The sequence below is a fragment of the Cannabis sativa genome, chromosome 8 (genome assembly GCF_029168945.1).
Source record: "Cannabis sativa cultivar Pink pepper isolate KNU-18-1 chromosome 8, ASM2916894v1, whole genome shotgun sequence".
Classification (NCBI taxonomy): Eukaryota; Viridiplantae; Streptophyta; class Magnoliopsida; order Rosales; family Cannabaceae; genus Cannabis; species Cannabis sativa.
In genome coordinates this window covers 30,563,790-30,629,727 of record NC_083608.1, presented here as the reverse complement: position 1 = coordinate 30,629,727, position 65,938 = coordinate 30,563,790, and the positions used below count along the sequence as shown (strand labels likewise).

The window sequence follows — 65,938 nt, the reverse complement described above, 5'->3', positions numbered from 1 at the left end:
AAACTTACACACAAGCTAAAATACATACTCCTGCAACAAGGTTAGCTGGATAGTTGGATGTAGGATTTATTTAATTTTAACTTAAATAATTTCGAAAAAAAAATTTAAAATTTTTAAAAAAAATTTGAAAAATTCGAAATTAAATTAAAAAATTTAAATTTAAAATTAAACCCACAATTTTGAAAAATTAGGTTTTAACCAACCTAAATATCATTTCAAAATTTGCTAACTACTTTTAAAAATTAAATGTTATTTTATAAATAAAAATTAAATAAAAAATTAAAAAAGATAAATGAATATCTTTTTCAGATTTTAAATGTAATTTAAATAAATAAAATAACAAAATTTAAAAGTTAGCAAAATATCTTACATCTATTTAAAATTACATGATTATAGTTATCTTATTTTAAATTTAAATAAGGTCAAATTATTTAAAAAAAAATTAATTTAAAAAATTTAAAATCTGACCTTAAATTTAAAAATAAGATAAGATATAATCAAATTTAAAAATAAGATAGATAATTAATCAAAAAAGATAGATATTGACTATTTTTAAATTCAAATTACACTAATATCATGAATTAAATTTAAAAAATATTAAATTAATTCATTATGATAATTAGAGTTGAATTAGGAATAGTAATAGTATAAATACAGAACTACACAAAAAATCGAAAGTTAATTCCATGAAAAAGCATGAAAAAACGAAGAAAAACAAAAAAATTACAAGCTGTACGGACGGGATGCAGTGCATACCCGTCCGCGCGCGTGTGCTGGGTGCTAGGCCGAGTTTGCTCGGCGGAATGCGTGTCACACATGATTTCCGCGCGCGCAGGTGGGTGTCAGCTCAACCCCGATTTTTTCGAAACTTCAAAAAATCATAACTAATTCAAATTAAATCAAAATTGAGTTCTGTAAAAAAGTAACTTGCTTAATTTTTTCCATACTATCCAATAAAAATAATTCCAGAAACAGATATTCAATTATTTTTTACAAAAATTCACAAACATCAATCAATCATCAAATAACACTCAATACAACATGATACCATCCAAAAGCATCAAACAATCGTTTTAAAGTCCAAATTTCTTGCAAGCAAATAAATTACCATGGCTCTGATACCAGTTGTTGGAAATTATTTTACCAGGATCTTAGATCTACTCACAAGTATGTTGATTAACACCCTAAATATGAACTTTCTAAAACGATGAAATAAACACATATAAAGTTTAGGAAACCTTACATTGGGTGCAACGGAATTAAATGACTCCTTCCGTTCAGATCTCTAACCCTTGTATCCTTTCTATAGCAGAGTATTATCAAGATCTGAACCTGCATCTCTTTCTCTGAATCTTTGATGCTGAAACTCCTTTGTTGATGATCTTTCTTCACTATCTTCCTCACTATGATTGAGGTATTGCTTGCTGTGTGTGGGCACTACTCTAATCACTAAGGTGTTTCGAAATTATCAAGGAAGAAGAGAGAGAGAGGGTGGCGGCCAAGGTAGAGAGAGAAGGCTCAGGTTTTTCTGAATCAGAAGTGTAATTTTCCTGAAGCCTTCACTACCTATTTATAGCATTCCACTAAGGTTAGGTTTGAATTATTTGGCATTAAAATAATGAAATATCAGTTTAAATTGCCTACAAAAGTGGCCGGCCATGGCTTATTGGGTTTGGGCCTTGCTTTGTGCAATTTTGAAGTTTTAACACTTTTGTATCTGATTTTCTCAAAAACGCCAATTTTCTAATTCAACCATTTAAATGCCAATTCTAACTATTTAATAACTATAAATAATTATTAAATAATATTGTCATTTATCATATTTATTAATTGAACCATACAAAGTATCATAATTAACAAATATGCCCCTAACAACTCTTTCTTTACAATTTCGCCCTTACTTAGTGAAAATTTCACAAATAGACATAGTCTAATTTGAGAATTATAATTGATTAATCAAAACCAATTACATGAGTCTTACAAACAATATTATCTCAACTAGTGCGGGGACCATGGGTCTATATAACCGAGCTTCCAATAAGTAGATCAAGAATTTAGCACTAAAATTCACTAACTTATTAATTCTTCGTTGAATCCACGCATAGAACTTAGAATTGCCCTCTCAGTATATAGAATGCTCTATATGTTCCACCATATAGACGCATCATTAGTTATCCATTGTTATAATCCTAATGTGATCAATGATCCTCTATATGAATGATCTACACTGTAAAGGGACCGTAACACCCTACTATGTATTTTATCCTTAAAACACTTGACCCCGTATAAATGATATTTCAGCTTATGTGAAATGAGTACTCCACCATTTATGTTCGTATGGTCAAGCTCGAAGGAGATCATCCTTTGCTTACTATTCGCCAGATAGAAGCTATAGATTCCATGTTTATGTTAGCGCTCCCACTCAATTGCACTACCGTGTTCCCAAAATGTACGTATCACCCTGACCTAAAAGTAGGCTTAACTAACAAATCAAAAAACACGAATAGCCTTTCAAGATTGAGCCTAATCATAACAGGATTAAGAATATTTGATCTAGGATCAACTTGGCGATATTGACTTGAATAGATTTTACGGTAAGTTTAATTAAATCTAAGTCAAAGTTCAATATCGGTCCCTTCCGATGCATACTCCATGCATCCAACCTGAGCTTTACTTTAACCAATGTTCTGGAAAGAACATAACATTTCTCCAAATGCAAGTAAACTCTTGTTGTAGATTATCATATCAGTAAAACCCTGTGTCTGATAAATCTAGGAAACTTTATTCACATAGTCATGTTTACTTTCCAATGTGATGACAACACAATAAACAAGATCAAGTATGTGAAAAGGGTTTAAGATGAATTTATAAATCAAATAGACAAGCAATTAATAAAGTAAACCAAAACATACACAAATGAATGAAAAATCCTTCTGTTTCTTTATTGATGTTGAATAAAATCGATTACATTGAAATGGAGTTTTATTTAGGGCATAAAACCCAACAGTTATATCTTTCTAAGTCAATATCAATGGTTGATCTTAGGTCTATGGATCTTAATCCTGACATGGTTAGGTTCGATCTCAAGAGTGTTATTTGTGTTCTTTGATTTGTTAGTTAAGCCTACTTTTTGGTCTGGGTGATACATACATTTTGGGAACATGATAGTACAATTGAGTGGGAGCGCTCATCATAGATATGGAATCTATAGCTTCTATAGGTATTTAGAAGTGAAACGATGATCTCCTTCGAGCTTGGCTGAATAGAGATAAATGATTGAGACCTCATTTCAGTAATTATATTAGTTTACTGAAGTATCATTTATAGGTAGCTAAGTGTTTTAAGGATAAAATACGTTGAAGGGTAGAACGGTAATTTTATCCCTATTTAGTGTAGATCATCAATAGAGGATCCTTGACTATTAGGATTATAACAATGGATAATCATAACGTATCTATATCGTGGTACATATAGAGCGTTCTATATAAATGAGAGTGTATTCAATTCCAAATCTATAGTGGAGCAAGGCAGAATTAATAAGTTGAGAATTTACTTGGTAAATTCTAGATCTGCTTATTGGAAGCTCGATTATATAGCCCCATGGTCCTCTCACTAGTTGAGATAATACTGTTTGCAGACTCAGTTAATTGATTTTAATTAATCAATTATAATTCTAAAATTAGACTATGTCTTATTATGAATTTTCACTAAGCAAGGGCTTAATTGTTAAGAAAAGAGGTTTTGGGGTCAATTTGTTAATTAAGAGACTTTGTATGGTCTAATTAATAAATTACATAAATGACAATTTCATTTAGTAATTAGTTATAATAATTAAATAAATAGTTTTGGCATTTATAGGTTTGAATTGGAAAATATGGTATTATTGAAAAGAAGAATAAGTGGTTGAAATAAAGTGGCAAAATTGTAACTAGAGATGGGTCCCTTTGAAGTGTACGACCAAGTGTGGAATTTTGCCCAATATTTTATTCTTTTTTAATCCATATAATTTAATCCTAAGCCTTAGTTGAAACACTATAAAAGGAACATGATATTCTCACTCATCCAACTTTTTGTCATCTTGACTATTCAACCAAACTTGATGAGAGAGTTCCTTCCTTAGTGATTTCTAACCTCCTTCATTGTTCTTCCATATTCAAACCTTGAGTGAATGAGTGCCATGCCCACGTACTCAATCATAGTGAGTAAGACAGTGGTAACCAAATCCGAAGGAGAGAAAGAGATCCAGGTTTAAATCTTGATAATGCTCTGCTATAGAAAGAAATTAAGGGCTTGAGATCTTGAACGGAAGAAGTCATATTATTCCGCTGCAATCAATGTAAGGTTTTCTTAAACCCTTGTGTGTTTATTTCATTATTTTAGAGAATTCATATTTAGGATGTTAATGAAACATACTTATTAGTAAATCTAGATCATGGTAAAATATTCCCAACAAGAAGTACCACGCCCATTAATGGTTTCCCCTTGAGCGCTTGTTCCCATGTGGCCAGTTGGCACACGAGGGTTGTTTCCAGTTCGAGTTGAAGAAATACTCAGAGAAGCCGTTTCGTTGTCAGATCTATAAGCTTCACGAATTCATTGAGCAAGATGTGATCTTCGTTGCTCTTGTTCAGCACGTTGATTCTCAATGTTCCTCCAGTGTTCCATGAACCAGGTTTGTAATTGTTCATGTTGCTTGTCAAGAGACTCTCATAGTTGTTGCTGTAAGTTAGCCACAAATTGGCTAAGTAACTCAACTTGAGGATCAACTTCCTCAGGGTCTTCTAACTCCACGAGTGGCTCTCCAGGTGGAATTTGGCCACTAACATCAGTACTAGTAGTTATTGGTGGTCTCGGAGGATGAGTTGTGGAACTGGTTTCCAGGCCTCCACCTGACATTTGAGATACAGGTGTCGTTCCATCACCATCATCAGCCCCAAGAATTGGCGTGCCCCTAGTGGGTTGACCAGTTGTGGTGCTTCTTTCAATACTTATTGATCTAATTGTAACCATCTTGATTAGGGACTCGAGTTTTCGCTCTCAATGAAAGCACTTGTTGATGTAAAAGTCTAGACACAGAAATATGGCCACACCTGCTCTCTAGATTGGCAAGATGTAATGAGAGTTAAGTATAATAAAGAGAGACACAAGAAATTTATAGTAGTTCACTCCCCGTGTCGCGATGGTAATGGAGCTACGTCTACTTTGAGTATTTATTTCTCATGAGAATTATAAGAAAACTGGCTAAGGCAAGACCTCCAATTTATAGAGAGAGAAAGTACAGAGATATACTCTGACCTTATGGGAACTTAGAAGAATGTGAAAAATAAACTAGGTGAGCTCTCCTTTTATAGGAAATGATGCCCTATTAAAATATTAATAAAATAATACAAAAAATATGAAAAAATTACTTTGAGAAGATCTTGACCACTGATGATGATCTAACGGTTAAAATTGATTCTTGATGAAAATTGTCAATTTTTGGAGTTTGAATCTTGTCTGTGGGATCGCTTTCTGAATGATGTGTGGAGAAAATTGCAACTATATTGGGCATGAATTTTGGAGTTTAAATATTTAGAATTGTGATATGGGTATGACACATGACTAGATAAATCTTTGAAATAACTTCGAAACGTAAGTTGAATCATGTCAATCAAATCAATATTGAGGGAGTTATGGCCATTTTACTGAAGGTTGTTCAGCACCTAACACCCAGGTTGACAACCCAGTGCCCAGTTGACATCCAACGCCTAGGTTGACATCCTGACATCAACCTAGACACTGGGTAAGTGGAAAAATGTCTCAAACTTGTATTTTTTTGATGCTTAAGTGATATGTTGACATCACCTAGTCAAATTCTTTGTTCTGGTGAAGTTATTCACTAGTTCTTAGAGATGTCGCTTTTTGGTGAATCAGGTAGGCTCGAAACTTCTTGATTTTGCCAATGCTCCACCTTGTTGGAAGGTTAAAATATCAAATTGTGAATTTAACCTTTCACAAGTCGTAGCTCTTGTTTAATACTAAAAAATAGTCAAATGCTCGAGATGGAATTAGATTATGATAAGAAAAACCCAACGCACCATGCTACATGTCAACCTGGGCATTGGGTACTTCCTAGGTGTATTCTCGGGGCTCATTTTGGTACTTCTAAGGCATTCACGATTGTGAACGAGCTATCCTATCTAATTTTTGACCAAAATAATAAGAATGCCCAAAGTAGAATTTTCATTTGAGGAGTAGATTCATGCGAACTAGGTTGATGTCAACCTGGGCGTAGGGCCAAATGCCCATGTCAACCTGGGCGCTAGGTCCCTGTTTGACCCCCAGAAGATCTCATTTGCTCCTCGAGCTCACTTGTGTCCTCATCTGAAGACAAAAAAGGTTCCCGAAACCCATTTCAAGAAAATGATTAAAAATAGCAAGGTTGACAAAATGTCAACCTAGGCGCTGTAGCAAGCACCAGCGTCAATCTGGGCGTTGGTTCTAGCTTTTTGCCACTAGTTGATTCTGCTTGATTCTCGAAAAATACTCATATCTTAATTATTTGTCAAAACAGAGAATATGCCCGAAAGACTTCTCTAAAAGCTGATTGGAAATACCTCAGGTCGACAAAATGTCAACCTGGGCACTTGGCCCAGTACGTAGGTCTACCTTGGCGCTCAGTCCCAGTGTTGGCTCCTAAATGACTCTGTTTGTTTCTCAAAAGCACCCAAATCTTAATCCTTGATGAGAACGAAGGATATGCCCAAAATAATTCTTTTGAATTACTGATGGAAATGACCCTGGTTGACAAAATGTTAATTTGGGCATTGGGTCCCTATTCTGGTCTCTAGTCGATTCGTTTCTTTCCCGAAAGCACTTAATTCTTTGTTTTTGATGGAGACGAATAAAATACTCAAGATACTTCTTCAATAATGTGATTGGAAGTGCCCTGTGTCAACCTAGGCATTAGGTGCACTAGGTAGGTGCATGGGGCGCTTGGTGCCTCAAGTGCTCAAAAGTGAAAGTATTCTGATTCTGATTCTGATGTCTCAAATATGTTCATGACAAGTCTTATTCATGTCAAAGTACAAAGTTTGGACCATTTTCACTAAGACGGACCCGAAAACTATAATCATAGTTGGAAAAGTCAACTTGGGCGATGGGTGAAAACCCTAGGCGCCCGAGTTAATTTTTAGGGTGTCGCTTTGTCTCTTTTCATCTTTCAAGCCTTGGACTTGATTCTTATTGTCTTCTTTATTCAGAATACTCAAATACTTTTCATGCTCTAAACTATTATTTTATAAATCTTTCTTTCTCATTTTAGATCAAAATATTTTAATTGAATTAAATACATTAAAAATATAATATTTAAATGTTGTAGAGAAAAAAAAAATAGAGAAATTGATGTATAGTGTAATAAAAATGTAGGAGGAAGAATAGTTTAATGAGATGTTTTAATAACTAGAATATATAAAAACATTTATGGATCATATCAATAGGTGGATTTGTGGCGCAATGGTAGCGCGTCTGACTCCAGATCAGAAGGTTGCGTGTTCGATTCACGTCGAGTTCATTATCACCTTTTTCTTTTTTCTATTTATTTACCTTCTTTCATGTCAATCGTTTTTTTTAATAAAAGAAAATGAAAAAGTTTTTTAAATAAAAAAAGAAATAAATAAATTGCAAAAAGTATACTAATGTAGTTAATTCACCGTGCCTTTTTGGTCTGTTGCAGTTGTGCATTTTAACCACCTTTTTTTTCTTTTTAACTAACTTCTCCTTCTTTCGAAATTTTTTTTCCCTCTGTTTTCAGTTTTTTTCTAGTTTGCCTTCTCCTTCATCTGCCCATGTCTTTCTTCTTCTGATCTCACTACTGTCTTCATTCCTCCTCAGCCCTTTTCCTTTTGCTTTTATCATGGAACCTATCGAGAACGCCCTTAATACAACACTCTCCTTGACTGATGAAGAAGGAACTATCTTTGCTTTATCAGATGAAGTAACTGCCCCTGCAGATGTGCATTCCGTCCATATGTTTATTGCTCGAGTTCTCACTGATTCATACGTCCACAAGCCGACCTTCATTAACCAGATGTCGGGACACTGGAAGGGCCGTTTTCCGGTTGTGATTTCTGATTTTGGGGATGATATGTTCAAGGTTTCTTTCCATTGTGCAGGTGATAAATTTCGGGTTATGAATAAGGAACCTTGGCACTTTCAAAATCATCTCATTGTGATGTACACTCCAAGTGCTCTGCAGAATGTCTCAATGAATAACTTGACTTCCACACCATTTTGGGTCCAAATTTACCGACTGCCATTTCTAAGTAAATCAAAAGCCCTTGCTAAGGCCTTAGGAAATCTAATTGGTGAATTTCTGGATGTCTACGAGGACTCCCTTGATGAGGGCTGGGGTCCTTTTCTTCGAATCCGTGTGAAAATATTGATCAACAAGCCTCTTCCTCGTGGACAAATGATTAGCCTGCCTAAAGTACGAGATGAGTTTTGGATTGATTTTCGTTATGAGCGTCTACCGGAGTTTTGCTTTGAGTGTGGTTTGATCGGACACCCTTTTGAGAAATGTGTCAAGTTCATGGACCGTATGGACAATGGAAATAATGACGATCTTCCTTATGGACCATGGATGAAAGGGGTACGGCTTCCTACAACGGGTTATGATAAGTATAGAACTGACTTTTCTAAAGGGAATGCATGGCCGCTGTTAACCCGTCTTGCCCGTACCACTCTTACTTCAGCCATCCCTCGCATAAACACTGCAGCCACTCCATAACCAAGTCTATTGACAGATGCTGAAAATGTCTCAACCTTACCCTTCTCTCGACCTGCTCCATGTGTTACTACTGCTACTTTTTCACCAACTCTTTTTCCACCAACACACCATGATGCTTCTGTAAAACACACTCCCTTTAGTGTTATTACAAACTTTCCTCAAGAACTCACACAGCCATCTATTTCGCACCAGTCAACAAATAGCCATAACATTTTCAAAACCCATAATCAGCCTCCACTACATCAACCATCAATATCTAAACCATTACCTTCTGTGATAGTCAACCGCACTTCTTTTGTCTCTACCTCACACTCCAATCTGCATGATCCTACTAGTCAGCCTCTTATTCATCTATCTAGCATCTTTACTCCAGATATTAGTTCTACTGCTTCACCTATTTACCTCGTGGCAACTTACCCCCCAAATTTGTCTCCACTTTCTATCACCCAATCAAACACTAATGCCCCACACGTGTTCCCTGCAACCTCCACTATTTCTCCCCCTATAGTTGCTACTGTCATAAACAAGGAAAACTTACCACCCATGCCTACCATTAAGAGACAAAGTGACTCTCTCACTATGAGACAGTTCTTAAAACGTTGCCGAAATCAGAACCATGCTACTTCTACTGCCATGTTTGTGGGAGAAAGCTCAAGTCAAACAGTTTCCTTTGATGATATGAATTCTGATGACTTCATTGACAATTCCGCGGAGATTGCTTTGCAATCCCGTGACTCATTATGAAAATCTTGAGTTGGAATGCGCGGGGTTTGGGGAACCCGTCTGCATTCAGGCACCTTCGGTTGCTTGTCAAACAGCAATCGCCCCACATTCTGTTTCTTATGGAAACAAAGCTCCCACAGAATTCTCTTACGCATTTTCGGCAAACTTTAAATTTTAGTAATGGTTTAGAATCACCACGTTCTGGTCTAAGTGGAGGAATGATGCTTCTTTGGCAACATGATATTGATGTCTCTATTCTGAATTACGGTAGAACTTTCTTTGATGGTTTTGTTCAAGTGGAGAATGACAAAAGTTTTCATCTCACAGCCTTTTATGGTGCTCCGGATGCTCACAATAAAGCTGATTCTTAGCTCCTTTTGCAACGTCTTACTGATGTGTCCCCTTTTGTTCCATGGTTTGCTACAGGAGATTTCAATGAAATACTATCCAACAATGACAAATCCGGTGGTGGTTTAAGACATGAACGACAAATGGAAGCTTTTCGTAAGTCTTTGGATCTTTGCAAATTACATGAAACTACTTTTGAAGGAGATCGCTTCACTTGGATAAAGAACCGTTCAGGTGTCAACACCATTAAAGAAAGGCTTGATTGGTGTTTTGTGAATCATCTTTGGGTCAACCAATTCAGTGCTCCACTTGTACATCATCTTGACTATTTTGGCTCGGATCACAGAGCAATCTCTGCCACATTTACACCAGTAAACTCACTGCTCCAGCAAGATAAAAGACGTAGTAGGTTCCGGTTTGAGAAGTTATGGCTTTCGGATGAACAAAGCAAGGAGATTATATCGGCTAGTTGGCATTCTACTTCAGCAGTTGATCCTATTGGTTCAGTCCTTCAGAATTTGGAAGAGTGTGCTTCAAAACTTCAAAGATGGCATATTGACAAGTACGGTAACATGAAGAAAAAAATTTCCGAGGCACAAAAGAGAGTGGAAACTCTTAACAACTCTCCACACCGAACCACAATTGCTATGGATTCATTGAAAAATTCAGAGGCTGTTCTTGATGATTTGTTGGAGCAAGAAGAAGTCTATTGGCAGCAGAGGTCTCGGATTGATTGGTTAACCTCGGGAGATCGTAACACGAAATTCTTTCATGCAAAAGCTTCAGCTAGGAAGACAAACAACACCATTAAATTTCTGGTTACTGAAACAGGCAATCGGGTTAGTTCTAAACCTGCTATGGCTGCTGCAATTCATGATTATTTTGCCTCAATTTTCACGACTTCAACTATTGATGAGAATGCCCTCGCTACCACTTTAAATGCCATTCCTACAACGATCACACCTGAAATGAATTGTGATCTTCTTAAACCTTTCGAAGCAGCTGAAGTTGAGTTGGCTTTAAGCATGATGGCTCCGAATAAGAGTCCCGGTATTGATGGTATGTCCCCTATGTTCTACCAACAAAACTGGGCTGTTGTTGGTGATTTAGTGACAGCTACTGTGTTAAGTGTTTTGAATAATGGGGCTGATCCTACAAGGTTAAACAAAACACTAATTACCCTCATACCTAAGATCAAAAAACCACAGAAGCTACAAGACTTTCGCCCTATTAGTCTTTGTAATGTTATCTCCAAGCTAATCACCAAAGTGCTTGTGAACCGATTCAAACATGTTCTACCCTATGTTATCTCAGAAACCCAAAGTGTATTCTTGCCGAATCGCTTAATCACCGACAATATTCTTGTTGCTTTTGAGCTTGTTAATGCCATCAAGAACAAAACTACGGGTCGTAAAGGGGTGGCAACTTTGAAATTGGACATGAGTAAAGCCTTTGATCGTGTTGAATGGAGATTTGTTGAGGAGGTCATGAGGAAAATGGGGTTTGCTAATGGATGGATTGCACTAATCATGAGCTGCTTGTGTACCAACAGTTTTTCATTTCTCTTGAATGGTGAGGTCACGGGTTCACTTACTCCATCGAGAGGGCTTCGCAAAGGCTGTCCTCTCTCACCGTGCTTGTTCTTAATTTGTTCTGAAGGCTTATCACGGCTGCTCCAACATGAAGAAGCGATGGGGAATCTGAATGGGTTCAAGTTAACACGACATGCTCAGTCCATCTCTCATTTGTTTTTTGCGGATGACAACCTTCTTTTCTGTCAAGCTAATGAGTCTTCTTGCCTCGCAATTAAGAGATCTTTGGATGTTTATCACAGAGCATCGGGCCAAGTTCTCAACCCCGATAAGTCAGTTATGTCCTTCTCCCCCAACACTACACTTGCTACCCAAGTTTTCTCCCATCGACAACTACCAATGCCAATCTGTGAATGTCATGAGAGATATCTTGGTTTGCCTTCCTACTCCGGGAGAGACAAAAAGCAGATGTTTAGTGACATCAAAGAGAAGATATGGAGACTCATGTCACACTTGGAGTGAGAAAATTTTTTCTGCGGGAGGTCGTGAGGTTCTTCTTAAAGCGGTCGTCCAATCCATTTCAACTTACGCTATGAGCTGCTTCCGCTTACCTGTTTACTTCTGCAATCAACTTGAGTCTATGATGGCCAACTTTTGGTGGGGCTTAAATGAAAATGGAAGCAAGGTTCATTGGCGCTCATGGAAGCTTATGTGCAAAAGAAAGGATAATGGTGGTATGGGGTTCCGTTCATTTGTGCATTTTAATCAAGCAATGCTTGCAAAGCAGGCTTGGCGACTTCTACAGCAACCGGACTCCCTACTTGCTAAGCTTCTCAAGAGTAGGTACTATCCTAACAACTCTTTCCTTGAAGCTCATCTTGGTCACTCCCCTTCATTAACTTGGCAAGCCATTCATTGGGGAAGAAGCCTCCTTACTGCTGGTCTAAGATGGAAAATAGGCGAAGGTTGTCGAGTTCTTTGTGCTAAAGATCCATGGATTCTGGGCCACTCTAGCTTTCAACCTTACCACTATTCTGGACCCCCGAATCTAGTTGTTTCGAATATCATCACGGATGAGCGACAATGGGATTTATCTTTGCTAAATCGCTGGTTTTCACCACCTGATGTGGACCGAATTTTAACCATTCCCCTGGGCTTTTTTCGACATGATGACACTCTCATATGGCATCCCAACTCCTCTGGTTTATACTCGGTCCAAACGGGCTATCATTTAGCGGCTTCACTTGATGATATTGACAACAGTTCTTCCTCTTCTTCCATGGCAGCAAGCTGGAATTTTTTATGGTCGCTAAAATTACCCCAAAAGATCAAAATCTTCATGTGGCGAGTCTATAATGATGCCATTCCTGTAGCTACAACCCTTGTGAAGCGAAAAATAATAACGGATTCCACTTGCTCCATTTGTCAACAAGCTTGGGAAACTATAGGGCATGCTCTTTTTGGTTGTAAATATGCTAGATCTGTTTGGCGCTTTTCAAATTTCACTCTAGACTGGAACAATACCATGACAATGAGGAAGGGTGATTATTTGATTCATTTGGCTGCTATATACTCTAAAATGGAGATGGAGCACCTTTGTTGTATCCTATGGGCGATATGGACTGAACGTAATAGAGTGATTCATGGCCATAAAGCAAAACCATCCAAAGATCTTGCAAATTTTTGCAAATTTTGTAAGGAACTACTGGCAGAATTATCAAAGCGCTCAACTTAAATATGGTTTTTCTAGTCTACTATCCTTTTTCCCTAATGTAACTGTCTCTCATGTCAAACGCTCAGCGAACATGGCTGCTGATGGTTTGGCTAAGTTTACTTTAGGGGTGGATGAGACTTGTCTTTGGTCGGATTGTATACCTCCGCCTATAAACTCTGTTATTTTAAATGACTTTCATCTTTGATTTATAATAACAAGTTTATTTCCTCAAAAAAAAAAAATAATAATAAAAAAAATAAATAAATAAATTGCACCTCTACCTTTCCTCCGGCATTTATAAATTATAATAGCATCGAAAAGTAAGAACAGGAGTCTGCATTGTAAACTAACAAACAAAGCGAAGGTTTCGCTCGGTGAATGGGCAGGTGGACTGGAGTTTCCCTCCTCTTCCACCAAATATCCAAATCCCTTCCCACAACCCCACTCAAACCCTTCTTTTTCCCCTCAACTTATTCAACCATTTCAACCCATTTCTTCAATCCAAGAACATTTTCGGCTCTCCCATCTCGAGTATCCATTGATACCCACGACTTCGATTCGGGGTCTCCTTATTTGGGCCGAACCTATGGGTTTGAAGCTAAGGAAGATGAAGACATCGGAAAGATCCCTATCAAAGCTTACTTTCTCTCTACTAGGTTTGCCATTATAATCTTTGCCCTGTAAATTCTCATGTGTTTACCTTTGGTATAATAATCCATGTGGGTCTGTTGTATGTATTTCAATCTATTGTATTCTCAAATTCATGAATTTAGTTAACACTAAGCAACGGAGTCGTGTAAAACATTCTAATCTATTGGAAAGTAATAATCTATTGCATTACAATTTTTTTTTAATTCTTTAATTTTAGAGCCCCATCTTGGTAAATGGTAGTTGGTTCATGGACTTCTTGTGTTCTTAGGCTCCTTTGTCTGAACGTTTTACTTTCCTTTATAATTTTTTGGGAATGTTCTTTATGATTTAGCTTTCTCAAATTTATGGTTTTGGCAGTATAAATTTAAAAAGCATGCAAGCTGCGAATTTGAGCAACGTAATCCCTGCAACTTCTCGCTCATCAAACTACATTGCCCTCAGATATGGTGATATACCTTCAAAAGCTACCGTGAGTTTAGTTTATTTCTAGAACTTTGAATTTTCGTATCTTTTTTTTTTATATATATATATAAATATAGGCAAGTGGTTTTGGAGACTTTGAAGTTGTTATGGTATGTTAGGTTGAATTGGACAACATTTTGCATTATTGAGAATAAAGATAGCATGCTCAGTAGCATAAATTACAAAGCTTTCAGAAAAGACTTTGACTTTTCATTTGCATAAATTACATTTCAGCAAGTTATTTAGATGCTTTATTTGTGCCTAGTATCCTTAACATAAACTGGTTTCAGTACAAAAATCCTTGAAAACTGCTTAAACTTAATTTAATTAGTAGCTGATTATAGAGTTCTGCATGATCATCTGTTAGTTCTTTTCCTAATATGACATCTTTTGAGTAGGGATTTGGAGTCGAGCGGAATCCATGCTGCAGCCGTTATATGGTTGTATTCCAATATGGATCAGCAGTTCTGTTTAATATTGAAGACCACGAAGTTGAAAATTACTTGGAATTAGTTCGAAGACATGCTTCTGGATTACTTCTAGAGATGAGGAAAGATGGTAAGCTTTGTTTAAAACATGACATATTATGATTAAACAAAATCACTTGCCATTTTAGTAGATTGAATCTGATTGCTGGTGGGTAGCAATTTTGGAAGTAAGTGGGTAGAATGATCTTTTTTTCCTTAACCGGGTAGAATGAGGAGTTGATAATTTAAATTTATTTTCTTGTAGATTACATCTAAGATAACACCTAGATGGTTCGTGTAATATGATTAGTGATGATGCTAAAAATTTCTTCTTCTCTTGAATTTTAAAATTTGTTGAAATTACAAGATTAAATTGTAAAACTGAAATACGTATGCATGTGGTGATATGACTGTTGGTTTGATTTGCATATTGCTGTGTATCAAAATACTGTTTCATTAACAACATGCTCATTCACTTCTTTTGGTTATTTCCTGAATCAGACTACACAGTAAAAGAGAAGCCACAAATGGTTGAGGACATGGAAGGAGGTGCAGACTACATTGCTCTCAAAACATTAGACACTGATGGTGTTCGCATTATCGGAAGTGTGCTTGGCCAGAGTATTGCTTTAGATTATTTTGTTTCACAGGTATATTATCAGTATTTTAATGTTATTTTGTGTGACTAAAAACGTAAAGGTTGCTGAAATGCTTTGATACAACCATTATTTGTGTGAATAACACTAATATAAGTCCAATAGGAACACTTTTGGTATTTCTTCAACTGGTTGAATTTTTTGCAATGGCTTTCATGTGATCAAAATGTCAGGTAATGACATTGTGAATCTTACTATCTCACTATCTCAGGTTGATGGTATGGTTCAAGAATTTGCCGATATAAATCGGGGGATGGAGAAAACAGGAACTTTCACCATGGACAAGAAGAAGCTTCTTCAACTTGTTGGGAAGGCTAATTCAAACTTAGCTGATGTGATTCTAAAAGTTGGTATTTTTGAGAGGTAATTGGTTCTTAATTACTTTATAATGGTTACTACCAAACAGGTGGGGTATTGGAATTTCTAATTTCTACATTTTATACAAATTCTGATCTAGACTGGCTTGCCTTATTGGTCTATGTTTCTGTTTCCAAGTCTAACTATGTGGTAATTTTAAAAAACATTCCCAAAAAAAAAACAGAAGGGGTAATGGTAAAATGGTAACTTGCAAACAGGAGGGGTATTAGATTTTCTAATGTTTACATTATACACACTCCGATCTAGACTGGCTTGCCTTACGGTTTATGAATATTTTTCCAAGTCAAATGATGTGATAATTTTGAGAAGCATGTTACTCGCAAAACCAAAGCTCTGGATTTACTATCTCTCTCCATAGTGCATTTGTTTTCTTCTTCTTTATTTTATTTTATTTATTTATTTTATCAACAAAACCATTTTGAATACATATTGTTGTTGTTTTTGATGTTTTATAATTCATCCCTCAGATCGGAAATTGCTTGGAGAGATGCAAAATACGCTCAAATACACGAGTACCTTTGGGAGGAGTACGAGGTGACACAACGCTTTGGAAACTTGGATTTCAAATTAAAATTTATTGAGGTATTTGAATTTTTAATTGTTGGAGCTTTCTTAGCTTTTATTTGTTGTGGTATGCATTTTATAATTTGTATAAGATAAATGAACAGGATGCAGTTAGTTTAAAGAGGAGGAAAATAAGTGCCCAAAACAAAATGAGTAATGATATGTTGACCAACTTATGCACCCAAATATTACAGTGACGGACGACAATGGTTTCTTTCAACCAACCAATCACATTAATTTTAGATGGAAGTTATTATTTGTAATGTTTTGGTGCATAATTTGGGTGCACGTACTCAAGGCATATTTGTATCAAATATTTTTCAATTCTATTATACAAATATTCATACAAGTCAGTAACAACAGCTCATTCGAGATAGCCACTCTTCTACTAGTCCTGAAAACTTCCCCTCTAAATCTGAAATCTGAAACTTGATTATTAACATTTTTTTTACTCAGTAATTTAACAACATAACAGCAACTAACAGAATTGGTTGCTCCTTGGTTGGTGAAACTCCCATACAAAAAGGAAACTGATGTGTTTTCTTTTTTATTTTACAGCATAATATTCATTTTCTCCAAGAAGTCATCCAAAATAGAAAGTCAGATTTCTTGGAATGGTGTATCATTGGTCTTTTGACTGTAGAAAATGCTATATCCTTATATGAGATTGTTCGTGATTCAACTCCTTTGTGATGTGACAAGCTGGAGATAAATTTTCAATCATAGGTGTAGTAGGTTCTTCAAGTACAGACCTAAATAGTTGTTAAGTGATTATTATGTAAAATTGTATATAATTGTTATTTGGGTGAGCCCAAAAACGCATAGTTTTTCCTTCAAAAATAACTTCTATATTTACCTAACTTGGTAGGTCCTTGAGCGGATTTCATGTTAGCTTGGTCTCTAACAAGTAAATGCTGAAGCTTGAGAGTTTCTGGACGAATAAATTATGATATAGCTATTGATTTAATTAAATATTGAGTCTCATATAGTTTAATATAATAATTTTTAGGGAGTATCGCTAGCCAACCTTGCCGCAAGGTGACATGTTTAGAAGGTGCTAGACACTACAGGTGCTCAATAACAACGCTCTTTAATTTAATACCATATTAACTTTTCAGGTTTGTTTGGAGGAATGAAAGAAAAATGATAAGAAATTATTAATTGGACCACATTCCAATGCTGTATTTCAAGTCTTCAAAACTTCAAAGGTTGTATATTCATACTGAAAAAAATTCCTACCGAACCAGAAAAAATAGGATCAACCACCGTGTGTGTCCTACTGTCGAACCATATATAACCATTTGAGAACAAAAAAATCAAAAAGAAACCTTTCACTATTCAAACCTCCATAACTTAGCCATTGAAACTTTGCAAAAATGTCGATCGAATCTGCAAATAAAAAAAAAAAATCACCATTAAAGCTTGACAAAAGCTTCGATTAACAAAAATTAAAACACTCTACAGTTGCTAATCGAAGGTGCCGAGATAACTCACCATTGAAGCTACTCAAAGCTTTCGTCATCAAAATTCAAAAACAAACTCACTCATTCCTTATATAAAACCTTTGATCAAAAACTTTGACTGTGAGATTCAAAACTTCGATTGTTAGATTCAGTCAATGCTACTTGAAGCTACTGAGACAACACTTCACTTGTGAATTTCAGTCGATCATTTCATAAGAATCGAACTTTTGGAAAAGAAAATAACTATGCTTCATTCGATCGTTTTAACAATCATTGTTAAACAAAAGAGATATCACGTTCAGCCTCTATACACTGGAAAAGAAAAAAGCAACATGATCACAGCTCCTAGAATCTGATTTACACAGAAAAAGTTTCAAAAATCAGTAAGTTTTTCATATTTAATAAGAAACTAAATATATAATTTATATAACATTGATTACTTCTATCTAAAACTACTACTCTGTTCTATAACAGAATCATGAAACCTTTATTGTTGGTACTATACTACAATGGAAAATTTGTAGATAAATGCTTATACACAGATTATCAAGTCACAGGTATACTAATACCAAGAGGTTTCTCATACCAAGAACTGAGAACACTAATCTGTCATTCTTTGAAATTAAATAACATCACCACTGTTCTTGAAATACAATTTCAAATACAATAAGGTATACCACCAATGAGGATCAAGGACGATAATTCTTGCAGAATTTATGAGCATATCAGGAAAAAATGACAATGAGGTTGCCTTCCCATTATTCATTAACTATACACACTCATTGGACAATGGCAACTAACTCTTAAATCAAGAAATTACTTGCTTGGTCAGAACCTCTACAACCTATGAAAATGAAGAACCATATATACAAGATACTAATCCAATTCCTACATGGACAATATGCACTCTCAGTAGCTAATTACATCACGGAAATAACTATAGAAGCTACCAACTCAAGTTGGGAAAACAAAACAAACATCATCAAAGATCCAAGGATTGACACAATAAGAGTTGGGCAAACTTTCCAAGACAAAGAAACAGTAAAGCTTGCCATGAGCCTATATGCAATCAAAATGAATGAAAAACACCGGGTAAAAAGATCATCAACAAAGGACTACAACTTAGTGTGTATTGATAAAAATTGTAAATGGTACTTCTTGGAAACAAAACATAGAAAAACAAATCTCTTCAAAGTCAGAAAACTTGTGGAGGATCATACATGCTCAATAGAACGCATCCACGACGATCACCCCCAAGCAACAAGTAACATAATAGCTGACTGCATCAAAAGAAAAATTAGCAATCCAAAAAGAAACTATAGGCCAAATGAGATTGTTGATGATGTAGCAGAAGACTATAGTGTCTCAATTTCTTACCAAAAAGCTTGGAGAGCAAAAGAAAAGGCTTCAGAAAAAGTAATAGGCTGCCCACATGATTCATACCATGAAATACCAGGGATTTTATACATGATCAAAAAATAAGTTGTAACTCCAACTTTAGTTCACCAAAAAGTTTCATCCTAGTGCAGATACACCACCCCTTCAATCCAGTCAAGCTCTTGGAATCCTCTCAAGAAACTCAGACTCAGAATCATAATCATTCAACAACTTCTTCTTGGCATGAACATACAACTCAACAGCGAGCTTGTGTCAATATTCTTCCTCCTACTGTAATAGTCAATGAATTACAGACATATAGGCAACACCACTACAAATGGCTTCACATAACCAGCTGTTTTCTTGTCCAACTCATGTCTAGACCCTAACGAATTATAAACATTGAGACACCTAGCCCTAATATAAAAAATGATCAAAATCCAATGCTTTTCATCCTTAATATGCATGTAAATCAACACATGATCAACAAATAGCCAATCTTTGTTAGCATACATGTAATACCCACTCATGTATTCAGTAACAATGTTACTCTTAGGGACATCATCAATCTTGTTTCCAGACTTGATAAACTTATCATACAATTCAACCACCTTAAAACAGAAATGATAATCTGTGGTTGTTGCAGACCCTTCAACATTAGGATCATACTTCAACTTCTTTCGCAAGTAAATAAAATATTACATCCATATGCTGTAAAAAAAAAAGCGATTAGAATCTAAATAAATAAAAGATAACAAAAAACAACATAACTGAATTGAAAAAAAAATACTAAATATTATACTCACCGAGTCATGAAGGCACCTCCCAGGGGTCAAAAGATCATAAAACCACCACTTGTCCTGTCCTGAACACTATCAATGCAAAAATCTAAAGCAGGACTAAAAAGATTCTTCCCTTGAACAAACTTCTTCTTCCTAAAAAAAGCAACCAACGAATATACTTAATATCAAATATGGAAATTTTTTAAAAACAACCCAAATAACATAATAAAAACAAGAAAACATACTTATTCTCATCCTTAAACCCATCACGGAACCACTCATCAAATGCCTTTTGTTGAAGTTCATGCAGGTGATCAAACAACCCAGAAGTAAACGGATATAGACCTTTAACATTCTTTTTCTTCTTCTTTTCATTACTACCAGAAGACCCAAAATCATTTCTGTAAGGACTCTGTAAAGCCACACTAGGCTTATGAGCCCTCTTTGATCTAGGAGATTTACAAACCTTAATCTTGTCCTAGAAAAGAAACCAAGTAGTAACATTTAAATTCAACAACAATGATAGTTTAAAGAATAATAAATCATAAAAAAACATTAAAACATCAAGTCATACCATAATCTTCTTCACTTCATATGCATGACAAACATCATCCACCTTCTGATTTATAACAACCATCATAAATTTTGAAAAACCATTACCTTCTCAGCAATTCCCTCAACTCCACCTACATTACCACCATCAGAACCCAAAATTTCATCCTCTACCATTGCAACAGTCTCAGTTTGTCCTAATAATGAATTCATTATGTCAAAATTTAGCATATCCTAACAACAAAAGCAAATCAAAGCAAAAAGCAAATTAGTTACTAACTTAAGAGAACCAAAATACAATAATTACACAAAACTGTCCTGTAGAAAAATTAATAAATTAAATTAACCTTTTCCAAAGAAAATAAACCATCAAAATCTTGACTATCAACTTCTTTCACAGACATCTCAGATATGTTTTTAATAACCTGCAAAATATAATCAGAAAAGAAACAATCAAGTAGCAAATATTATAACAGATTATATCAAATAATAATAAAAAGAAACCCGACCTTATAAACATCACCGTCACTATCAACACAATCTTCGCCATCCTTCACATTACTAGCATCTTCACCATCCCCCTTAACAGTAGGCTACAATAAAAAAAATAACAACACCACATTATCAATAACAACATCATAACCCAAAAAAGCACATAATAAGGAATACTAAAAATAGCACCATACTATCATAGCCCAACTAATAACACAAAAATACAACATACAAATACATGAAAAAACTAAAAAATCTAAAAACTACTAAATAATACATCAACATCATCACTAATGTCATCCAGGTTACGTGGACTAGCAACACCACCACCACCACCGTCATCCTCATCGTCATGACCCTACAAAAACAAAATCACATAAAATCATTGCATGATAACAAATGAAACTAAAAATAAAAAATTTCAATCATAAAAGAAACCAAAACACCTCACCTGTGATACAACATTCGCAATACTATCTTTAATCAAATCTTTCAATTCTGAAAACTTCGTATCAAGATAAAAAGTTAAATCCTCTCCAACTTTACGATCAATGTAACCCTTCAAATTTTCCTCAAGCAATGCAAATTTTTCGTCGACTTCCTTACGAAACTCTTTCAAAACACACTCAAATCCAACTTGCCTAACTACAAGCCCCAACACCGAATCTTTAAGCTCATCCTACACAGCTACACTTATAGTAGCTTTTTTCTCAACTCCAGAGCTGCCAGCCTTGTCAACATCTACTCTTGGCTGTCTCACATCCTCAAAATCATCATCAGATTCCGACCCATAAGAAAATTCAAACCCAGCAATATCTAACTTTTGATTCTCCTCAACTGAAGAAAATATTCGGGTAACAGAAAACTGTAACAAATATAATAAAAACAACAAAATTTAGTAATATAACAAAAAAAAAAAAAAAAAAAAAAATAAAAGACAACACAAAAATAATAAATTATATATCACAAAAACATACCTTAGTTGACATATATATTTTCTTCTCCACTTCACTTGAGAAAGGATTACCCACACTACTACACCTACACATCCTATAATCTGAAAAAGAATCATGTGTACAAAAATCTTGCTTCTTAAAAAGAGGAATAACCTCATAGAGCCAAACCTGGAATGCAAAAGGAAAACCACACAACTTGTACGTCTTACTATTGTAATCATTTTCTTTACCCTTATTATTCTCCCCTTTTGCCTTCGAAGCAACTGTACCATTCGTCTCATTAACAACTTTTTTCTTATTTTTTTTCCTTCAAAACAGTCCTCAAACTACAAAGTAGTATCATACGCAACTTTACCCCATGGAAAACTGTTAAACTCACCAGGTCCTATTAAATGAAGTAACACACCATCTACTTTCTTGCGACTAGGCTTACTAAGCAAGAAATTCGTAACAAAATAAAGCACAACCATTCTAAAAGCAAATACATCATCTTTGAAAATACTATTCAAGAATCGTTGTTTAACAGTAGCAAAGTTAACAGTCATGTCACTAAAATGCTTGACCACAAAAGTATCTCCCCTTCCTATATATTTTTCCATACTACTATCACCCTTACACAACAATCCACTAATAATAGCAAATTCACCTAACCCAGACCGAGTCCTAGAATTACCAAAATCAAACCAAATTTCCTTAACATTTGCTTGATGAACCTCCCTACTCAAAGCAGTATGTATAACCTGAGATTGCATGTTGCACTCTTCAAGATCTAGAAAAAGCCCAAAACAGGATTCTTGAAACATAGTAAGTTGCTTAGTAGTCAACCTATCATTGATTTCTGCAATAACACCCACATCAAACCAGTATATAATATTTCCACAAAATCTATCTTTTGGTTTCAAGTAAAAATCCCAAACCTGTAAAAAAATTTAAAAACAAACGTAAAACATTTAAAAAGAAACTAACAAGTAAATTGTATTATGAAATAATGAATTTAAAAATAAAAAGTAATACATCAGTATTACTTTCATAACATTAAAAACAATAAAACCGTTTCTTTATTAAATTAAATCCAACATAGTTTCTATGGTGGTCAAGAAAATGGGCATTACGGCACAAAAATCAAAAAGTAACATATATACTTGCTTAATCAAATTAAAAACACCTAATCATAGATATATCCACAAACAAATATTCACCATAACATCATTAAAAAGAAACTAACAAGTAAACTTTATCCTTAAATAACTAATTTAAAATAAAAAGTAATACAACAGTATTACATAGATCAAGCGCAGTCTTATTAAAAATATACTTAATAAAAAAACAAATACAATAGAAACTAAATAGTATACCAACAAAAATTATAGCAAAAAAAACTACTAAATCATAAATTATTAATCACAAACACATTAAAAACAAAAAACACACTAGAAAATCTAAAATACAAAATGTATATATATACGATCCATTAGAAAACTGTACAGTAAACTTTTATCTTTAAATAACAAATAAACATACATAAAAAATAAACTACTCAGTATAATAAAGAACTCGGTAGACAAAAAAACTACTAAAAAAATAAAGTGTTAAACAACCTACACTAACAAAAAAAAATATATATATTCTAACATATATAATATTCACTAGAAAATCTCTAAAAAAACACATAAAAAAATAAAATGTAAACTACTTAGTATACCAAACAACTCTGTATACAAAAAAAAAAAACAACTAACATATAAATGTTCATCCACATTAACAAAAATCAAACAAAAAAATACACGATTCAGTATAAACAACCAAGATACTAACCTTCAATTTTTTTGGCAACACAATAGGGGTTTCATCACATTCTGAATCAAAATCATCGTCATCTTCAACAACACTCTTTAACTTCTTAGAGCACCGATCATCAAAAGAAGCCTCAGATACACCACTCCTCTTTGAAATGGAAAATATTCTTATTTTTCTTCTCCTTATCAGAATCAACAACCTTCACACCAGATCCAACCATTATTTTCGAAGCAACTTCCTCTGTTTTTTCCAGCTTCTTCTTCGAACCAGACACTTCCGGTGATAGAGACATTAAACTTCTAATACGCAGCATAAACGAACTAAAAATGCAAAACCCTAACAGAGAGAAACCCTAAAACTTTGCTGAAATGAGAGGAAATAAAAATAGAAAAGCAAAGAAAATGGAAGTGATTGAGTGATGGCTTGACAGAGAAAATGAGAAATGGTATCGTGTTTAACACTCAAACCACTCTCAAAACAGTTACCGTGTACACATGTCAAATTAATTTAAAAAAATAGCTACTTTTACCAAATAAAAAAAATATTCGGTATATACAGTAATAAATTTCAAAAATCGTCCCACAGTGTAATTTTCTCTCAATTTTATTATGAGGCTAAGTGTCCAAGTTTATGACATATTTCAATAAGTGAAATTTACGACCCGCAATGAAAATTTGAAACAAATTACAGAATTGCTAGCCTTTATATTATTCTCAGATATAGCATTCGTTTTTTAAATTTCTTTTGCACACGTGTATACAAGGGTATTTAAGCTGAATCATTTCAATCTCTTCTCTTCTGTAATACGTATTACATTATTTTTATTCATTAATAAGTTACTCCCCTAAATTTTATTACTTATTTATTCTCATATTTTTACTATAAGATTAAATAATGTGATCTAATATTTCAACATATTATGATTAAAATTTTTAATATTTTTTTAATAGTACATTAATATATTAATTAATTAATATTTTTTTAAATATATTATATATAAATTTTATTTTTTCACAACATAAATAAAAAGTTTTTAAACAATTACCCCGCGCGTTGCCTAGTGGCTAGTTGTGTAAATAAACTTGTGTTTGGGCTAAGCTAACGCCTACAAAATAAAAATCCATAGCATTTTATTTATTTATTTATTTTAAATATATAAATGTTATTAAAAGAATAGCACAAGCAGTTTATCCATACCAAAATTGGAGTGGTAAAGTGGAAGGGAGAGGAGGAAGCAAGCAAGACCAATTAATCATGGGCTCCTCTTCAGTCTTCGCTCTCTCTCTTCCTTCCTTTCACTTTGCCCCCTCTCCACAAAACCCACTCAACACTTTCCATACTAACACTTCTAAAACTAGAAAAACGCCACTAACTCTTGTTTCTTCTACGGATGATTCTTCATCTCCCTCACTTTTTCACAAGTCTCTTCCTCTGGCTGCTTCAGCTCTCATTCTTCTCTCTTCAAATCCGGGTAAATGTCTTTTTTGTTCTTCAGTTCTTTTGTAAGTTGTTATGTTTGATCACATGACATGACCAGAAAAGAAACTACATGGTTCTAATTATCAATGCTTTATGTAGTGATATGATGTTTGGGGGGTTCTTCGTTTTTTTTGTTGTGTTTCAATTGGGCAGGTTTTTTTTTTTTTTTTTTAATGTATGCTTTTTCATAATTTTGCAGCTAAAGCTGGGTTTCTATCTGGGTCCTCTGGGATAGAGTCTGTTCCTGGTCCTAAGTTACCCCAAATTGAATTTCTTGAGCGCTTCAATGGTACCAACTTTAGAAAGAAAGAACAAAAAAAATGATATGATTTATGTATTTTTCTTTTTAACAAAATAATCAGTTTACGATTGATATGAAATACAAGTTGGTTTCTTTTGCAGAAGAAAACCAGAAAAAGTATGCTGAGAATGATGCAAGATTCAAATCATCCCCCCTTCTCAACAAGTTACTAGAGAAATCCAAGTTGAACAAAGAAAAGTAAGTACTATTCTTTCATCAACTAGACCATTGTAATGTCAACATGTTTCTAATTGTGATTAATGGTCATACCATAAGAAAGAACAATAAAGCCTTTTACACATCTGGGCTTGCATTACAGATCTTTTAAAAGCAGAAGAGCTTTGTTTGTTTTAAGCTAAAAAGAGAGGAAACTCTATTTGTTGTAGCCTTAAATTTTTTAGTTTAAGGAGTTTGATTTTGTTGAGTAAAGCATTAGGTAATGCACATCACATGGGAACCAAAGAAATAGAATTACAGATTTTAATGAAGGATTAGGTTATTGACTATGCTATATATAATTGTTTTTCTTCAGCTAATTTATATTGAGGGAGAGAATATGTTATATATACATTAGAACCTCTACTTAAGAATACTCTATTTAAGAATAACCTCTAATTTGTTATAAAAAAATCAAGTCCCAATTTGGGCCAGTTATAAATAAGAATAACCTCTAAATTGTAATTAGTTATACATTTTCTTAGTCCCGTATTAACAAAGTATACCTCTATATAAGAATAATTACATCTTAATAAAATATATACATATATTTTGTAAATTTATTTATGTAAAATTTATAATTTTATTTTAAATTATAATACATGTATGGAATTATATTTACTCTAAAATATTTCTATTATGATATAGTATTAATGATTATTTATTGTTATTATTGTTACATTGATATTTTTCTAGTTTTTGAATTTTTTTTTTCTAGTGTAACTCTATTTAGTTATAACCTCCCAATTAGAATATAATTTACTTGATCCTAAGTGTATTCTTGGATAGAGGTTCTACTGTATATTTATATAGGAGAAAAGTGGGAAACTTTAAATACTGTCTTATATATATATATTTATATAAAGAGAGGAGAGATGTATATGAGTTTTGAGGAGTTTAAATTTATTTGGATTTTACAATGATAGATGTTACCGATTTCAGGAATAAGCTAGAGATTCAAGACAAGTACTGTCTACGTGGAGCAGAATGGGGAGTTGGAGATTGCTCAGCTGAGGGAATGACAGCTGAGGAGAAGGATAGCTTTATTTCCATGCTCAAGCAGAAGACTGGTGTTAAACAATAATTTATTTATCTTTACTCTTTTCTATATAAAAATGTATAAATATAAATAGAATATTCTCAAATTTGTAGAACAAATATACCATTTCTATCCACACCAATGGAACTGAACGACACTCTCATTTATGTCGTTCAACACAAAATACGTGCATTGCAATACTAATTTTGCCAGAAAAGAAAAAGAAAAGTCTCTTCAAGGGATGTATGTATCTTGAAATGCTATCTATGATCCATCCTATCCAAACCACCAAGACCTTTTCTTATATGTTTTTGTTTTGGGTACTCAACTGTATCAAAATTTGCACTTCAATCAAAGTAAGTGCAAAGATAAAGCAAAGGAACTTTTCCTAAATATGAGACTAGTTATCAATCAATATGTCGAGTTAGAATCTGGACATTATTATGTCGTTTTTTTTTTTTTTCATTTTTACGACAAACAACATAGTAACATTTCCCCTGAAACGACAACGCTACTCTTTTTATTATAAACTCATTTTATAAGGTTTCGAGGAATTATATGTTTCTTTTTTTTTTTTAATAAAAAAAATTAATAAATTATTCTGGAGAAATTTGTCGAGGGGTATTGTTGATATTTGGTCAATTAACACAAAAGGACAAAAGTTATATAATAATTAGAAAAAGGCATAACTATTTTGGGAGATGATCCAGCAAGCTCATCGACCATAGATGTATTTCGGTATCCCAAAAGTTAAAACATAAAAAGCTTAATTCGAGAGAAATACCGAAACAACATATTCGAAAAGTTCAATTCTCACACCCAGCCCCACAGTTTCAGGTACTCTTTCTCTCTGAAGATTTCTCTTGTGTTTGGACAATTTTAGATTAGGGCTTCAAAACAATCTGTTTGGTTTTGAACCTTGAACGAAATTCTTTTTCGGCTTATTGGAAATGAAGCACTTCTTTTAAGCTTATTGATTCTGTGTTTGGGGTTGGATTCGTTTATAGTTTTCTTTTGCTTTTTTTTTTTTTTTTTCCCCTATATATTCTCTCATGCCAAACGGAAATGAACCTCAATTGTACTAGTTTTAATTTTGTTTCACTTTGCTTTGTGGGTCTTTTATTTCGATATTGGATATGCATTGGAAATATGTGAATCGTAATTGGAGTATTTGTGTGTGAGAATATTAGTTGCAGGGATACTTTTCATTTGGAAGTAATGGTAAACTGCCTTTATTTGGCTGAACTATGTAGCTATATGCTAGGTTGTTTTGATCAGTTACATGGGGTATCTCGTTGTTTTCAGGGTTTTCTGTCATTAATTTGGGTATGCAATTTTGAATTTGTGTTGAGGAAGTGCTTAAATTTGGAAGGGATCTTGGTTTTTCTTAGCATTCTTAGCTACAGCTGTGAGGCTGTAGTTTGAGATTTGCTAAAATGTATAGGGCTGTGCCTACGGCAACAGCCACGACTCGGGGGGGATCACCAACCGATAGTGTCGACTATGTTGTTAGTTTGGATCAAGTTCCAAGATGGAGTGACGCTGAGCATAGGACTTCTCTGGAATTTGAGAATGAGGATCCTTCATTTTCTAATTCATACTTCCCTGATCCATTGACGTCTTCATCTGGGGCAGAGGCTGGCAGCAATGGTATGGTTTCCAGGTTTCCTGTTGATCATGAAATTAACTCTAAGATATATCTTTGGAGAGGGAATCCATGGAATCTAGAAGTTGATGCTGTTGTGAACTCTACTAATGAGGTTAGCCTCTAAATTTGTTATGACATGTTTCAAGATGACGAAATTTCACCATTTTAAGCTATTTATGTATGTTTTTGAACAAAAGATCTTTTGCTATATTAATTTCAGGATTTGATGTGGTTATGTGGTTTGTTTTATATACAATAATGCAAAAAAAAAAAAAAAAAAACATTAGTATATTTTTTATCCAGTCCTGTGATAATCTAAAGGCTCTGAACTGTTCAAATTCCTATTGATTACCCACTAGTGCCAGTAAGGGCAGTAGCGGACAGTTTGCCGAATTCTGAACATCGTCCATTACTTTTTCTGTCCTATCTTTCTGCTACTTAACCTTGCACCTCAAGGAATTTACAAAATTTCAGAAGGTGATTTTTTAGTTTTCTACTCAATACATTCAAAGTCCAGTAAGCTATTTACTGGTTAGAGGGTTTCATTGTGCAAACACGGTTTGGTTTACTAAGAGATGAGATGATGCTAAATTCTTGATATGTTTTTAATTGGATGCCTAACAGAACTTGGATGAAGCACACAGCAGTGCTGGCTTGCATGCTGCAGCTGGACCTGGTCTTGGAGAAGAATGTGCTACATTGGTATGATTACAATTATTAGCTTTTCTTAATATCTTTGTTTCTTTGTACCTGATAGCGCTTTTAGAGAGTCCTCCATTGTTTGTTAGGTTTTAATAATATTAAATGCCATTTTATAATTGTATCTATGATGCAAGATTTAAGTTATTAGTAATAAATTTGAGAACAACTAATAGGTTTTTCTTAGAGTAGAAATATTCTATCAGCAATCAAGACACAAATAAAAATCAATAATGAAATTTCACAAAGAAATTTCATTGAATTGCTGAAACAGTACACAAATTAAGCATTCAAGAGGCCTGTCTCTCTTATTCCAATCTTTCAAAAGGATTGGTCTCTCCACAAGAGTTCACTCTTATCTAATCCAAGCTCCCCTTGGGATTATTTAATGCCATCTAGGATCCACTAAGAACAAGATTACTCAACTCCAAACTTAACAAAAACTGCCAGCCAGATAAAAGGAATGACATAACAAAAAGACTACAAAAAACATAATGTACTTTATTTACTTGGTAAGCCTCTATTGTACAAAAAACGTATAGGAGGCTTTTCACCAACATGAAATTTCATGCTAAATTTTGCATAATTTATATTGACCTTTTACTAATTTGTATATCTCTTTGTTTGTTTATGTTAGGGTGGTTGTCGAACAGGAATGGCAAAGGTTACTAATGCTTATGACCTTCCTGCAAGGTGGGTATGTTGGTGCATTCTTTTATATTTGATGATCTGAGACATAACAAACATGATTTTTTTTTTTTATGTACTTTCAAAAGCTATATTATTCATCCTCCGTGAAAAAATTTAATAAAGTTATTTAGATCTTGTAGCTTCTATCATTTTTCAATTATGTTAGTTATCAAACATGTCCCTGCATATAAATTTCAGTATTCCTTCCACAAGTAACTGTTTTATGTTTATGTTGCCGTAGTGCCATGTGATGCAAGCATTCCTGCTTTATTGGAATTTCCGTACTACTTGAAATTTTAAACATTATTTCTATATTTTCCAGGAGGGTTATCCATACTGTTGGGCCAAAGTATGCAGTCAAGTACCATACTGCCGCAGAGAATGCTCTGAGTCATTGCTATCGTTCCTGCCTTGAACTTCTTATCGAACATGGCTTACAAAGGTTTCTTGGCAGCTGATGCTACATTATTTTGTTTCTTCTAGTTTGCTTAGTTAGTTTTTTGCTTCTCTCTGTTACCTTGTCTAAACCTTGGAGCTTATTTTTGCTCTCTATGTATGAATATAGCATTGCAACAGGCTGCATATATACAGAGGCTAAGAACTATCCTCGTGAACCAGCTGCCCATGTTGCTATAAGTGAGTCACTTTCCAACTTTCTAGAGTTTTTAACTCTTCTTCTTCTTCATCCAACTTACAGTTGTCTCATCTCGAAGCCAGTTCACACTTTTCTTATTGTTATCGGTAGCCTCATCTAATTACAAGTTTGTAACTTTGGATGTGCAATAAGCTATAATTTGGACAAAAGAAAAATTACTACCTGTATTTTTTCTGAAATTGCTTTTTATAATGCATATGCAGTAGGAATGAAATTTGAAATACTTAATTTTTTTTGTAAGTCAAATGATTATGACTGATTTTGTTTTTTGTGGATGATTGTGTTCATAGGTTTTATTTGTTTTTTTTTTCCTCTACTGACTTGTTCATCACTTCTTTGCTAGGGACTGTTCGTCGGTTTCTTGAAAAGCAGAAAGATAAAATCAAGGCTGTTGTTTTTTGTACTACTACCTCAACTGATACAGAGATTTATAAAAGGTTTCTCAATACCATTTTAGTTTTTAATTTTTGTTGCAAATGTGAAGCATCCATTATTTAAAGTGTTGCAATTAGTATGGTTTCTGTCTAAACATTAGGAGGATGGAACTCTCATTATTTTTCTTCAATATTTTCTTGATGTAGATTGGTTTCTGTCTAAACATTAGGAGGATGGAATTCTCATTATTTTTCTTCAATATTTTCTTGATGTAGATTGCTTCCACTTTACTTCCCTCGAGATAAACATGAGGAGGAAGTTGCTATTTCTAAACTACCTGCAGATGTTGGAGATGAAAATGGTGAGACAATTATCGATGAACGTAAAATCAGGATAAAGCCTTTGCCAAAAAAGAGCATTCTAAAGCCTCCTGAGGCTCCGGTTGATCTTCCAGTCAGTGATGTTGGCTTGGTACGAAGGTGAGAGATTTTCCACATTTCTTACTATTCTAAAGAGCATCTTTATTTCTGCTGCATTGTCTTGTTAGGTTCGCAATTGTATCATTGATAAAAGAAACTGAAATGATTAATTATATAGTTAAATTGCTCATCAATTACTTCTTACGCCTTACTGCGTTTATTGCTGATTTCTTTCTGAAATTAGATAATTTGTCTTTAAATGGTTATTTTCATATAGATGTATTTATTCAAAATAGATATGAAATCACCATATGCTTTTTGTAAGTAGTTAATATGTGTAAACATTGTGATTTTAACAACTGTTGATATTTTGAATCTTAAATTTCAGTACTTTCACTCTTGTGCTGTGTTCTTCTTTGCTGTCTAGCCTATTTTTCTGTGAAAAGTAACTGGCATTAGCTTTCGTTCTCACTTGTATAGGAATTCATCATATTTGGATACTTTCCTGGATCCTGCCTTCATGTCCTTAATAAAAGATCCAGATCAGAGACGTAAAGAACAATGGGAAAAAACTGCTCAAGCACGAAGTGGATGGAATTGTGCTAAAATGCTTGGATTTGGCGACCTTGGTGGACCTCCATTGTCTGCTGCCGAAGAATACTCACTTCATTCACGATATCTTGCCAAGGCAAATTCTCTTAATCTTTCAGAGATTGCAGAGATGAAAATTGTGTAAGTGTGCATTCTTATCCTTAACATCACATGCCTACTTTTAGCTTCAGTATCTTTCCAAGTCAACTACAAAAAATAGCTCTTTCCCTATGCCATTTCTCCATATTGAGCATTTCAGTTTTCAGTCACATATTGATAAAACTATTTGCAACTTGTAGCGTAAGCCTTTTTTTTCTTCAGAATTTCTTATTAATTTAAGCTTTACAAATAAAACTATTAACTATTGAGTTGCACATAAGAGTGTGTCCGCTGTTTATTTTTTTATTTTCTTAAATATAGTAAAAGTAGTCAGAAATACATTGCTAAAATGTGGTTGGATTGTTCAACTAAACTGTGGTTTTACAAATTTGCAGTAATTCTTTGGCAAAATTTTTTCTGGTCTGCCAATTACTTCCTTATCTGTTGATGTTCAAGGTCCTATTAATTTATGGTTTGCACGTCTAGGATTTATATTAATGGTTTTAGATCTCTTTTAACATTATTTTATGATTATGCTCTGTATTCAGCTACCGTGGTGGGGTTGACAGTGAGGGTCGTTCTGTGATGGTTGTCGTGGGAGCACATTTTCTGCTGCGATGTCTTGACTTGGAGCGATTTGTACTTCATGTAGTTAAGGTAATGGCAACTGTTCACATTATCATAGTTTTGTTTTTGTGTTAGTTTAGATTTTTTCTCCCTTTTCATTTCATGGTATCACATTGTGTTCAACCCTGTGGAGTTTTAATCTATTTGATTGTGGTTCTTTATATAAAATTATTATTGTGCTTGGTGATTTCAGGAATTTGAGCCTTTGATACAAAAGCCTTATAGCATTGTATACATTCACTCAGCAGCATCTTTACAGATGTAAGTATTGTATATGGTTCTCTCTTTGACTATTATAGCTGAAAATTTGATTTTGTAGGGCTACTGCAAATTATAGGGGACTTTTGAAGAGTTGTTTATTGATGGATGTATTAAGGCCTTTCTTTATTATATTTTATTTTTCTTGTTTTAGGAACTCTTATCTGTTTATATAGTTTTCACTAGTATTATTTATTACATGATGAGACCAGTGTACTGAATCGGGCAATGCAGAATTATTTTTTCACACAACTATTTTGTGAGTGACGCTCCTTGCTGATTTGTAGACACATTTAACTATTTTTCTGACTTGCTTCTGAAACAGTCAGCCAGACCTTGGATTTATCAGAAGATTACAGCAAATACTTGGTCGGAAGAGTCAGCGCAATCTGCATGTACAACTTTTTTGATATTTTTGACCTCGTTATAGTACACAGCCGTTGTAAATCTATCACTATGATACTGATCTTTATTGGTTTTTTTTTTTTTTTTATGGTAGGCAATTTATGTCCTCCACCCAACCTTTGGGCTGAAGGCTGCCGTATTTGCTTTGCAATTGCTTGTTGACAATGTGGTACGCCTTATTTTCTTATGGTTGATTAATTCCTGAAACCATATATTTTTTTTTTCAAGTCTACTGTAAGATATATCTGATATTCTTTCTTAGGTTTGGAAGAAAGTAGTGTACGTTGATCGCCTTCTTCAGCTTTTCAGATATGTTCCCCGTGAGCAATTGACCATCCCTGACTTTGTTTTCCAGTTAAGTCTACATATTCTCTTTATTTGTTCTTCCAACATGTATATATTTTGAAAAATAAAATCATTGAAGCTACACAGTTTGATGACTAAACAAGCTTTGATTCCATTGCGCATGCCATTTGCTAGTCTGTGTTTGATGATTCATATTTCTATTCTCAAGTTCCAATGGCTATCATTTTGCAGGCACGATTTAGAAGTGAATGGAGGAAAAGGTCTTATTGTGGATCCCCGAACAAAGTATGTATATCATCGACCATAGCAAAGAACATGAACACCCTGCATTTCGGGGATAAAGCAGGCCCGTGGACTGCTATTGTTTTGGCGTTCTTTTTTTCTTTCGATAATTTATTGTGTAGGTGGAATTGGGAGTGAATTGTTTGTGAATGTTGTAGAATAATGTTGTCCTTCCTTACTGGTGTTTCTCTTGCATAAATCTTTCAGTGTCTAAATTAATTACAAACGACATTCTTTCTACTTGTATCATCTTTGATGGTTTCTCAATAAAAGAAATGCAAGCTTGTGAAGGCTTTCTTTGTGAAATTAAATGATTCTGCTGTTCTCTCATTTTTTATTTTTTGTGATTTGTTTTTTTACTTATGAATTATATCCCTCTAGTGACCTACTGGGGTTGGGTAAGAAAAAATGTGGTAGAGATTAGAGAATAACTATAAAAGTAAGGGAAGATCGATAAAAAAAAAAAAGAATTGAAATTAAATTTCATTAACAGCCTTTGAGAGATGAGACACAAAAAATTGTTAGAGAAGTGAGGTGAGGGTAGAAAAGTTTCACACTAACAAACAACTTTTTGTTTATTATTTTTTTTAAGGACTCTAACAAACAAATTTACTAATGAGAATTTTAAATAGCTTAAATTGTAGCAACCGGATGACAGTTTGGATGCTACAAGTAAATAAGTATGTTTAGGAGAGATATTTAGGTGTAATCCATGTAATGTATTATATAAGTATAATTTATAATATTGAGTCTCTAATATTATATAGTTACATTTTTATTGTAAGTATCATGATTATATTTTTTTTAATTATAATAACAGATTATCATATGGTAAAACTTTCCTTCTTAGAATTACTTAATTATAATTAATTATTTTCTTAATTGAATATTTAACAAAGTCTCTTTTAGCACTTAATATTTATAAATAATTTTTTTCATATAAATTCCTATTATAATTATTTTAACAGTTAAGTTATTTAATTATAATATTTACAATGTAATTTTATTTTATTTTTTTTTACAAAAATTTGACTTCTTTTTACATAGATTAGAATTCTCTTCTTGTATAATAAATTTTTAAATAATATTTAATTTTTTTTTTACAACTAGAAGAACTAAGCATGAGATTTCAAGTTGAAGCCTAAGTGGTATATGTTTAACTACCATTAGACTAGAATAATAATTCTGCCTACAATACTACACCGTTTTGTTCTTCAGTCTTACAACACTTTTAAACCTTTGTGCGAAATTCTACATTTAATCCTATTAATATAATTTTTTCTTGTTCAATTTTAATTGAAAATCAGTACGTTGTTCAAATCATTAGCACAATAGAATTATTAATATACATAAATCTCATAAATCTATGGAAAAGATAATAATCATTATCGTTGCGAGTAGATACTTACCTTCTAGCAACAATTCAAGCATTTTTGGATGTATGTTTCTTCCTCTCGTAAGTTAAAACTAAGTGGTTGTTTCGCTTCTTGTCCTTCTCTCCCGAGTTGATTGTAATGTATGCATGGTTTGAAAGGTTGATTTACTAAGCATTTTTGCTTGCGTAGTTGCTTCATGTTGAAGGTAAGTTGAAAGACAAGATAAACCAGTGCACGTTGGAGTCTATCTACTGAAATGTATATGTGGCTCCACTGTGGAAGTTGTCAGAGTACTTTTGAAAGAGTGTGTGGTTTAAAGTTCCATTATAGAAACTTTTGGGCTCACTCTGAAACAATTATTTTGAGATTTGTAATGTTTAATATTTTAAGTATGCGCATACTTTGAAGAAAAAAATAATTTATATGAATTTTTGAAGATTTTATTTAAAGAAATTTACGCTAAAATGAGTTTTTTTTTTTATATGGATTTTTAGTTCGTTACATAGATGACTCCTGAAAAAAAAAGTCATACAAACAAGGGTGGTGGTTTCATGTTAAAATATTAAAGTAGACACAAAAGTTAAACATGACAGTCTCCGCCGTTCAAGTTTAAATTGTTCCTATCATTGTTGTTGTTTTACTAATTAATAACATAAATAAAACTCGTTCACATTCCTTTACTTTACATTTTTCCTCTTTTCATTTGCTAGAATATATAAATATATATATATATATATTAATAAATATAATGATGTAATAATACTCCAAAAAGGCAACAACAAATTTTGACCACTTCTAATCTAGTAGAGAACTAAACAAACTCATCACATTACTATTTTACATGCAAAACCGTATACGTACTTACTTTTGACTCGATTAAAATGGAATCTCTCACACCTATCTTGCATTGAGAATCATGCGTAGAACACTCTTAATCTTTGGCCTAGCTTCTGGCGATACACAAACACAACCAATAGCAACCTTTAGTACAGCAAGCATTTGCTTTTTGGCTAAGACTGAAGTTCTACTGATGCTAAAATCAAGCATGTTCTCCCATTTATCTTCTTCAACCGAGTTACTTAATACCCACTTAGCTAACTCAGTCCCCTCACTCATTGCCTGTTTCCCTGTTAGCAGCTCAAGCAAAATTACTCCAAAGCTGTAAACATTTCCAGCTGTTGTCACTCTCATTGTGTATGCATACTCTGCAAATTAACCAGTATTATCAGAACTCAATATCAATCATTAACTGATATATACATATGAATATGGGCTGTGTAGTGGATTGAAAACTAGCTAGTGTGAGTTGTAGTCACATAGTTACTACTGACCTGGAGGGATGTAGCCAACTGAACCAGCCACAGTGGAAATACTTCCGGTGCTCTTTGATGGATCAATAATCTTGTAGAGCTCAATTTCTCCCACTTGAGGCTCTTTCATGGACTTTAGAAAGACACTTCTGCTTGATAAGTCAAGCAGGAGCATTGGACCAGAGGAAATTCCATGAAGAAAAGCAAGACCTTGAGCTACTCCCACTGCTATACTGTATCTACTCGCCCAGTCCATATCACATCCTGAGCTACTATGAAGAGCATCGAAAAGGGTGCCCTTTGAGGAATACTCATAGAAGAGATAAGCATTCTCAGCAGATAAAACATAGGCCAAAGGAGTCATGACATTGGAATTGCTCAGTTTCCCAAAGACCTCAATCTCTGTTCCAAATCTATCATGGTTGCCCCAGTGAATTATCTTATCACTCCAATTGAGCTTCTTGACAAAGTAGCTTGACCCCGAAGGCATAGTTGCTTTGTAGTAGGTTGAGAACCTAGTTTTCATCACAATGTTAGCTTGGTCAGCAACTGATTCCATAGCCTTGGTGAAGTCAATATTTGATCTGTGGATTCCATTTGAGGTTAATAAATTTCCCTGAATAACCTGAGGGAGGGGTACATCTTCCACTGGTTGTAACTGTTCATCAGCAACCCTTCCATATCGTCGGAAAAGTAACAGAGTGAAGACGAAAGTTGCTCCAACAGAAAATACAGAAGCCAAAACTAAAAGAATTACTACAACCACTGAGATTTTTTTCCTAGATGGATGTGAAGTTGTTGGCTCTGTAACATTAATCAAATTCCCGTTTCCTTTTGTGTCAACCATGACCCAAGAATTAAATTTTGGAATTACTCCAGAGAGGTTATTGTTTGAAAGCAACAATTGTGTCAAGGATCCCATTCTCGTAAATGATTCTGGAATGTCACCTGAGAAATTGTTGTCCGAGATATCCAACACTTCTAATCCAGAAAGTCCCGTAAGAGTTTGTGGAATAGGTCCTTCAAAACGATTGCTACTAAGATTCAAAGCGATCTGCAAATTTGGTGGCATTTTTGGAATGTATCCACTCAGTTGGTTTTCTCCAAGCTGGAGTTCCAAAAGGCTATTCATGGTACTCATGGTATTTGGTATGGAACCATTAAGCTTGTTGCCTTGTAGGTTGAGGTTAACAAGGTGTTGCAAGTTGGAGATAGAAGATGGTATTTGACCACTTAGAGAATTCCAGCTTATATTTAGGACTGATAAACTCTGTAGTTGGGAAACTGGCTCTGGGATTTCACCAGAGAGATTGTTTAATTGCAGTTTTAAGACTTGAAGCATTGTAAGATTGCCCAGCTGGCTAGGCAAAGGCCCAGTCAGGTTGTTTTGAGCCAAATTTAAGAGTGCCAGACTCCTGCAAGAACCCAATTCTAGAGGAATCGATCCATAAAAATGATTGTTGTCCAGCTCCAAGTATGTCAGTTCCTTAAGTGTTGAAAAGTTGACAGAAGGAATTTTCCCTTTGAGTTTATTGCTCCCCAGCCTCAACCTGACCAAGCTAGGAGAAATGTTTGTAGGAAATGATCCATCCAAATCATTAAATGACAAATCCACAGTTTGCAAATTTGTTGGTGACAGGAGGTCTATAGGAATTGAGCCATATAAACCGTTATAGCTTAAATCCAAATTTTTGAGAAATTTGGTAATACTACTGGGGATTGTACCAGAAAAATGGTTTAGATTTGCAGCAAATCGTGATAGAGTTGGGATAGTTGAAAGGCTTACTGGGATTTTTCCACTTAGATTATTGCTAGAGAGAATCAAAATCTTTAACTTTGAGAGGTCACCAATTCTGTTAGGAATAGACCCCGAAATCCTATTTTGGCTAAGATCAACCAGTGTCAAATTCCCATAATCAATCATTTCTTCTGGGATGGGACCTTGGAAATTATTCACTGAAAGCACAAGCTCCTTCAAAACCTTGGACTTTCCAAGTTTTGTAGGAATGGAACCATTGAGCTTGTTATAACTAAGATTCAAGCTTTTAAGACCATCTAAGCCTTCAAACTCTACATTAATGCTACCACTAAAATCATTAAAAGACAAGTCCAAGACCTCCAACCCCGCAAAACCAACAAACAAAGGTAAAGAACCATCCAACCTGTTTCTGCTAAAATTCAGTAGACGCAGTCCCTCCAGTTTTCCACAGTCAGTCATGAACTTTTCTGGAACTTTACTCAAACGGTTGTTGGACACGTCAAAAGCCTGCAAAGAACCAATTTGGCAGACAGCAGGAAGAAAATCTGAGGAAGAAAGAGAAAACCCAGATAGAGAAATTTTAAGTACAGAAGAATTGGTGGGGTTACATGTCACTCCCTTCCATGAACATGGGCTTGACTGTTTATTACTATTCCATGAAAGACTAGTGTTGAGATACTGATAAAGAGTGTTCATGGATGATAGTTGGGTTGGGGGTAGTTGAGAGAAAATCATAGGAAATAAAAAAAAGAAACATAACAAAAGGTAACGAAGAGAGTTTCTGAAACCGAAATTGGTCATTTGTTCTGTTAGCTAAGCAGAAACAAAAATCTCTCGACCTCTAATCTATTAGTTATACATATGCAGATATATATGTAAAGTATATATATTTGTTTATTTGGTTTCAGGTGAGAAAACACATAATTAAGAACACAAGAAATTGGGAATGAAGTAATGAGGGAGAGGAGGTTTGTTTCGTGGAAAAGATTAGAGAAAGAAAGAAGTTTATAGGAGTGGCGTGTTGGTAGGAGTGGGAGTTGACTCAACTGTAATTGGCAAAGTCTAGTCTTCCATTGACGAAAGACATAAAAACCAAAGACTGACAATAGTGGCTATCAGTTTTTTCTTTCCTTTAAATTTGTTTGTGTGTGAGGAGACTGTAAAGTCTTGAGTGGATCCCATGCATTAACTAGAAGAAGCTGGTGCCCCCTTATTCAAACCCGCGTTGGTCGAACTATGACTTTTCTATATATCACCACATCATATGACAAATGCTAAGGTTACCATTGAGGGTGTAGCACCAAAAAGTGTCATATTATATATTATATATCTCTATCTCTATGCAATATTGATAAGTCCTTTGTCTTTTCCTTGTGTTTCATCTTTCATTTTGTTCATATGTTTAATCCCTTTTACTTTTTCTAATTCCTATGTGATTGTAATATTTAGTATTCTAATTTTTTTTTTTTAAAAAAATCAAAATATTTTCATAAAAATAAAAATAATAAAAGAAGTACTTTACGCTTAAGAAGTTATTTCTCTTAAAAAATATATTTTTTTTATAATAAATTATAATATAACTAAATAAATATGAATTTATTAATTTTATTATTTATTTTTTTAATTTCCAATTCAGTCCAATATATCCTCCTGATAATTTTTTAACAAATCACTCTCAACTTTAATATAATTAAATATTTGATATATTTATTAGCTTTGATTAGCTTAGATTAACTTGGATTGTATTTTTCTTTTTGTCTTTTTATCTTTAATAAATGACCTTTGCATTATGTTTTTCGGTCCTATTAATGCAAAATTTATTTATTTTTTATTTTATTTTTTTATTAATAATCTTTGTATTATTTTATTTTTTGATAAATAATTTTTTTATACTATCATAACACTTTAAAGTGTTTAAAATCACACGTTGTACTCAATAATTAGTTAACAATTTTTCAAATTATTTATAAAATTAAAATTTTTGAGAATTGATATTAAAATACACCAATAACTGTTGTGGTACTTGACATCTTAATGTGCCCCTTACTATTTTCATTATTAATATATACTTATCATTGTAACAACTATTATAATTTTAATCTTTTTAATTATATATAAGTTTACAAGAACTCCAATGAAAATAAAATGTGTAAAAATTATATATTTGATAAATAAATTTATGATATATTTGCATCAATTTTTAACATTATGCTCCAATAATGTACAATTATAAAACTTGATGCAAAATTTACTATTTTTATTACAAGTATAAAAAAATAATAACTTTGTCATTAATTTTTTAATATAACGTCATTGTACAAGACTGAGTATTAGCGAAGTACAGAGTCAAGTGTAACAACTTAGATAAATGTTAATTCTGAAGTTCAGCATTTGACTAATAGACTCACCATTAAGTTTCATATAGAGTTCTTAAGGAAATCACGTATGAGACTAATATTGTATATGCCTACAAGGCCATGATATGATTCTTGCTGAGGTCAAAAAAGGACAGAAAATTGGCCACCCGCTTAGAACCAAGGCCTAGGCCGGTCAGGGTTCCCAAGCCTTGAGAGGGTCGGCCAGGGTCCCATGACTCAGCCAAGAACTGGCCAGGGTTACCAAACCCAACCATGAACAGGCTAGCTTCCTAGGGTAAAACGCTAGAGCTGTCAAACTCCCATGATTGAATCCTAGGCCGGTCAGGTCTCAAATAAGATCCCTAGGGCCGACCAAGGTTAGCTTTGAATCAAAATGTGTTTTTTTTCTTCTCAAAACTCGAATGTGTTCTTCGTGTTCTTCATGACCCAAACATTCAAGAATCACAACGAAAGCCAAAATCAAATCTTTTTCATAAGGAAATCACACATTATGCATTCTAAAACTATCATGTAGATCAATATACCAAAAATATTACAATCTAACGTGAAAATCAAAAAGTTTCTAAAAGCTTAAAACGCTTGAAACTTATCAATGGCAAGTTCAAAGAAGAGATTTCAAAAAAAAAAAAGAAAAAGAAGATGAGGCAAACATGAAGAGAGAGGATCAAAGATCTAAACGCATGCCATGCTAAATGCTAATACTTGGCTAGACAAGGTTGCGCGACAGAGGCTACTATAAGCAAGACAAGAATTAGGAAGTCTCTATCCGACCAGATGTTTGAACAGGGACTTGGGGGAAAAATAATTTTGTGCACGTGATGTGGCATGTCCACGTAAGCCAAGACAGAGAACTCGTGGAATAGTACCTTGCCAATAGCAGGACAAAGTCTCCTTAAAAGACATGGCAGAACCATCAAGAAATAAGCGAGAGAAGTTGTGCAAATCGTCAAGAAGCTGCAAAACAATGTCTAGTCAGCCAAATGGAGTGTATAGGACGACTAGGATGAGCTTGTATGGCCGACTAGGGTTTGAGCACAAGCTAGCTAGCCAAAGGTGACTTTCAGAAAAAGGAGGGGTTCGTTGAACCAAGGAAGCCTGACCTCTACAAGGAAAAGTTGTACAAAGGCTGGCCAACACCTACAAAAGTTGGCCAACACTAGCAAAGGCTAGCCAACACCTACGAAGGCTGGCCAAAACTTACCAAAACTGGCAGGAACATGACATGCCACACCATGGTAGGAACATGGTCGGACAGACCCTCACTGGAGCATGGTCGGCCAGACCCCAACCTACAGGCATTGTATGGCCGGCCAGCCTGCACCTGGCAGATACATGGTCGACCAACTTTTACCTGGCAGGCCTTTGGTGCACAACCTTCATCCAAGGACAACAAGTTAAGCAGCGAATTAGACCTTGGCAGCCAATAAAAATGGGGAGAAAATATCAAAAACTTTCCTATTTCGAGGGATAATTTAGTCATTTAAAGTTTATTAATTTATTATATAAATATAGCTTTATTTGCTTATTTTTAAGGGATGTTAAGGATTTAAGCTCTACTGTATAAAGAGCATTAGCCTAACCCTAATTCTCTAAGTCTCTAAGCTCATTAAAGCTCTCAAGCTCTAAGTTTGAAACCCTAACTCTCTTTCTCCCTCTCTTCTACATGCCCCAAGGCTCTCTCTCTCTCTCTCTCTCTCTCTCTCTCTCTCTCTCTCTCTCTCTCTCTCTCTCTCTCTCTCTCTCTCTCTCTCTCTCACACACACACACACACACACACACACACACACACACACACACACACACACACTTGAGATTTGCCTACTTGATTCATATATTATAATCTTTAGAGAGTAACTTCAGATTCCACAACCTTTGTGATCTTTGATTATTGAGATTAAACGATGGTTAAATGTTTATAGCGTATCTATATCGTGGAACATATAGACGTTCTATATGACTAAGAGTAAAATTCCAAGTTCTATGGTGGATGCAATAAGGAATTAATAAGTCAGAGAATTTACTTGGTAAATTCTAGTTCTGCTTGTTGGAAGCTCGGTTGTATAGGCCCATGGTCCCCATACTAGTTGAGACCATACTTCTTGTAAGACTTAGATAATTGATTTTAATTAATCAATTATAATTCTAAAATTAGACTATATCTAGTTTATGAATTTTCACTAAGCAAGGGCATAATTGTGAAGAAAAGAGATTTTAGGGTTTGTTTATTAATTAAGAGACTTTATTAAGTCTAATTAATAAATATATTAAATGATAATTTTATTTGATAATTATTTTTTAATTATCAAATAAATAGTTTTGGCATTTAAATGGTTAGAATTGGAAAAATGGTATTTTTGAGAAAATAAAGAGAAATTTGTGAAAAGTGGAAAAATTCCAAAGTGGGGCCCATTACTATGGCCGGCCACTTCTATGGTAATTTACAGTTAATTTTTTCATTATTTTAATGCCTAATAAATCCTAACCTAAACCTAAGTGATTGCCTATAAATTGATAGTGATGGCTCACACTTAAAGATGATGAAAATTCACTTTCAGTAAAATTTTCCTGAGCCATCTTCCCTTCTATTTTCGAATCACCATTCTCTCTTTCTTTCTTCGTACTTTCATACCTTGAGTGATAGAGTGAGTGCCCACACACATCAAGTGGTATCTCAATCATAGTGTGTAAGGTTGTGAAGAATCCAGAATCAAGAGAAGGACATTCGGGCTCAGATCTTGGTGATACCCTGCTACAGATATGATACAAGGGTTAGAGATCTGAGTGGAAGGAGCCATTAATATTCCGCTGCACCCACTGTAAGGTTTTCTGAAACGTTATGTGTTTATTTACATTGTTTTAGAAATTCATATTTAGGATGTTAAATAACATACATGGTAGTAAATCTAGATCCTGGTAAAACATATTCCAACAGTCGAACCTTTATAAAATCTTGTGTTTCTTTTACTTTTTTTTCTCATTGTGTAACACATGGCAAGCATCAGTAATAAATACGACTTCGCTGTCGGTTGGCCAAATCTGAGGTCAAAAGATTCTATTTCGAGCATTATACTATTTTTTCGTAGTAAATCACTTTGATATTTCACATTTGCAACAAGGTGAAACATCAGTGAAATTGTAAGTTTTGAGTCTTTTTGATCCACAAAACAGTGACATCTCTCAGAACTGGTGAACAGGTTGACGTCAGGATGTCAACCTGGGCGGTGGGTTGTCAACCTGGGTGTAGGGTGCTGAACAACATTATGTAAAATAACCAGAACTCCCTCAATATTAATTTGATTGACGTGATTCAACATGCGTTTCGAAGCTATTTTAATGATTTATCAAGTCATGTCTCTAAGCCATATTGAAATTCTGAAGATTTCAAGTCCAAAATTTGTCCTCAACATAGTTGCAATTTTTTTCAGCAGATTACAAGAAAACGATCCCACAGACGAGATTCAAACTCCGAAAAATTGACCTTCCCAAAATACGGTCTCTATATGAGACCTTCCCAAAATGGTTTCTCCCAAAAATTTTAGATCTGAAATCAACATGAATATGGATCACCTCCAGATCATCCTAGATCTCCTCCATAATCAATGTATTCTCCGAACAACACCACCAATGATGTAGAAATTTTTGTCGAACACCATGAACGCTGGCAAAAAGCTTTTTATCGATCACCATGAACACCAGTAAGAAACTTTGATTCGATATTCAGTTATGGCAGCGGGACCAACGATAAGAGATCTCCATGAAAAGCCAATGAAAGAAGATCAACAACTGAGAGGAGATATCCATGAACATTTACCCAAAAAATTGGGGTTTTCTTTATTATCTTTTTTCTTTTTAGAAAAAAAAAACAAAATATGATATTATTAATTGTGTTTGCTTTAATTATTTTCTAATCTATTATTATTAACGTTATTGAGTTGATTCACATATATTAGTTGTTTTTGTTAATATATTGTTATTGTTTTTTGGTATTTTTTGAAAATCTGGAATGAAAATCAGTAAATTAATTTTTTAGGTAGTATAATGAGAATATTGAGTTTGTGTTAAAATTTCAAAATAAAATTATGTTGTTTTAGTGTTGTTTTTATGTTTTCTTTTTGTTGTTGTCCATGATCGTGAAATAAAAAATGTATAAATAACACAATAACAATAATAAATAATGACGAATATAACTTTATTATTTAGAACAATAAATAATGAAATAAAGAAATAATTATCTTCAATAGTATGATCAACTTTTCCTAAATTTTCAACGAAAAATTAAAAACAACTCGGAAGAATTTGACAAATAAACATACAAGGTACCAATATTTTAAATGTTTTCCTTTGTAATCAGGTTGTAATTCAGAGTTTCTGAAGTATATCAAAGCAAATTCATACTGAAAATTAGTTGATCTAAATAAATTGGTGCAAATAATTTAAATTTTAAAAAATAGTGATTCATTTAAGGTCATTTACTGATTACTGTGATGTAATAGTTATTTATGCGTTAATCTCATGTATTAAACTGGTTGCTTAACAATGTAGAAAAATTAGTACACTAGTTTCATGCATGAAACCTTTGTAAATTTTAGTACAGAGCAATGATCATTGGGATGACAACAAACACTATGTTGATTACGAATCAAGTGGAGAATTAATATCAAGAGATTGCACTTTTGCTAAACTAGTGCATATAATGATGGAGAAACTAAAATAAAACCACGAAACAACTCAAATACAAATGAAATACCAAATGAAGGAAGGCTGCCAACCATTCCAAATTAAGGATGACAAAAGTCTGTTGTTTTACATAAAGTTATTAACCAAGGAAACTTATTTCACACAGTATCCATTGTGTGTGAACACATTCAACTACACATAAACACAATCCTTTTTGGCAACTACCCAAATAATGGTGTATAACAATGTGATAATGGCAGAAAGTGACAATTACTCAGTACACTCAGATGTGCAACAACCTGACAACAACACAACAATAACAACTAAACAACTTTTATCTGCTCCAACGAGGGAATTTGTTTCAAAAAATATTATTTTAACATGAACATATTTTATTTACCATACTTCAAAATCTCAGTTCCTTCTTAGGCAACCACTCTAAATTAAGGATGACAAAAATTTGTTGTTTTATACAATCTTTTTCGGAAGCTACCCAAAAAATAGAGTGCAACAATGTGATAATGACAGAAAGTAACAATCACTCAGTATACTCACATGTCCAGCACCCTGACAACAACACAACAACAATTAAAAAACTTTTATCTGCTTTAAGGGGGGATCTGTTTTTAAAGATGTTATTTTGGTTGATACAGAAACAACAATAAAGCAACAAGAAAACAACCAAAAGTAAATTCCCGAAGATGTTGAATATTGAAAAATCTATAATTATTTGTTCATCAATTGATATTGTTTTGGTTGAAAATAACAAAAACAAAACTACACAATATCTACAAAAGAATCATTAAGTTCTTTTCATGTTATATATTGTGAAGTTTCTTTCGTGTTGTTTTTGTAACATCTTATTTCAACTTGAAAATACAATCAAGTTGTTTTTATGTTGTTGTAAAATTTGTTATAAATTGTTATACACTATACTGGTTGTTTAATAATTAAAGGAAAAGATTTTTCACATGTTAAAACAAAAATTTATCTTATCTCTTACATTAAGATATGAAAAATAATAAGATAACACACATTATGTTGATTTTGAATCAAGTGGGGGCATTAATAGAAATAGATTGTAAATATGAAGAAAAATTGCTTATATTTAGAAATAACATTATTTGTTATTTTACAGTTGTTTTAAAATTGTAAACACATTGTTTAATTTTTTAATTTTTTGAACATGTTGATTTCACGTTGTTTGTACGTTAAATTTTAGTAATTAAAATTTGTAGATTCCTTAAATTATATATACAATTATTTTTATATTTTTATATCGTAGCTAAATATTGTTAATATTTTTTTAAAAAAAACTACTAACAATTATTGTCTTTTTTCTCAAAAAAAAAAAAAAAAGACGAACATAATTATATAAATACTTAATGTATAAATTAAAAATATAATAATAATTGTTTTTTACTGTACTAAAATATATAAACAAATTAAATAAAATTATAATATTCAATTTCACGTGCAAGATATATGTAAAATTAATTACAAAGCAATATTTCTTAAAAAATGTTGCTCTTCAATGCATAACCAAATCTAAACACACTTTTCAATCACTAATCCATGCACAATAGCTTGAACCTTCTTGGAAGATTAGAACATTTTCTTATACACTTTCAATTTATGTAACTCACTTCATTCTATCAAAGGAATAGAAATAGATGACAAGCCTATTCTGATCAACATTTAAGTACATCATCATTGAAAATTAAGTTTCTTGCATTCAAGTGTAGTAGCAAAACAACAAGATAAAAAATGAATGTATTTACAAAATAACATATAAACATCTTATAAACAACGCTATATCAACATAATCATTGAACACATTTACAAAATAATATATAAACAACTTATAAACAACGTGAACACAACAATATATCAAAAAAATCATTTAACATCTATAAATAAAAATTGACTAATTTATAAAATTAAAATGAACAAAAAATAAAATAATAGCAATATGGAAAGTTCAGCTTAAAGAAGAAGAAAAAATATAATTGAATATGTTCTCTTTCTTTATGTTAGTGAAAACTTAGTTCTTTCGGACATTTCACCAAACACATGGCATGAGTGTTTAACATACGCACACACAACTATAGAGCATTTTCTTGTACACTCTCAATGTGTTCAACTTACTTCATTCTACCAAAAGAATAGAAATTGTCACAAAGTCTATCCTAATCAACTTGGAAGTACTTCAACACTAGGAACTAAGATTTTTCCTTTTTACTGCAGTAGCAAAGCAATACATATAAATAACTTATAAATAACGCATAAACAACACTGTATCAAATTTATTGATAAACTGACTAATTCATAAAATCAAAAAGAACATAAATAACATCAGAGGAACAATATAAAAATCTCAGTTTGAAGAAAAATAAAAATTACAACAGCACAATTGAAGACACCCTCTTTTTTTAGGCAGGTGATTAAAAATAACTATGTTAGGCATTTCGTCAAACACTTGAAGGTATGCCCTTATATACACATTAACAAAAAATTCAACTTACAGAAGAAGAAAAAATTTACAAAATTTGAGGGCAAATGAGTAGAATCAATAATAAACAATCACACTACAACAATATTCTTATTAAACTTTCAAATCTAAACTTTTATTAATGTAATTTGAAAAGGAAAAAGAAAAGAAGAAAAACAACTTACAAATCGAAGGTTCAAAAAATATTAATAGCAACAAAAATAAGTTTGAAAAAGAGGGAGATGGCTTGATCAAGAGGGAAATAAATCTGAAGTGTCTCTCTTTCTCCCTAGACTACGACATAGAAGATTGAGTAGAGGTTTTACATGACATCGAGGGCTGAGACGAGAGAGCTGGATACAAGAGAGGTTGGATGCGAGATAGAAAGGGTGGAGATGGTTGTCTTTTGAAGTGGATTTGTGTGAATAGGAGGAAGAAGAAGAAATAGTATAAACTGTATAATTGTAAATATCAAACTTTATAAATAGTATTAAAGAAAAATTTAAAAAGTAAAAAAGTTAAAAAAAAATAAGACAAGTATAAATGTTTAATATTGGTAAAAAGAGTCACTTAGTGTAAATTTCCCTAAAAACTATTTTTTTTTTACCCTTTATCAACCATGAAATTTTTCAATTTGGTGTGGGACTTGTAGCTTGTGATGGTTCTAACACTCTTTTGGAAGGCTTTTCAATGAATTTTCATGGGTAGGTTGAGGCTTTTTTTGTGGAGGTCGTTGGAATCAAAGAGGCCCGAGGTTGGATAAGAAAAAAGGGTGGTTTGATGTTTAACTTGAGACAGATTATTTGGTGGTTGTTCAAATCGTACTTAGTGTCATTCACATGCAATCTTTGTTTAGTCAGGTGGTTCAAGAATGTAGGGGTTTGTTAGATTCTATGAAATCTGTTAAGATAGTTTTTGTTAAATGTTTTGTAAATAAAGCGATTTACTGTGTTGCTCGCAACTCTTGTTTCTATTCAAATCGTATTTTAAATGAGAACAATACTCCTACTGATGTTTTACCTATTGTTATGGCTAAAGCTAGTTGATTAATAAAGTTTCCATTCCTTTTCAAAAAAAAAAAAAAAAAACCCCTATGAAATTGATACTTTGAACACCCTTTTGACGGTCCTTAAATAAAATTCCTTTTTCCCGGATGTAAAACATGGAATTCTAGTTCTACACGCTATAATTCTTCATCAAAAGATCTTTGAGTGCCTAGGATCATCAAATTCAAGCACTTCCTAGTGTCAGCCTTCATGCATGGCTTTAGCAGCATCTATCAATATTGGTCTAAAATCCACAGAAGCTCTGCCAAGTACTGTGTATCCTTCCTTGTCTTCCACATCTACATCTGCTCCATGCCTTACTAGAAGAAGAGATACCTGTAATACAAATACAAAAATTCAAGAAGCATGCACGTACCATCTAAATCTTCTTACACTTAGTAGTGCATTTCACTGTTCATGATTTTGGAGATGCACCAAGTTGTTGTGAATATCTAAACATAAGCACCACTAATAAAACCTACCTCTTTGTTGTCACAAATCACCGCATTCATAAGAGGAGTCTGACCAGATCTGTCAACAGCATCTATGTCTGCTCCTTCTTCAATAAGAAGTTCACACAACTCTGAGTTCCCAGTGCTTGCTGCCCTATGCAATGGGGTGCAACCCACCTGAATGGTTTACATGTTAGATAACAGAAATGATTTAGAAAATTTAGGAGAGCATTAAATTATGCTATTGTAGGGAAATGCATTGCGTAAAGAAAGTAAGTGAAGGCTGTTAATTGAAGGTTACAAGCCTTGTCCTTCAGATTGATCTTTGCCCTATGAGAGATCAGAATTTCAGCAATCTTTAGCCATCCTTTGCTGGCAGCATAGTGAAGAGCAGTACGACCGCCATCATTCTTTAAATTAATGTCAGCTCCTGTTAAATAGACGAGTCAGAATAAGGGAGTGTAAACGCAGCATATTCTACAAACCAAACACAGGAAGGATAAATTATCAAACCAATGACATCTGAAATTCCCACCTTCAACTCATGCGTATCTATACATCTAATTTTGGTACAACAATTTAAGTGAAAGTGGATCAAACACAGCATCAAACATTAACTTTTAATTCCACTACATCAAGGGTACTGCTGTTTAATATCTCTTCTCACTTCTGACGGACGAGTATACATTTTCTAGAACAGGCATCGGCCACACCATTAAAAGCAAAGTGTTTCCACTCCAGTTTATTTATGCATTTCAAGAAAACAAGAAGGAACTAACCAGTAGAGTACACTAAGTAAAGCAACTCTAGCTTCTTTTGCTGCTTTGCTATTGATTCAAGTGTAATAATCACCCATCAAAACTATACGATATGTTGATATGTCGAATTTGACTTGAATCTATTAGGAAAATCATTCTATTTTTTTTTTAATAATAATAATATAAAAGAACTTATCTTGCCTATACTTAGCAAAATGTCCACAATTTCTGAATTTCCAATGCTAGCTGCAGAATGTAGTGGTGCCCAGCCTTCTTCATCAGCACTGTTTACCACACTCGCGGCTTCATCAACAGCTGATAGTATCTTCACCACCTAATAAAGAATAATTCAAACACATTTGAATTTGATGTCGGAACGAACCTCCGATTATCTAATTCGAAACTAAATCATACAATAATAATAATGTTGGACAAATCAACCAAAACATTTACACTTGTAATCTGAGGCTTCACGGAAACAAAACAATAGATACGAGATTTTCTCTAGTTTTACCACCCATTTATAAGCAATTAAACAGGAAATGAAAAATTGAAAGGAAACAAAAAAAAATGGACGGACCTCGACTTGACTTGAAGAGGCTGCGATGTGGAGGAGGGACCTGCCGTCCTCGTTCCGCAGCGAAAAAGATTTCGAAAGCTGCTCCTTGGAAAGTGCTTGAAACGTAGATGAATCGCCGGTTTCGGCTGCCTTGAAGAGATCTTCGGCTTTGAATTGGCGTTCTGGTTGCAGAGTAGAATCGATCTCCATTTCCATGGCGATTACTGTCTTTAGCCTGCGGTAGGTTAGGGCTTTTTGGGGGTTTAGTACAGATTACATTACAGAGTACCGTTTGTGTAATTTAAATTTACAGTTCGATGACGGTGAATTTGCATTTGACAAAGTAATAAATATCCTTCCAAAAAATAAAGGTAATAACTTATAAAAAAAAAGTGGGTAAGATTTATAAAATAATTTAATTCTAAATTAATTAGATCATCCATAATCACTACAAACATTTTCATTAGATAGATACTAGATAGCACTACCTTTAGATAGCTAATTTTTTTTAATCCCTTGAAGAGAAGTTGTGGTGTGTTTCGAATTCTTAACCCAAATAAAAAAAATACAACAAAAATAATTTTTACTACTACACCATCCAACACGTGGAATGAAATAAATTTTATAAGACACAGAACTCATTGTCTTATTGCCAATAAATATAGAAGAGATTAATTAAGTTCTCTCTAATCTAATCACTATCTCAAGTCAAACACAATTTGTCACTATTCACTACCTATATAGAAGGGTATCCCCAAAGGGGTGACCTGAGAACACAAGGCGCATTAGCCTTAAGTACATTGCACCAACAAAAATGGTAACAAGTAACAAATTAAGCAAAAGGCAAACCCACCTTGTGCTCCCAGGGGCCACACCTCTGGGATGTACCAAATTCTCTCCCATATGAAGTTGTGGTGTGGGTCAACAAAACTAAAATATCAATTGCACTATTAGAGAAGGTGAGGTAGGGAATCAATAGTGATGATTGGTGTTGTCTTTAATTTGTGAAAAACTAATTCGTATTTATAAAGGATGAGAAGACCCATTACACCACTTGATTCTGGACCGTGTCGATGTATGTGTGATCACAATGTTGTCATTATTCTCACATCATGTACATGTAGCTCCCAGCTATGTTGTCATTCCTTTTAAGTCTATACGTTTTTTTTTTTTTTTTAATAGAACTATGGCAAGTTTATTAAAGTAAGGCTAATTATTAATTTTTCCCCTGAATTTTGATATGTAGTAAATCGTGTCTCTTGAACTTTTTTGGCCGTTAAAAATTCCCCTCGAACTATTGAGATTGTTAAATTTAAGGACTTCTGTCTAATTTCATTCAATTTTTCTGTTTCAGTAATTGTTTATGTACTAAATCATGCTCCCCAGACTTTGATATCTACCAAATCACGCCCCTCAAACTTTGATATGTACTAAATCATGCCCCTTCAACTTTCATCCATGTTAGAATTTTTTACTAAAATTAGACAAAAGTCCTTAAATTTAACAATCTCAATAGTTCGGGGGGAATTTTTATCGGCAAAAAAAGTTTAGGGGCACGATTTAGTACATGTCAAAATTCAGGGAGAAAAATTACTAATTAGCCTTAAAGTAAATAAGATGGAATGATAGAAGGGGATCCCTCCCTAGGAGAGTAATCAACATCATAATTCCAAGATCTGGCCCTCTTAGCTAAGGCATCACAATCCACATTGTCTATACGTTTTGTTTTGGGAAATTTATACTAATGCAAATTAATGAAATTAATTACACTTTTGCCAAACAAATTTCAATATACCCATTTATTAACATAAATAAGAAAAATTTATATTATACTATCAAATTAATAATGCCAATTTGGTTCAAAAAAGAAATTAATAATACCAATTATTTTTAAATTTATGTGGCTTAAATTTCAACTTATTTCCTCTTTTATATTGATTTTTGAATTCTAAAAGGTTGACCTAATTCTTTTGGTTGGTGGTTGTAATTTCTTAAGTAAGATTTATGTTACTAAAGTTAGTGAAATTCATGAGTCATACCATTTAATATTTTATGTTGTAATTAAGTTGTTTATATTTACATTAATTAAACATTATTTCTATATTACCCAATGGTATTGTTTATTGAAAAATTTATATAATAAATCAATTTTTTTTTAAAAAAAAAATATAAAACATATCAATATTAAAAAAATAAAATACTTTTACTCTTTAATACTTTTTGTTTATAAAAATATCTCTTCAGTAAACATAATGAACCGTTTATTCTTATTATTTTATAGTTTATTTATAATTGTATTATTAACACGAAGTTGTTTTTCTAGTAGTTTTTTTGTGGGAAATATTTTACCATGATCTAGATTTACTAACAAGTATGTTTCATCAACATCCTAAATATGAATTTTCTAAAACAATGAAATAAACACATAAGGGTTACATTGATTACAGCGGAATAATATGACTCCTTCCGTTCAAGATCTCTAGTCCTTGATTCCTTTCTGTAGCAGAGCATTATCAAGATCTGAACTTGGATCTCTTTCTCTCATTCGGATTTGGTTACCACAGTCTTACTGTAATATCCAGATTAAAATAGTATTTTTTTGGATATTAATTGTGCGAGGATAATTATCTTATTTATTTGTGTTGTTAGTGAGTTGATATTATTGCTTAGATCGTAGTTGTACCAATTTTTAGAGAGAGTTAAAGTTGTATTAACTACGAAAGTAAAGTATTATGGTATTTTTACAAAGTAGGTAATCGTTTAATTAAAGCCCAATATGAAGGTCCATTAGAGTTTTATAATATATTTAGTGGGTTTAATAAATTAAAATTACATGAAATATGAGATTTCATAAAAAGTTAGAAAAATATGGCATTTATAGGTTTGCCACTCTTCTATTGCATTTTTTCACATTTAAGATTTTTTATTGTATTTGATATGCCATATTTTTATAAACTTATTATCCAATCCCATATTTTATGTTTTTGTTTTTAGCTTAATTAGTTTTATTTTTCAAACATTACATTTTTAATTTGACAAGAACATTTTACTTTTATACTTTTTTTAATTTTTTTTTTCTATTTTACTGTTTTTTGCTTATTGAAGCTTCAAAAAGTTTTTTTTTTTTTTTTGTCTTTTTTTATATATTTTTTAGTCAATTTTGACTCTATTTTTTCTTTTCAATTTTTAAGTCGATTCTTTCTTTTTTTCTTTCTTTCTCTTATCTCTCTCTATTTTTTTTTTCTAATTTCTCTTTGTATCTCTCTTTTTTTTTTAATATTTTTTCTCAAACTAATTTTTTTCTCTTAATATATATAATAAGTGTACATTTTTATATTTCATTTTTTTTTTACAAAAATTAAACTTATTTTTTTTTTATTTAAACTACTATTTATTTTTTTTTTTGTTAAAAACTAATTATTCCATTAAAAATAGCAAAAAAAAAAAAAATCAGTTTCATCAACATCATCCTGAAAAAAAAAAACAATATAAAAAATCATAATCTAAAAAGAATCCAAACTTTAAAAACTAGTTTCATTAACATTGAAAGAAACTAATAATTTCATTCTAAAGAATAAAAAAAATAGTTTCATCAACAAGATAATGAAAAAAATTACAATCTAAAAACGATACTAACTTTAAAAACCAGTTTCATCAATATTAAAAGAAACGAATTATTTCATTAAAAGAGACAAAAAAAAAATAGTTTCATCAATAACATAATAAAAAATACACAATGCCTAATAACTAAACTTTTACAAACGATACTAAATTTAAAAACCGGTTTCAAACATATAAATTTTATATCAATACCTAATAATCAAACTTCTAACTTCATTCTTTATTTTGGCATTTATTTTTTTATTTGCTTGCTCAAAAATTAAAGTTAATTTAAACATACAATATGCAGCAAATATAACAAAGAGAATCATAAATTAAAATCAAAGAGAAAAAAAAAAAGAAACAAAGAAAATTAAAGAGACAAAAATGCAATAAAAACCATAAAAGAATAACAAAAAAAAAAAATAGTAGAATGTGAGAAACCAGTTAGTAAAACAACCAAAATAAAAATAAACAAATAAAAACCAGTTTCTTGAAATAAATTAATATAAAATTGAATAAAATTAAATTATGAACAACAATAAAAAAAATCAGTTATAAAAACTAGTTACTTAAAAAAACCAGTTATGAGAATAATAAAATAATATGTGTGTCAGAAACTGATTAATTAAAATAAAATAAAAATTGTTGTTCAAATATCATACAATAATAAAACTAGTTTTATACAAACTAAAAAATATACAATAATATCATAAAAATGGAACAACCCCATTACAGAACAGTTACAACCCGTGAAACCAGTTTTGACGTTATAAAAAATCATAACAAAATACAAATGTTAATAATAAAGTTAATTGAAACCAGTTCATCAGACAATCAAATAAAAAAACACACACACACACAAAAAAATACAAAAAAAAAAAATACTAACCACAAATATAATTAAAACAACACATAATGCATACCAATAATTTAATAGCAAAATATAAGTGTAAGTTTCGAACCTAGAAACAAAATAATAAAAAAGTAACTTGAAAAAAAATTCTAATAACATAATGAAACTATTTTTTTTATTCTTTTAATGAAATTATTAGTTTCTTACAATGTTGATGAAACTGATTTTTAAATTTTATATTATTTTTAGATTATAATTTTTTATATTGTTTTTTTTTCAAGATGATGTTGATGAAACTGATTTTTTTTTCTGCTGCTTTTAATGTAATAATTAGTTTTTAACAAAAAAACAAAGAAAAAAAAATAGTAGTTTAAATAAAAAAAAATAAGTTTAATTTCTGTAAAAAAAATAATATCTATAGTTGAGATCATTTTTTATTTATTTTAGTATTTTATTTTTTTTAAAAAAAAAATAAATAAAAAGAAACACAAATTTAAAGTTTTTTATGGTATTCCTCATGACTTTTTCCCATATTTGTAAGTTTTTTTAAAAAATACCATGTTTAGTGTAATTAAATTTTTATGTCATATATATCAAAACTTATCTTTATTTTCCCATATTTTTGTAAATAGCCCTTCATTTTAGGGAAATTATAGTAAATGGCCCCAAATCATTGGAGTATGTTAGTTTATGTCCTCTTTTTTAAAAAATATAGCAAATGACCCTAAATCATAAGACTATGTTAGTAAATGTCTTTATTTCAATTTTTATTTATTTTTATTTTTTTAGAATTAGAAGCAAATTATTTAAACATTATGGTATATCTATATTAGTTTTGTTAAAATCTTTTTTATTTTAAAGTTATGTCAATTTTTTTAATTTTTTATGAATTATTTTGGGTTGTTGGTATATAGATTTTGTTGTACGGTATATTTCTATTTTTTTTATATGGTATATTATTATTCTTAGATGATATTTATTTTTTATTATGATATGTATAATAGTGGTATATAATTTTATTAGCATAATAAAAATATTTTAATGTATGTATATAATTTTATTGCCATGCTACATATATTTAATTATTATTTTTATATTTTTTGATTGTATGATTATTTATTTTAAATAATATTTAATTAGTTTTTATTTTATTATATACAATGATCATGGTATATATATTTTAATTGTGGTATATAATTTGGTTAGTATAGTATACATACATATATATATATTTATGTATTAGTAATCTATATTTTTATTATTATTATTTTTTGTATATATGTTTTGGTGTATGGTATATGTTTTGTTATACGGTATATAATTTTTTTTAAATAATATTTAAGTTTTATTTTCTATTGTACTTTTGTTGACATGATATATAATTTTATTAGCATCCTATATATTTTTATTTTTATTTGTTGTTATTATTATTATATATTTTTATTGTAAGGTATATATTTTATGTTATATGGTATATAAGTTTTATTGTATAGTATATCATTTTATTTTAGATAATGTATGTTTAGTTTTTATTTTAGTATACATAAAGGTGATATATAATTTTGTTAATATGATATATATAATTTTTTTTAATAATATTATATTATTTTGTTTTATTTTTTATTGTAGGTATATACGTTTTATTGTATGGTATATGATTTTTGTTGTCTATAATATATTATTTATATTTAATATGATATTTAGTTTCTATTTTATTGTATATAAATTTTTTGGTATGTATTCATATTTTAATGGTGATATATATAATTTTGTTAGCATGATATATATATATTTTGAGTATTAATTTAGTATTGTTATAATTTCTTTGTGGTATATAATTTTATTACTACGGTATATTAATTTTCTGTACTACGATATATCTAATACTGCTGTATATATTTAAATGATCTAATATATTTATTTATTTTTGTTACAATATAATAATATGCAATACTAAAAAAATTATGTAACTTAATTTTGTTATTATATACAATTTTTTTTTTTAAAAAAATATGTGATAAATCTATTTTTATAATTTTTATTAGCTAATTTATTAGATTTGGCCATTTTCTTAATTTTTTTAAAAAGTGGACATTTACTAACTTAGTTACCAAATTTAGGGCCATTTTGCATCTCAACCCTTCATTTTAAGGTTAAATTCCTCTCTTTTGGGCCTTGTGTGAGAGTTGGGTGCCAATAGAAGTGGGTACGACATACTGAACACAGCTCCCCCTCACATGAACAACCCCAATTGTGAAGGCCCATTTGCCTGATTTGGATAACTGTACTAGGTTAATTAAATTAGTTTAACCTAATAAAATTGATTAGCAACATAATTAATTTCAAAGTAAATGGAATTTATTTTTCGATTCGTATGTTTTGAAATTAATTTAAGAAAAACACACTTAGTTTAATGAATTAATTTCTAGATAAATTATATGTATTTTTCTTGTATTTAATTAAATATAGAATCATAACTAACTAGATTCTTTCTGAAGCTTATTTTAATTATTTCATTAAATATTCTTATTTAAGTTGTAAATTAGTTATTTCTAACTAATTTTATTAATCAACTTAAATTTGAATATCTTTTGAATTTCAAAATTAAGTTGAGGAATTCTAGGAATTGGTTATTGAAGATTCTTTAGATAATTTTTAAGTTGATATTTTTTAAAAATTTGGATAAACTTAAAATGGAATATTTTCAAATTAAGTGGTTACAACTTAATTTTTATATTTAATTAAATTTTATTTGAAAAATATTTAAGTTGGATATTTTAGATTTTTCTATTACAACTTAAATTAGATATTTTTCAAATTTTATTTTATTATATTTTAATTATTTATTTAATTTCGAATTTAAATAATTGAAATTTAATTAAAGTTGGATTTTTTTTTAATTTTAAATTTTTTCTACTTAACCAACTTTAATTTGTAATTTTTATTATTAAAATATAGAATAAAATAAATGATTAAATAAAATACATATTTTTTAAATAATGAGCTTTAATCAAGAGACATTCGATCTCCATTGTTGGTTTTACATAGCTATTGTTTTAGTGAGTAATCCTCCCTAATTGAGGAACGTTCATTAGCAAGTTAGCGTCGTAGAATCTCGAAAGGTAAGTATTATTTGTAAGTGTTTTATATTAGTATTGATCACCCTAATGGTGGAGACTTTATAAGACTTACAAAAGTATGAAACAATGGTGGGAGCTCATGAAATAGGAATGACCTTGACTCTCGCCTAAACGGGACAACGTCGGATTCTCTTTTCGATCGAATAAAAGGTTGCTAGAATGTTTATCATTTTAGATGAATTGACAACTCTATTCAATGGATGATGCTTTGACTCTCGCCTAAACGGGACACTGTATCAGTTTGTTGGAAACCTTGGAAAATTATATATGTTAATTTTTTTTTTTGTATTTTTATAAACATATGTGATTATTTGTTATTTTCTGAACTTGTGTATGGATTTATTGGACCAAAAACCTTACTTCTGTTTTATTGATCTTTGTAGTGCCAATATGAATAACCCTCACCCCGATCCACTCCTAGTCAATGTCTTAGCAAATGAACTCTATAGTGTGAAAATGCATCCTGGTAGTTCCATAAACTCGCACCTATTGATGATGAATCTGAAGTTCCAAAAGGCAAATCCACTTGAAATTGAATTATCAAAGGAACAATGGGTACAATTCATACTTAATAGTCTTCCTCCAGAGTATAATGCATTTGTTGTATCTTACATGATCAACAATTTTAACTCTTCCGACATGGACAAGCTCGAAGCAGAATTACGAGATCATGAACGGAATTTGATTGCAATGCCACCTCCTGGTTTTGCAAACTTTAGTTAGAGGAAAAGGATTAAGCATGAAGCTTCTAACAAAGTTGCTTCTTCAAGTACAATTATTAGACATAATCTTCTATGTTCAAATTGTAATGAAAAGGGACATCAAGAAGAACGATGTCCCCGACTTCTAAACAATTCAAACGATGGTAATGCTTTTGTCTTTGAATCATGTGTTTTAGAGAATGAAAAATCCACCTGGAATGTTGATTCTGGGTCTACTAACCATGTTTGTTCTTCATTACAGCTGCTTGAAACTTGGGAAAATCTGCACCCAGAAGAGTTAAAGCTTAAAGTTGGAAATGGCGAGTTAGTATCGGTCAAAGCAAGAGGAACAACCCGTATCAAGTTTCAAAAGAAATTTTTACTTTTAGAAAATATTTTACTTATTCCAAACTTTAGTAGAAACTTGATTAGTGTTTCATGTTTACAAACACAACTTTAGATATTGAATTTTTCGAGTTCTTATTATTCAATTTCTCGTAATGGATTTCATATATGTGTTGCTCACATGGAACAAGGGCTTTATGTTTTAAGACCAAATATACAAATTGCACTAAATACTGAATTTTTCAATGTAGCTAGACCTAGAAGCCTTAAAAGAAAAGAGATTGATAATGATGAACAAACTTATCCATGGCATTTACGTTTAGGTCACATAGGCTTTGATAGACTCAATAGGCTAACCAAAGACGGTCCATTGAAAGATGTCATCTTAGGTGAATTACCTGTATGCGAGTCTTGCCTAGAAGGAAAAATGACCAAACGTTCTTTCTCTGCAAAGGGAGAGCGTGCCAAACAACCCCTAGGGTTAGTGCATTCAGATGTTTGCAAATCCCTGAATGTAAAAGCCCGAGGTGGTTATGAGTATTTCGTCACTTTCATTGACGATTTCTCTAGATACAGTTTTCTTTACCTAATGCAAAAGAAATCTGAAACGTTTGAAAAGTTTCAGGAATTTCATGTTTTGGCTCAAAACCAATTAGGTAAAACATTAAAGATCTTGCGAACTGATAGGGGTGAAGAATATATGGATATGCAGTTCAAAGATCATTTAATTGAACTTGGAATTGAATCCCAATATACTGCCCCAAGCACTCCACAGCAAAATGGAGTAGCAGAAAGAAGAAATCACACTCTTTTGGAAATGGTTAGGTCTATGCTGAGTTATTCAACTCTGTCTACGTCCTTCTGGGGATATGCTATACAGATGGCAAACGACATTTTAAATGTTGTTCCATCTAAAGCAGTTCCTAAGACACCCGTCGAACTATGAAATGGTAGTACATCTAGTTTACGCCATTATAGAATTTGGGAGTGCCTTGCTCATGTCTTGAGAAAGAAAGAAGGCAAACTGGAATCGCGAACTGAAGTTTGCATGTTTGTCGAAAATTCTAAAGAGACTAGGGGTGGACTATTTTATAGGTACAAGGATAACAAAGTGTTTGTTTCTACAAATGCTACTTTTCTTGAAGAAAACTATATTAAAGACAACAAACCGAAAAGTAAAGTTGTATTAGAGGAAATGCTTTCAGATATAACTCCTTCCAATGTTCCGTCCTCTTCCACTCAAGAAGAGGATAATCCCACTCCCTTAGTCGAAACAACTGAGAGAACTACCACTAAAGTTCCTGTTCAGAAGATCACCGCTCCTCGTCGTAGTGGGAGGGTTTCTACAAAACCGTCTCGTTATGGCTTGGATGGTGAAATCAATATGGCCGTTGGTGACGATATTGAAGACAACCCATTAACCTATAAACAGGCAATGGCAAGTCCTGAACAAAAATGATGGTTAGCCGGCATGGATTCCATGAAAAAGAACAAAGTCTGGGAATATGTAGACGCACCCGATGACTATCGTCCAATCGGATGTAAGTGGGTTTACAAGAAGAAAAGAGGCGCTGGAGGCGAAGTTAAAACTTTTAAAGCTAGACTGGTCGCCAAGGGTTATACCCAAAGAGAAGGCGTTGACTATGAGGAAACTTTTAGTCCAGTCGCCATGGTCAAATCCATCCAAATTCTTCTCTCCATCGCAGCCGCTTTCGACTATGAAACCTGGCAAATGGATGTCAAGACATCCTTCCTTAATGGAGTTATTGAAGAAACCATCTATATGGAGCAACCAGAAGGCTATATTCTTCTAGGGCAAGAAACGAAAGTTTGCAAGTTAAATAGGTCTATTTATGGACTTAAGCAAGCTTCTCGCTCATGGAACAAAAGGTTTGATGAAATCATCAAGACCTACGGCTTTCTTCAGAATGAAGATGAACCTTGTGTTTACCAACTCAAGGAAGACCAAGTAGTAGTATTCCTGGTCCTTCATGTTGATGACATTTTGATCATTGGCAACAATGTCAAGAAAATGACTGACATCAAGGAATGGTTAGACACTCGATTCGAAATAAAAGATTTGGGTGAGGCTGCCTATGTTCTCGGTATTCAAATTATCAAAAAATCGGAAGAACAGATCCCTTGCTCTCTCTCAAACAACTTACATTGATAAAGGTTTAGAGAGATTCTCAATGACAAACACCAAAGGGGCGACTATGCCTTCTAGATATGATATCCGTCTATCTAAGGAACAGTGTCCTACTGATCCTCAAGAGATAGAGGACATGGGAAAAATTCCTTATGCTTTTGTAGTTGGAAGTCTAATGTATGCAATGTTATGCACTAGACCTGACTTCTGTTATGCAGTAGGAATCGTGAGCAGGTATCAGAAAAATCCAAGTCATGAACATTGGAATGCTGTTAAGTATATTCTGAAATACTTGAAGAGTACAAGATATTTTGTGTCAGTCTACAAGGGTGGTGCTTTAAATCCCATAGGCTATACCGACTCACATTTCCAGGCATGTCTTGATGACAGGAAATCTACATCTGGGATGGTGTTTACTCTTGGTGGTGGAGCAGTGGTTTGGAGAAGTGCTAAACAAACCACGATTTCAGACTCTACCATGGAGGCAGAATACATAGCTACTGCAGAGGCTGCCAAAGAACTTGTCTGGCTGAGAAAGTTCTTCACAGGTTTCGGTGTCGTCCCTGGAATGGAAAAACCTCTAGTTTTGCTTTGTGATAACACTGGAGCCATAGCCAACAGTAAGGAGCCTCAAAGCCACAAGAGAAGCAAGCATATAGAAAGAAAATATCACATCATCAGAGAATACGTGGCAAGAGAGGATGTACTGGTGGAAAAAGTGGACACATAGGATAACTTAGCTGATCCATTCACCAAAGTCTTGGCAGGAACTGCATTCGAAAAGCACCGTCAGAATTTAGGATTAATTGAGATGACTGATTAGTTTTATATTAGTGCAAGTGGGAGTTTGTTGGGTTTTATGCCCTAAATAAAACTCCATTTCAATGTAATCTCTATTATTCAATATCAATAAAGAAACAGAAGTATTTTTCATTCATTTATGTGTTATTTGGTTCATATTATCAATTACTTGTTTATTTGATTTATAAATTCATCCAAACCCTTTTTCACATTCATGTTCTTGTTTATTGTGTCGTCAGCACAGTGGAAAGTAATCAAGACTATGTGATTAAAGATATTCCTAGATTTATCAGCACACAGGGTTTTACTGATATGACAATCTACAACATAGTTTACTTGCATCTTGGATAAATGCTATGTTCTTTCCAGAGCATTGGTTAAAGTAAAGCTTGGGTTGGATGCATGGAGTATGCATCAGAAGGGACCGATATTGAACTTTGATTTAGATATATTAAACTTACCGTAATATCTATTCAATTCAATATCACCTAGTTGATCCTAGATCAAATGATCTTAATCCTGATATGATTAGGTTCAATCTCAAGAGTGTTATTCGTGTTCTTTGATTTGTTAGTTAAGCCTACTTTTGGGTCAGGGTGATACGTACATTTTGGGAACACGGTAGTTCAATTGAGTGGGAGCGCTAAACATAGATATGGAATCTGTAGCTTCTATCTAGCAAATAGAAAGTAAATGATGATTTCCTTCGAGCTTGTCTAAACAGAGATAAATGGTTGAGTACTCATTTCACTTCGCTGAAATATCATTTATACGGGACTAAGTGTAAGGATAAAATACATTGAAGGGTGTTATGGTAATTTAATCCTTATACAATGTAGATCATCTATATAGAAGATCATTGATCAAATTAGGATTGTAACATGGATAATTAATAGCGTGTCTATATGGTGGAACATATAGAGCGTTCTATATAGCTGAGAGTGCAATTCTAAGTTCTATGCGTGGGTTCAACAAAGAATTAATAAGTCAGTGAATTTACTTGGTAAGTTCTTGGTCTGCTTATTGGAAGCTCGGATATATAGGCCCATGGTCCCCACATTAGTTAAGACAATACTACTTGTAAGACTCAATTAATTGATTTTGATTAATCAATTATAATTCTAAAATTAGACTATGTCTAGTTTGTGAATTTTTCACTAAGCAAGGGCAAAACTGTAAAGAAAGAGTTTCTACGGTATATTTGTTAATTAAGAGACTTTGATTAGTCTAGTTAATAAATTTATTAAATGACAATATTATTTAATAATAAATTTTAGTTATTAAATAGTTGAAATTGGCATTTAAATGGTTGAATTTGAAATTTGGCGTTTTTGAGAAAATGGGATGTAAAAATGATAAAACAGAAAATTGCAAAAGTGGGGCCCAATATCCATAGCCTTGGCCGGTCACTTATGTAGGATTTATCATTTAATATTTTCATTATTTTAATGCCAAATAATTCAAACCTGACCCTAGGTGGAATACTATAAATAGATAGTGATGGCTTCAGGAAAAGATGATGCATCTTATTCCTTCAGAGAAAAACTTGAGTGCCTTCTACCTAACCTAGCTGCCACCTCTCTTTCTCTCTTCTTCATTATTGAACTGAATTCCTTGAGTGATAGAGTAGTGCCCACACACATCAAGTGGTACCTCAATCATAGTGTGGAAGATCCTGAAGAATCCAGATTTAACAGAAGGACATTCGGACTCAGATCTTGGTGATACTCTGCGTTAGAGAACTGAGTGGAAGGAGACATAATATTCCGCTGCACCCAATGTAAGGTTTTTCATACTTTATATGTGTTTATTTATAATCGTTTTAGAAATTCATATTTAGGATGTTAAACAACATACTTGTGAGTAGATCTAAGATCCTGGTAAAATAATTTCAACAATACTCTGACCAAGAGTCATCTTCACACTTTCATGCTCATTCCTAAAGGCATATTCTAAATAAGGATTGGGGTGTGGGTTGGACATTTTCGACACTACAAAAATCAATAAACAGAAGTAAATCATTTGGTTCAATAAATTCATACACAAGTTCAGAAAATAACAAGTATAACAAATATGTTTGCAAAAATACCAAAAACTAAACATATTTATTATTTTCCAAGGTTTCTAACATAATGAAATGCAGTGTCTCGGTAGGCGAGAGTCAAAGATAACATTAGTTGAATAGAGTAGTCAGCTCATCTAAAATGGACACCATTTTAGCAACCTTTATGTTCGATCAAAATGAGAATCCAACGTTGTCCCGGTAGGCGAGAGTTAAGGTTATTCTCATTTTATGAGCTTCCACCATTGTTTCATATTCTGTAAATTTATCTCTAAGTAGTCACCGTAGGGGAGAGTAATAGAGACAAAAACTTACAAAACACTTATCATATGAGATATTACGGTATTAAATACTTTCAACGAATAACCATCCATAAGGGGGACGAAGTCTAGTGTCTCGAGGTTATACTGAAAACATTTAACTATTGTAAGACCAACAATGGAGATCGAATATCTCTTGATATTAGCTCATTATTTAAAATAATGTATTTTTAATTAATCATTTATTTTAATCCATATATTTTAATAATGAAAATTAATTAATTTAAAGTTGGTCCAAAATTAATTAAAAATTAGTTTTCAAATTTAATTTAATTTTTAATATTTAATTTTCAAAAATCATTATATAATATATATAAAATTTCAAAAATTTTAAAAATATAATAAAAATAAATACTTGAAAAATATCTAATTTAAGTTGTTCTAAAATAACAAAAATTTTCAAATTAAATTATTTTTCAAAATTTAATTAAATAACAAATTAAGTTACTAACCAGTTAATTTGAAAAATATTCCATTTTAAGCTGATCCAAAATTAACAAACTTTCAACTTGAAACAATATTCCAAGAATCTCTCAATAACTAATTCCTAGAATTTCTCAACTTAATTTTGAATTTTAAAAATATTCAAATTCAAGTTGATCCAAAATTAGTTATAAATAACTATTTTTCAACTAATATATTTTAATTAAATATTAAATAATTAAGCTTCAGAAGAATTTAATTAGTTATAATTCTATATTTAATTAAATACAAGAAAAATACATATACTTTATCTTGAATAAGTTTCATTAAACTAAGTGTGTTTTTGTTAAATTAATTTTAAAATATTCAAATGAAAAATTAATTTCATATATATCGAAATTAATTATGTTGCTAATCAATTTTTATTAGGTTAAACTAATTTAATTAACTTAGTACAGTTATTCAAATCAAGTAAATGGGCCTTCACAGTTGGGGTTGTTCATGTGAGGGAGGACTGGGTTCAGTATGTTGTACCCACTGCTATGGCCCCCTAACTCTCACACAAGGCCTAAAATAGTGGAATTTAACCTTAAAATGAACAACTGTTATTAATTGAATAGGCCCAAATACTAATCGGGCCTAAATAAAATCTATCAATATGTGACATTTTCTTTAGCAACCTAGTCCATTTTAATTACAAAATTAAATGGGCTACCTATATGCATCTAAGCCCAAAGCAAACATATAGGCTCACACAGGCACATTGATTTGGATAGATCCTATCATGTTACTAGGTTTATACCCAGATGAAAGAAGAATGAAAAATTTACCTCTTACAAATTATTTGTTTGACCTATTGACAATTGAACTGTGGGTTAAAATCAGATCATTGGATCTGTCAACAAGTTAACCATGGAAATTGAGATCAAACAATAATAGGTTTTATAAAACTTGTTTTAATAATC

The 65,938-nt window shown here is 32.4% G+C and overlaps 5 protein-coding genes and 1 non-coding gene across 9 annotated transcripts; 4 read left to right on the top strand and 2 right to left on the bottom strand.

Moving 5' to 3' along the window:
* Positions 1-7,480: 7,480 nt before the first annotated feature.
* On the top strand, positions 7,481-7,552 carry TRNAW-CCA (transfer RNA tryptophan (anticodon CCA)). Its single transcript has one exon. It is a non-coding gene; the product is annotated as a tRNA-Trp (tRNA).
* A 5,783-nt stretch (positions 7,553-13,335) lies between these two features.
* On the top strand, positions 13,336-17,234 carry LOC115700960 (protein RETARDED ROOT GROWTH, mitochondrial). Of its 2 annotated transcripts, none has more exons than XM_030628641.2 (7): positions 13,336-13,740; positions 14,093-14,204; positions 14,596-14,755; positions 15,166-15,314; positions 15,532-15,683; positions 16,166-16,280; positions 16,821-17,234. In XM_030628641.2, the coding sequence occupies exons 1-7, from the start codon at positions 13,463-13,465 to the stop codon at positions 16,953-16,955; spliced, it is 1,101 nt and encodes a 366-aa protein (XP_030484501.2). In that variant the 5' UTR covers positions 13,336-13,462; the 3' UTR covers positions 16,956-17,234. The 2 variants fall into 2 exon arrangements, with proteins under 2 accessions (XP_030484501.2, XP_030484502.2); XM_030628642.2 differs by lacking the exon at positions 16,821-17,234 and adding an exon at positions 16,367-16,638.
* A 7,620-nt stretch (positions 17,235-24,854) lies between these two features.
* LOC115698718 (uncharacterized) lies at positions 24,855-26,900 on the top strand. Its single transcript, XM_030625863.2, has 4 exons — positions 24,855-25,152; positions 25,360-25,449; positions 25,563-25,659; positions 26,620-26,900. Exons 1-4 carry the CDS (start codon positions 24,936-24,938, stop codon positions 26,759-26,761), a joined length of 546 nt encoding a protein of 181 aa, XP_030481723.2. The 5' UTR covers positions 24,855-24,935; the 3' UTR covers positions 26,762-26,900.
* Positions 26,901-27,393: 493 nt separating this feature from the next.
* LOC115699404 (uncharacterized) lies at positions 27,394-34,076 on the top strand. Of its 3 annotated transcripts, none has more exons than XM_030626795.2 (15): positions 27,394-27,553; positions 28,022-28,476; positions 28,989-29,066; positions 29,701-29,756; positions 30,076-30,195; positions 30,319-30,389; positions 30,752-30,845; positions 31,059-31,262; positions 31,683-31,934; positions 32,441-32,549; positions 32,713-32,780; positions 33,103-33,172; positions 33,277-33,351; positions 33,454-33,536; positions 33,720-34,076. In XM_030626795.2, the coding sequence occupies exons 2-15, from the start codon at positions 28,153-28,155 to the stop codon at positions 33,793-33,795; spliced, it is 1,680 nt and encodes a 559-aa protein (XP_030482655.1). In that variant the 5' UTR covers positions 27,394-27,553; positions 28,022-28,152; the 3' UTR covers positions 33,796-34,076. The 3 variants fall into 3 exon arrangements, with proteins under 3 accessions (XP_030482655.1, XP_030482654.1, XP_060958749.1); XM_030626794.2 differs by having other exon boundaries at positions 33,445-33,536; XM_061102766.1 differs by having other exon boundaries at positions 27,400-27,553; positions 28,108-28,476; positions 33,445-33,536.
* A 1,672-nt stretch (positions 34,077-35,748) lies between these two features.
* On the bottom strand, positions 35,749-39,360 carry LOC115700527 (leucine-rich repeat receptor-like tyrosine-protein kinase PXC3). The gene is made up of 2 exons (XM_030628076.2): positions 36,478-39,360; positions 35,749-36,351 (listed from the first exon to the last, which is right to left on the bottom strand). Exons 1-2 carry the CDS (start codon positions 39,014-39,016, stop codon positions 36,044-36,046), a joined length of 2,847 nt encoding a protein of 948 aa, XP_030483936.2. The 5' UTR covers positions 39,017-39,360; the 3' UTR covers positions 35,749-36,043.
* A 9,355-nt stretch (positions 39,361-48,715) lies between these two features.
* LOC115700939 (uncharacterized) lies at positions 48,716-51,551 on the bottom strand. The gene is made up of 6 exons (XM_030628618.2): positions 51,430-51,551; positions 50,598-50,811; positions 50,219-50,351; positions 49,565-49,689; positions 49,290-49,436; positions 48,716-49,143 (listed from the first exon to the last, which is right to left on the bottom strand). Exons 1-6 carry the CDS (start codon positions 51,477-51,479, stop codon positions 49,009-49,011), a joined length of 804 nt encoding a protein of 267 aa, XP_030484478.2. The 5' UTR covers positions 51,480-51,551; the 3' UTR covers positions 48,716-49,008.
* Positions 51,552-65,938: the final 14,387 nt, after the last annotated feature.

Bases quoted from the DNA above. Each gene is read 5' to 3' on its own strand.
- LOC115700527 (XM_030628076.2), bottom strand. From the start codon at position 39,016: ATGACCAATTTCGGTTTCAGAAACTCTCTTCGTTACCTTTTGTTATGT. The intron at 36,352-36,477 runs GTCAGTAGTAAC...GTTAATTTGCAG, and splicing joins AGTTGGCTACATCCCTCCAG to AGTATGCATACACAATGAGA.
- LOC115698718 (XM_030625863.2), top strand. From the start codon at position 24,936: ATGGGCTCCTCTTCAGTCTTCGCTCTCTCTCTTCCTTCCTTTCACTTT. The intron at 25,153-25,359 runs GTAAATGTCTTT...ATAATTTTGCAG, and splicing joins TCTTCTCTCTTCAAATCCGG to CTAAAGCTGGGTTTCTATCT. The intron at 25,660-26,619 runs GTAAGTACTATT...TACCGATTTCAG, and splicing joins TCCAAGTTGAACAAAGAAAA to GAATAAGCTAGAGATTCAAG.
- LOC115699404 (XM_030626794.2), top strand. From the start codon at position 28,153: ATGTATAGGGCTGTGCCTACGGCAACAGCCACGACTCGGGGGGGATCA. The intron at 30,196-30,318 runs GTTTCTTGGCAG...GTATGAATATAG, and splicing joins ATCGAACATGGCTTACAAAG to CATTGCAACAGGCTGCATAT. The intron at 33,352-33,444 runs GTACGCCTTATT...ATTCTTTCTTAG, and splicing joins AATTGCTTGTTGACAATGTG to GTTTGGAAGAAAGTAGTGTA.
- LOC115700960 (XM_030628641.2), top strand. From the start codon at position 13,463: ATGGGCAGGTGGACTGGAGTTTCCCTCCTCTTCCACCAAATATCCAAA. The intron at 13,741-14,092 runs GTTTGCCATTAT...TGGTTTTGGCAG, and splicing joins GCTTACTTTCTCTCTACTAG to TATAAATTTAAAAAGCATGC. The intron at 14,756-15,165 runs GTAAGCTTTGTT...TTCCTGAATCAG, and splicing joins TCTAGAGATGAGGAAAGATG to ACTACACAGTAAAAGAGAAG.
- LOC115700939 (XM_030628618.2), bottom strand. From the start codon at position 51,479: ATGGGAGAGAATTTGGTACATCCCAGAGGTGTGGCCCCTGGGAGCACA. The intron at 49,690-50,218 runs GCAAGATAAGTT...TCTATTTAACAG, and splicing joins GGACATTTTGCTAAGTATAG to GAGCTGACATTAATTTAAAG. The intron at 49,144-49,289 runs GTAGGTTTTATT...TTTGTATTACAG, and splicing joins TGATTTGTGACAACAAAGAG to GTATCTCTTCTTCTAGTAAG.